This window comes from Apodemus sylvaticus, chromosome 1, assembly GCF_947179515.1.
Source record: "Apodemus sylvaticus chromosome 1, mApoSyl1.1, whole genome shotgun sequence".
In the NCBI taxonomy this organism is placed as follows: domain Eukaryota; kingdom Metazoa; phylum Chordata; class Mammalia; order Rodentia; family Muridae; genus Apodemus; species Apodemus sylvaticus.
This window is the reverse complement of record NC_067472.1, coordinates 107,734,226-107,798,310: the sequence shown is the minus strand read 5'-3', so window position 1 is coordinate 107,798,310 and position 64,085 is coordinate 107,734,226. Positions and strand designations below refer to the sequence as shown.

The window sequence follows — 64,085 nt, the reverse complement described above, 5'->3', positions numbered from 1 at the left end:
GGGCGGTGGTGGCACATGCCTGTAATCCCAGCACTCTGGGAGGCAGAGGCAGATAGATTTCTGAGTTCGAGGCCAGCCTGGTCTACAGAGTGAATTTCAGGACAGCCAGGGCTACACAGAGAAACCCTGTCTCTAAAAACCCAAATCCGGAAAAAGAAAATCTTAGTTACAAGCATAAGAGAAACGATAAAGGAAAAAAAAAACTTTAAAAGTTTTTTAAACAATGTTTGTTTTTAAGAATTTGTTTTTACTTAGGTGTATGTGTTTGTGTGTCTGTGTGAATGTGTGCCAGATGTGTGAGTACACAAGTTGAATTCCCTAGCCTGGCTATTGTGAGCTACTGACATGATGCTAGGAGGAAGAGGAGGAGGAGGGGGAGGAGGAGGGGAAGAAAGAGGAGGAAGAGGAGGAGGGAAAGGAGGAGGAGGAGAAACTCATAAAATGGAGGATTTGAAAAAGGAATTAAAATAGTAAATTGGAAAAAAAAATCATTTAGGCACAAAAGATGTCCATAATGGAAGAATTGGGGATGTTACAAAATGTCGAGAGCGCAAACAGCTCAGCAGCAAAGGCCTTAGCAGGAGCCTGGGGATGTGGCTCAACTGGCCGAGTGCTTGCCTAGCAGGAAGCCCCAGTACTACATAAAACCAGTCAGGGTGCGTGCCTTTAACCACGGCACTGGGCACTGGGGAGGTGGGCACAGTAGGATCCGGAGTTCCGGTCATTTTTGACTATATGGGAAGTTGTAGGCTAACCTTGGATAAATGAGGCTGGTCTCAGCAAGTCAAGTCCTTAACAGTAGTTAAATGTGTACCACTTGAAAGGAAGAACTTGACAGAATGGATAAGAACACAGGATTCTACCAAGGACTGCCTGCACGAGACTCACTTTAGATCCAAGGTCTTTGTGCAGATAGCATCCCAGGCAAACAGTAACCAAGAGAGAGCCGGGTGTTCACATCGATATCAGGCCTAACAGATTCGAAGTCATGACTTGTAACAAGAGACAAAGAAGGCATTATATTGTATTAAGTCACAATCCAACCAGCGTGCAGCTCAGAGCTATCTTCAAACCTCCTGCTGCCTGCAGATCTGGGTCAAGTTCACGTGGTTTCCACCCCGGGCCTACTGAAGCGAAAAAGCCTCTTCAAGGTCCTCAAAGAAGCTGTGTGGGCACCACAGAGGCCTGGAGTCTCCTTTCCAATGTCACCCGGCCTGGCCATGCTGGGGACATCTTCCTGGAGACTTTGGTTAGGGGAGACTTTTGCCTCACAGTTTCCCTGATTCCAGGTTTCCTCTCTCATTCTCCTGTCCTCCTGGGATCTAGCTGTCACATTTTAGCTTCCAGATGACATTCAGTTGGTCTGGAAACTTCTCCAGAGAGGCAAGGAATAGTCTACATCCTCGGGGTTCTGCCAGGCATGGAACTAGGCCTCAGTGGGGGCTCTGTGAGGGGTGGATTAGAACCGGCTGGGAGAGGGGACCGTAGATACATAGGACTCCTTAGGGATTCTGTCTAACTCATAAGGCCGCAGAGACAAAGGGTGTGCCCAGCTGGCAGGAGGCTGCTCTGCAAAAAGTCTACCCTGCAACGCCACCCAGGGGCGGTCTGACCTCTTCTCCCCCAGGCCCTGTGCCCCTCCCCAGGCCTCCTTTCCTTGACAATTGTCTCCCCATCAGCTCCTGTTCCTACCAGGTCCAGGCCTGCCCAGATTATGTTTCAGTGACTGCTTGAGCCTCAGTTTCTTCACGTGTGGGAAAGAGACTGAGTTCCCACCCCATAGCTTCACTGAATCACTTAGGATGATGACGACCATAGATATCACTCCTGGCCGCTTGGAAGCCTTCACAAAGCAAAAGGTTTCCTGGGAGTGGTGGAGTTTGGGTAATTAGCCCACTGTCATGCAGGGGTCCTTTGTACCTGACACCCTGCCATGGCTTAGAAAAGCTAGATTTGAAGGGAAGAATGAAGATGCGCAAGTTGAACCTGTGGTTCAGGAGGCTGAGGTATAGGAGGAAGGAGAGAAACTGAATGAATGACCTGCCATTCATATTCCCACATGAGGGCAACCTACACATGGAAAAAGAACCGTTGGATCCTCTGAGGCCTCATGGGATTTCCTCATCTTAAATAAAATGAGAGAATAAGGCACGGGAACACATCCCAGCACCGTTATCAGAAGGTATGTGGCAGCTGGCCTCTGTGGACTTCTATGTTAAGCTTAGGCTGGACAATTTTATTAGCAGGACGTCATACCCTCAAATCTCCTCCACGGCCAGGATATCGTGGAGGATGAGAGATGTGATAGAAAGGTATGTCCCGCTGGAAAACAGGTAGAGCCACCATTCACTTAAAGACCGGCTCCCAAAGAGTCCCTGCAGGACGAGGCCAGTCACCGTTCAGAGATAGTCAGAAGCAAACAGTCCAGGGGAAGAGGAGTCCAGTCAGGTAGAGGCCTGCTTTTCAGAGGCCCTGGGAACACTCCTGAGGGTATCTGTGTGAATCACCACCCATTAACCCCTTTTAACCTGGCTTTGGCTTTCTCTGATGGGTCACTGAGCAAGCCTTCAGCCCCTGACAATTGTCCTGATGCAGATCAGTAGCCTGCCTTGGGCCCTGTGTAGCCTTGGGGTTTCCAGCCAAGCTTCTCCATTGGCCTCTCATAGCCGGAGACGACAGGAAACTAGTGGCTGAGCCCCAGGCACCCAGCCTCTCAGCCCAAAGGCTCTGTGCCCCGCCCACCTGGCACATCGCCTGCATTCCTGGCTCCCAGTTTAGAGACCAAGAAGTTCATTAGTCTCAGGCTGGTCACGGGGAAGGGCTGAGGGTCAGAGACCAGAGTGGGTCTGGGAACTGGGGGACTGGAAGTCTCAGCTGATGGGCAGTAGCTGTGCCTCTTCCCTGGGGATCTCCTGTTGGGCTCTTGTCACCTTGACTCACTTCTGCCCAAGGTCCCCCTAAGCAAACTTGCTAATTGCTTCCCCAGAGACCTTTCACACCCGGCCTTGGCATGTGCTTCCTCTGTCTGGAGTGCCTAGGACTCAGGGGGATGAATCATCACTCCTGCCCAGAGAGAGACAGAGACACACGTGCCAGTGACAAAAGAGGCTGTTGTGGTGGAGGCAGGGAATTCTTCACAGCTGGGTTCTGCAGACTAAGTAGGAGTTTGCCAAGAGGAAGAACTGGAATCAGTTTCCATGGCTAAGCACATAAATAGAACAGGAGGGCGGGAGACGAGTCCCTCTCTAGCTCTGAGAGAGAAGAGACACACTCACCTTCTGTAGAATAACCATGGTTCTATGTCAGAGCACCTGCCGGAGTGGCCAGACACAGTTCTGTGGGAAGAGACCATGCCACGCCCTGAGCCCAGGCTGCTTGGATCTGCAAGGCCACCTGGGCTCCTCCCCAAGCCCACACCCACCCCTCCTCCCTCACGGGAATCCTCCTTGCTGTTCATCCTTCTGATTAAGGCTCAGTCTATGTGACCAGAGCCTCAGTTACTGTCACTACCTCCACGGCCCAAAGCTGCCCTTGTCATCCCAAAGGGCTTAGAAAGTTGTGTAGTTAGTTAGCCCTGTACCAGACATCAGCATGACGGGTGGGCTGTGCTGGGACTGGAACTACTGTCCTGAGGCTTCCCAAAGCCCAGAGAAGGACCTTCTCTTACCCAAGGTCACACAGCAGGGCAGGGAAGACTCAGGACTAAGTAAGACTTGGTCTCTGGTTCTAGTTCAGGACTGCTCCAGGAGTTTTAGGACACGTGGCAAAATGGTCTAAGACCTATTTATGCCCTTATCCCTTAACTCATCCAGCACAGAGCTAGGCCCAGAAACAGGCTCGAAATGGATTTGCTGCACCGAGTGGTCACCAGAAGCAGCCCCAGCCCATAGGTCTTGGTGTGAGGCTCCTCCATCCCTGCCTGGCCTGCCCCCCAGAGTGAGCATTAAGTTTTCCCAAGGGCCCATTCAGAGGCACTGGGACATCTGATCCTCTGCCCAAGACACTGCCTGACACCTGAGCCTGACCCCCACGCCCTGGGTCTCTATGGGCATATGTTCCTTCTGAGACCTACACCACCCTGGGTTCCTGGCAGGGGTATTATTGCAAAGGCGGCATCAGTGGCCATGAGAGCTAGCGTCTGGAGAGGCTGCCCAGCTCCTGCCTCACTCCTGCTGGGACAGGCTGCAGGACAGACTTGGAGGGCAGAGCTGAGGACTCACGGAAAAGCTCAGGTCTCTTCTAACCAGTGTGTGAGGCCACACCTCTCCATTCTAGTTCTATACCTCTCCATTCTAGATCTAAAACTAAGAGCTAGACTGTACGTAAGACTGTTGCTTTTCAAACTGAGAACAAAGAACCACATCTGATTTTTTTCTAGGCCGACATCTGATTTTACCTTGACCCCTGGGCAACCCCGGATGGTGACCTTCACGTTCTTGGGTCACAGATAGGAAATGTAAGGCACACAGAGAAGAAACAACTTGTAGAAGTAGAGATAGATTACCAGGGAGATGACCAAAAAGACCAAGAAAGAGAGGCACCCACACTCGAGCCCACCCTCCACGCCCATCTATCCCCCCCTGCCTCTGGATACCCCTGACCCAGCTCCAACCCAGAAACAACTCCACAGGCCCTGAGCCCTTCAGCTGTTCCCTCATCCAGGGCATCAGCCTCCGTGTGCACAGTCAGGACATTTTCTTTCCATGGCTATGGTGGCAAGGCCCCTGTAGGTTCAGTTGAGTCCAGTCCCCTGAACCTACGGCTCAGGGCAGGGGCTCCAGAGGAGGCCCCAGCCTGTAACTCCTCCCAAGTCCAAAAGTTCCAGCCAGGGCAGCCCATCCTTACCTGGGTCTTATCCACACCCTCTGAGTCACCACCTCCCAGCGTGGGGCCAGGGGTCACAGGCCAGGAGGACTCTGGAAGCTGACGCTGGAGCCTGCAAATACTTCACCCCAGCTCGAGTCTTGCTCTGATGTTGCTGTGGGGTTCCCTTGGGCTCCTCTGTTTCTTGTCTCCCTGGGTCACTCTTGGTTTCTGTTCAGGGCAGCTGTCCAGCCTGCACTGCCACTCGCCCTCTCCCTCCAAAGCCTTCTCCCAGGAGGCGGAGCCCTGGGGGGCCTCCAAGGTCTGGATGTGGTGACATCAGCATGAGGGGCGGGCTGTGCTGGGGCAGGGACTAATGTCCAGAGGCTGCCCAAGGTGCTGTGTAAAGCTAACCAGCAGGGTTGCAAGGCATGGAGGCCCCAGGAGGTACTGCTGGCCAGTGGGGAGCTCGGGTCTGGGATCAACCATCTGGGCTTCAGGGTCTTTGTCATGTGTGTTACTACCTGTTACCTCTGCATGGTTGGGACACCTGGTCCCATCCCACCTTGGTCATGATTTTGCTGGGTCTCAGCTCCCAGTAGCCTCCCCTGCTCACCCAGCTTCCCTTGTCCACGACACTACTAGAGACCATATAGACCATCAGGCTTGGCAGTACCCTGGAGCCTTGGGTGGACCCAACATCCAAACCAGGACTCCCCAAGACGCACCCCCCGAGCCTCTGCAACTTGCCCCCACAGCCTGTTCTAGGAGTCTTGAATGTGCTGTTACCCAGACATTTTGCAAAGTCACCTGAGCAGGAGAGACTCATCCGGTGCATGTGATTTAAATGTGTGATTTTAAATGGGGAGTGGGTGGGAATGAACAGGACACAAGGTGTGACATGGTAGGTGAGGAAGGTGACTGCAGGACCTCCTCCTCCTCCTCCTCCTCCTCCTCCTCCTCCTTCTGAGACCTGGCCCCTTCTTCTGCCCACTCTTGACCAGCTGGGGCATCTCCACAGGGAAGCTGCTTTTTTGAGGGGTGGAGTGTGGGGGGGATTATGGGGTGGGGAGGATCAATGGTGCATTGGTGCCACCTGCTGGGCACAGCCAACTGCTACAAGACTAAGGAAAAGCTGCTCAACTTCCTCAAACTGTGGCGTGCCAGCCACAGTGAGACCAAGGTCCAAGGGCGAACTGCACCCAACGCAGCCTTCACCCACAGAGCTGATACTTACGGACCAGGAGAGAAGCGTGAGCCCACACAGTGGGACAGACGCAGGTTGGAACATCCAGAGCCCCTTCCACAAGGTGGCAACTGGGGCAGGTGCATGCTGGGAAGGCAGTGGGTGGGTGAGAAAGTGGTCTCAGAACCATAACGGAAATACTTTCTTAACACCCAAACTTGGCTCCGCAGGTCACCCGATTGGAGAAACCTGGAAATCCATGTTGTTTCCCCCCCCCAAAAAAACAAACCACCTGAGGTCATCGCGGGCTGTCAAAGATGCAGAAAACAAGTCCTAGCATAGCGCTCACTGCCCCGGCAATCTTACCTCTTATGAAAGCATTTTTATCCCTTCCTCACCACCTCATGCTCCCCCCTACCTCTCCAGGTTCTGTCTGCTTTCTGTCCCATCCAGAAGAGGCACAGACTTGCAGCACCTGAGCCTCTTACCACTGCAGAAGTGTTCTTAGTTCGTACCACCTTCACCCACCTCTCCAAATCCAATCTATCACTGTGTTCTATCCATTTCAGAACCCGAACCCAGTGTCTGCCCACGGCCTTGCCCCTGAATTCCTAGCTCTAGCTATCCCCACCTTCCCAGCATCTTTGCTGTGGTCACCTCTGTCTGTTGCCTGCATATAACTGTCTCCTCTCCACTGGAACAGGACACAGGTCTTGAACTGAGAGACTGAGAGTTAGCTCCTAGGGACTTCCACACTACCCTATGGAGAACGCCACAGTACTGCGATCAGACATGACTGGTATATTTTCCTCAGTTTCTCAGTTCCAGAGCAGACACTGTGTGTCCACGTCCCCAGGGCCTGGGATGGGCAGAGCTCAGCAAAGCCAGTCCCACAGGGAACCTGTAGGCTCCACAGAGCTGGCAAACAGCAAGGCCAGCTTTATCTGTGGTCCCCAAATCCTTCCCTGCTCATCCTTCTGACCAGAGGTCAGCAACTCATTGTCCCTTCTGTCCTTACCCTTGTGTGTGTGTTGGGGGAGTATGGGAAAAATGAAACAGACACAGAAAGTTTCCTCTAGAGTGGCAGTAATATTTATTCTGAGAAGATAACAGAGTTCCTCTCCCTTGACCCCAGGGCATTGTGGCCTGGAGCAGTGAAGGCCAGGTCCTGGCCGTCCATATAGTGCATGCCACAGGGCTGATCACCTGACACTGGAACAGGCCTCCCGGGTGCAAATAGTGAACAAAGCCACTGCTCTCCCTGCTCCATCCTGTCCTCACCTGTCCAGACTTCAAGGTTTCCTGGGGACCAGAGGTTCCTTCACAGCCAGGAGCCAGCCTGGCCTAGCTAAAGAGAGGAAGCAAGAACAGGCCTGCTGGCCCAGTTCTGCTAGAGGTGGGGAGGGGCAGTGGCTAGATGCCAGGTGAAGCATCTACGCACGTGCTACCTGGTCCTTGCTTGCCCTGTGCCTCAGAGGGATATGGCGGAGCTGAGACCCACAAGTCAGGCCCTGAGACCCAAGATCATGAGGCAGGTGCTCACCCTCCATTTCTGACTACAGTCTTCATTTGCAACAGCCATTGAGAAGTGAAGTGATCATGTGACCGTGCGGAGTATAAGATAGAGTGACACACAGTGGGAGTGGTGTGGCCTTGCCCTTATCCTTGTAAGAGTCCTCACAAACAGGAGTCGCCAGCCCCATGCTACAAAGGGAGGAATTGAGGCACGGGAGGTCGAAGTGACTTGCTCCTGGTGGAATGGACAAGCCCAGGCCCAGGTCCTTGAAGGGAAGCCCCAAGCGTGCAGGAGGAATGTTCTTATCTTTAATTCGGCTCTGAGCCCTTCCTGAAGACCAGGTCCCAGGCCAGAAGAGCCACCATGGAGCAAGATGGCAGTCAGAATCCAGCACCTCCAGCCGGGAAGTGGGCCACGTCGGAGGGACCAGAGGCAGAACGTAACAGTTCCAGAAGGATTGCCGCTGATGACCCAGCTATATATATATATGTTATCTACTAAGCCTGGACTGGAAGCGGAAGGAGGGCACAGAGGGGACCTGCAAGCCTCAGCACCAGTAAACAAGAGTTCTAAACAAGAGTTCCTCAGGAATGCAGACGGCAGCCAGGAACGAACATCTCATCTCCCTCCTCCTCTGAGATTCCCCCCCTCCCCAGAAGGTCCCACTGCACCCGAGCCCTCTCATGCTCAATGTCAAGATAAAAAGCAGAAGACCAACAAAATGAGTTCGCAAAGAACAAAGGTGGGGGCTGACCTCCCTTACACCAAGGTTTTTAAATGCTAAGACTATCAGATGTTGAGGATTGAGAGCAACATTTTGGTCCGGATAGTAAGAGTGTGGCAGCCTCCTTGGCTCTTTGGGGGATGCTGGTGGAGAGCCCTCTAGTCATGAGAAGTCCCCATCTGTGACACCCAACACATGATCTAATCCTCAAGGCCTGGTTCCATCCAGCCTCAGGTTCTTTCTTCCAAGCAAACCCCAGAGTCTTTCAGCAGAGGCAGAGCGTGTTCCCCGTGGGCCTCCCACAGCCTTACATCCACCCGCCTGGCCCAGGCCACTCCTTCCAACATCACAAGTAGAGGCTAGGAAATCATACGTTCTCACCAGCATGACCATAGCTCTTCAGAGGGTGAGAGTCAAGTCAGAGCCTGGTGCTGAGGAAGGTATCTACCTCCGAGAAGACCTGAGAATCGGGAAGCCTAGGGCGGCTCATTGGGGTAACTGGGCAAGTCTACATGGAGTAACTAAATGGAGGTCAGGCATTAGACGGTGAGCAGATGTCTCCTGCATATGCCCACTAAGGGTTCTCTCAAGATGGTTTTAAAATGAGGTGTAGTGGGATCGGGGATGAAGCTCAGTTGGTAAGTGCTCGCCTAGCATGCGCAAAGCCCTGGGTTCCATACCCAGCACCACGTAAACTGGTGTTGTGGTACTGCACTGAGGAGGTGGAGGCAGGAGGATCAGGAGTTTAAGGTCACTCTAAGCTACATAGCAAAGAACTGGGGAGGGAAACAACCTCCCCATAGCAAACATGGAGAGGGAAGGGGCTTGGGGCACGGCAGTTTGTGTGTAAACAACTGACATCTTGGCACTCCTCGGCAGACAGCAGGGCCCGGGGAAACGGTTTCCCTCAGATAGCCCCTTAACAGCAGCGCCCATTGGCTAGAGAGAGCTGCGTTACATCTTAGGCAAGAAAACGCCCCACAAGATAGGAATTCTTTGGGGCCCTCCAAACACTGAGGCTCGGAGAGGAGCAGGGCTCTCCTCGGGTCACACAGTGGGTCAGCGGAAGAGAGAGTAAAGGGCCCCAGGGTCTGGTTCCCAGGCTGCTCCCAGGCCAGGCGGGGACATGCGAGTCGTGGTGAGGACTAGTGGGGCCGGACAGGCAGGCTGGTCAGACAGCCGTGAGAGAGGCACTGCAGAGGACACGCACAGCTACAATGCCTGGCAGGTCGCTGGGCTGCCGGCTACTGCGGTCCTGGAGATGGAGGGTGTGGAGGTCCTGCAGGTTTTCTGGGTCGGACTTCAGGTGCACCTGGCCCAGGAATTCATCCTTCAGGACTCGGTGATTCCAAACCTGAGAGGAGACAGAGGGTGAAGGAGGGGTTTATCTAAGACCAGGAATATAGCCTAGAGCAGGTAGGGAATGAGGGCAGCCGGACCTAGAAGCCTCTTCACTCAGTGCAAACCCATGGGAAAGCCCATGGCCTGGACCCACGGCGTGGGTGAACTTGACCTTGTTGTGCCCCTGGTCCCATTTTTCTTTCTTTCTTTCTTTCTTTTTTTCTTTCTTTCTTTTTTTCTTTCTTTCTTTCTTTCTTTCTTTCTTTCTTTCTTTCTTTCTTTCTTGTTTTTTTTTTTTTTTGGTTTTTTTTTTTTGTTTTTTGTTTGTTTTGGTTTTTTTGAGACAATGTTTCACTATGTAGCCCTTGCTAGCATCCTGACAGAACAGGCTAGCCTCAAACTCACAGTCTGTCTGCCTCTGTCTCCCTAGCGCTGAGATTACGAAGGCATGGGCCACTACACTCAGAACCTCATTTTAATATCTGCGTTGAATTACCTGCCCCTACTGGTCCTTCTAGACTCTATCTACAAGTCTGTGATTTAAACCACTGGGACCCAGTGTTAAGAAAACTTGGAAAATCTAGTAGCTCCCCTAGGGTACTACACATTTGTTTACAGATGGTTTCTTGCCCAGAGAGAGGCTTCTCTGGACCCAGGGGACAGAGGAGAAGGTTCCCTGATAATGAGCTCAGTCACCAAGTTCCAGCCACGTTGGACTGAGAGAAAGGAGCTGTGCCCAAGGTCACTGGCATTCAGATTGGTGCTCCAGGGCTCTTAGGAGATAGCCACATGCCACACATGATCTCAGTGTCACCTTCTCGAGTAGATCCATTGGCGGAAGCTCTGAGGAAGAGTGGCCAGGTCAGCAAAGAGGACCACTGTCCTCAGCTGGAGACCAGCCTTCCTGGATCTCAGACCCAGACTGACTAAGCATCAGTCACCTACCGAGGAGCAAGAGGCGGGGCAGGACAACGGAAGCTAGCCTCCTCTGCCCTGGGCCCTACCCATCCAAGCGGGAGGCTATGGGAGGGGCGGAAGCTGCTCCTGAGGGTCTCACCTGCACAGTGATGGGCTGAGCCAGTTTCTTGCGATAGAAGATGCCTTTCACATTGTACTCTGGTGTCGAGGTCCCTCTCTGCACAGCTGAACGGACCTTTTCGCCCTCACACTTGATGATCACATATGAGTTTGCTCCTGGAGAGAGGATGGGGGAGGTGGGGGGAGGATGGGGCTGGGGCAGAGCCTAATGGGGCAGGTGTCTGGGAGGTGACATGCCAACCTGGTCTTTGTCACAAAGGAGAAGGGGAGACAGGAGCCTGATCCACCTTCCTAGTCCGCTGCCTTCTAGGGCCAGATAGAGGGAAGAGCGCAGGGTGGCCTCCGGCCTGTGGTTCTTGCCAATTGTTCCCTGCATACGGGTTTCTCACCCCGACACCTCCTCGGTCTAGAGAAGCTGTCTCTGAACCCCAGGAGCTATCTGATGTCTCCACCACATGGGGGCTCCAGGGAAGCAGGAGGTGGACCTCTCTAGAAGCTCATATCACCCATTGGATGGCTGCATCTGCAGGTGCTGGGGTCTCAGGAGAACTGGGGTGTGCCCTGAAGTGGAGAGGGCCTGAGGTAATCTCCAGGGAGCTCACCTGTTGGGGAGTCCTTGAGGCCAGCAGCCCCCAGGACGTGGACCTGGGCCACCTGCTGAGGGTAGCCACAGAGGGAGCTCCAACAGGTTCGAGGGGGCTCATCCAGGCGTAGCTCCCTGGAACAGGGCAGGGTGGGGGGATGGATGGGTAGCAAAAAGACAGATGTGAAGATGGGCTTCAAGATAAGGAGCTAATGAAACCGCATGGCAAACTCAACCACCCACCACCACAGGCTTCCAGCCTCTCTGCCCCGCCTCCTCGCAGCATGGTGGGGCACTTAGCACTTCCCACATGACACATCTGCTGTTGGGCTTTACAGATATTATTCTCATCCTCAAAATGGTTTTAACAGCCTACTTGGTCCATACCACCACCGACAGCATGGCGCCAGACCCTCTTTCGAGAGTTGGTCCCTATCTTAAAATGGAGTGGTTAGGCCTCCCATTTGGGGTGTGAGATGGTAAATGAAACAACTGAAAGCCCTTCTGTAAATTGTTAAATGCCCATGTGAGTCACTGGTCCCAGTCAGAACCAAGAGAAGCCGGGCAGGCAAGCAGGGGTGGAGGGAAGCAATGGATGCCCATCCCTGGGGATGCTGGTGCCTGGGCACCACGCCTTGAGCAGACACAGACAGCTAGGACTGCAGATTCCTCCAGACCCAGCATGGGGCAGACGGTCGCCAGCCCTTGTCCCCACACACCGGCAATTGGAGGGAACATCGGTGAAGACTCGGAGCAGGAACTCGCCAGTGTGGCCCGGCTCGAAGGTGGTAGGGATGATAACATAGCGGCCCTCGGGCAGCTCTGTCCGCAGGAAAACGCTGCGCGAATTGATGTAGATGGAGCTGGCGGCCTTATGCTGCAGGCTGTGCATGCGGTACTGGCGGTTCTCTTCGACCTGTGCGGAGATAGGAGGAGATGGGACACAAACAGCCCTGCCTCCCAGTCTAGCCCAGCCACCCCATAAAGTCTATACCATAAAGGACAGTGGGATACACGCACAGAAAATACCCAGGACTAGCTGATCTATAAGGACACGATTAGGTTAGCGTTCAGTTAGGGCTGAGGGGAGGGGCGTGGAAGGCACAGAGGCCCTCGTGCTCACAGATGAGCACCAGGGACCTGGGAATGCTAAACACAGGGTGAAGGCCGGGAGTGGAGGAGGCTGATAAACCGGTGACCTGTCTGACTGAGGCCACACCAGGTCCTCCCCAGAGCCTTAAAGTGTCCCATGCAGTCAACCTATAGAACCTCTCCTTATTGAGATGTCCCATGTATCCAAGTCTCACACTCTATTGTGCACACAGGATTGATTTATCACCAGGAAACTTTTTCTTCCCAAATTGTGCTGTGCTTATTTAGGCATATATAGCCTAAAATGAACCACCCAGTGTCAGACTCTGGAGGTTTGGACCAGGTTTGGACACCAGCTCCTGAGTCATATTGAACTAAAGTTCCCCCTTGCCTCACAAGCATCGCTGCTCTGCTGGCTGTAATATCTTGCAGAGACCCCCACAGAAAGTTCTATCATATTGGGTAGCAATGACCTACTGCGATGGACTGTCCCTTCACAAAGACGATAATCTAGTGATGTCACTGGGTTATATACTGTAGACAGTGCAATTAGGTTGTCTTTGATTTTACCTCAAGAGAATTTAAAAGTGGGTGAAAAATCCCTTAGTGATCCCAATGACCCTATAAGTTCTTTTTTAAATTATTTATTATGTATGTGTGTGTATGATGGGGGGCACACATGTCACAGCACACAGGTATTGGCCAGAGGACAACGTTGTGGAGTTAATTCTTTCCTTCCACCTTTGCGTGTATTCCAGGGATCGAACTCCCAGCATCAGACTTCGACAGCAATCCCTTTACCTGACCAGCCTTTCTCTTGTTTTGCTTGTGAGACAAGGTCACCTATAGTCCAGGCTTGAACTCGCTTTATAATTGAGAGTGCCCTGGGGCTCCTGATTCTCCTGTCTCAGCCTCCTAAGTGCTGGCATTACAGGCATGTGTCACTATACCCAGCCTGACACTGGAGTTTTGTCACAAAGGTACCAAATGCAGTCGTCCCCCGTTGCCAACCCTGCTTAGCCACAGTTCCAATTGCCACGATCCCATGTGCCTACAATCAGCCATGTTCTGAAAATAGCAAAAGGAAAACTCCAGAAGCATTATATGTCTTTTCAATTTCAGATGTGTTGAAATCTTGCACCATCTCAACTCACTGGACAGGAGGGACACGCGTCGCCCTGTTTGGCCAACACATCTGTACTGTGTCCTGAGCTCGCCGATGGACTGCTCAGTGGCTATCTTCGTTATGGCTATGGTATGGTGCTACCTGCAGTGTGGGTCAGCCGGTGGGTGTCTCGGCACTTATCTCCATGGTTTTGGAAGCCTACTTATCATGACTAACTCCCAGCCCAAAGCCATGAAACGATACCACCAGCTGCCAGGACGTCCTAGACAGTTCCCGGAAAAGCACCGCATGACAAGACACAAAGTGTCACAGCGTGTCAACACATGAATAAGCCAGCACAGGGGACTGCGCCAATGGTTTTCTCATAAACATCGAATGCTAGGAAGCAAGCATGCACCAGTGTCTCACATCCATGTGGGTTCGGTAAGTTCTGAAGATCTGACACGTATTGGGGAGATCTGTCATGCCAACTGTCTCCCCACACTGAGAATCACTAGTGGAGGACATCAACTTCCAAGCCAGGGGAGTTAAGGTGAGTCTGCCTGTCTCTGTACAAGGTTGCCTGCTCCTGTGTGTGGAAAGGCCTCCAACACAAGAGACAATAGAAGGTGAGAGGCATAGCTCTGGGGGACGGGCAGGCACGCAAGACCTCACAGAGCCCATGCCGACCGCCAGTGGTGTGGGCCTGCAGAGCTCACCTTATAGATGTCAAAGCCGATGGCCAGATTCTCGCCTTTGCCCTCTCGGCGAGTTGAGCGCTTGGGCCGCTGCTGGATGCTGATCAACACTTCATCTTCTGGCTTCTTGACTTCAAATATGTACTGAAGATGTGGCCATGAAAAGAGATTCGCGGTGAGACCCAGGTCAACCTCCTGGATTTTGGGAGCCTAGACTCCAGAGCGAAGCCCCAGCCATGTTGGTAGCATGAACTAGGCCATCCCATCAGCTCAAGTCAGTCCCTCCTCTGGGCGACGAGCCCATTAACTCATACAATGACCACCATGACTGAAGACAGGGAGAACTCAATGAGATGGGAGGTGCTCACCTCCGAGCCTGGCACACAGGTGGCGCTCAATAAGGACACAATGAGTCTCAGACAGACTGCTGTGGAGGATGCTGCTGGGGAGAGCTCCCAGTGGGGAGCACAGCCTGGCCACACTTCCTGGGAGTAGCCAACTTGGGCTACTATGAAAACAAGGGGGTCTGAACACTACGTGGCCTCTCAGTGTGCCTGAGACTCCAGACAAGACAGCTCTAAGTCCCTGAGAGACAGTTTCCTCATTGTGAACATAAGCAGTGCAGACTGTAAGATAGCGACTTCATGACCTTACACAGTGTCCACCAGGCCCCCACGGCACAGTCATAATGAGGCTCAAAGACAGCCAGGGACATCCCTGCATCACTCAGGTCCGTGGCTGATGCAGGGTGAGACAGGGTGTGGTCTCTGCAAATGCCCACCTGTGGGTTCTGGAAGAAAGTGTCCTTGTGGTTGATGCAGCCACCACTGCGGTTCAGCTGTGGGTCCTCATGTCTCGTCCAGGCGCCATGTAGCCGGGCCTCCTCCCATGTCTTATGGATGCTTAGGTAGGACGTGTTAATCAGGCGGCACTTAATGATGTCGGTAAAGTACCGGCACATGTCCTCAAAGGTCATCCTAAGGGCAGGAAGGGAATGAGCTCGGTGCACCCCACCATGCTCTGAAACACAATACCACCAGCACCCCAAATCTCTCTCGAGCCTCAACTTCCTTATTTGTAAAATGGGATGAACCTACCAACAGTTGCCTGTCTCACAGGGATGGTGGGGCATTGAGCAAAACAAGAACATACGTGTAGCTGGTGTCTTGGCTGTGACAGCTGTTCACAGCGTTAATGACCAGTGTGCACATCCTAACATTTTATCGCAGTTTTGAACATTTACTGTTTGGGGGAGGGCACAGGTGTTCACGGCACGTATGTGGAGCATGTGGAGGTCGGAGGACAGGCTGTGGGAGCTGGTTCTCTCCTTCCACCATGTGGGGCCCAGGAAGTGAAGTGAAGTTGTCAGGACTAGTGGAAAGAGTCTTCTCATCAGCCCTGGTGTGCACATCACGTCGGTCCGTTTCTACCCATTGTCTTCCACGGCTGCTGTACGGCCCGAATCAACTGGTAGTAGATCCCCCCGCACCCCTCCATGGCAAGCACAAGGCAGCGAGCAAGCTGTGCCCAGGCACACCTCCAGGAGCACGGGCAGTGCCAGAGGTGCTTGAATGTGCTTGGGAAATGCCTATAAAAGCAGCTTTTCCCACGGAGGGGCAATGTCGCTATGTTTTAACTCAACTGGCTCCTGAGCCAGCCTGCACAAAGAGGACTCTGTCAACCGCAGCGCAGACGGGAGGGCCTGGCCACCCCAGCACAAGGGGGCTCCGTTAGGGTGTTAATACCACTGTCATGTGATCCTGGGTGGCCCGTGGGTCTGCACGGCATGCACCTCACATCGGGCACCTTGCACCTTTCCCTCCTGTAAGTGGCTGTGAAGGAGAGCAGGGCACCAAGGAGTGCAGAGAGAAAGCTGGCGAGTAGATTCGAGGGGAGGGATTCAAGGGAATGCATGGGTGCAAGGCATGCAGGTGGGGCGCGTATGCACTGGAAGGAATAGCACAGAGAATGAACAGGCATGGGGAGGGGATGAGGGGACGACGGGGACAGGAGAATGAAAAGGCACGTGGGCCGGAGGGGGGCTGGGTGTGGGAGACGAGTGGGTTTAGAGAATGAATGGGCACAGAAGCAGAAGAAGGGATGTGTTCAGAAGAACGGACAGAAGGAAGCAAGGGGGTGAGCGGGTGCAGCGTACACACAGCAGGATGGGTGGGGAAGGTAGGTGGATGCGAGGGATGGGTACCGAGTGATGTATTCAGAGATTTCAGGACCAGGCTTAGTGAACGGATGCAGATATAGAGAATGGTGGGCCACAGGGGGCGGGGATAGAGGAATGGATGGGGATTGGAGGGAATAGCTATAGAGGGATGGGCCACAGGGGGCGGGGATAGAGGAAAGGATGGGGATTGGAGGGAATAGCTATAGAGGGATGGGCCACAGGGGGCGGGGATAGAGGAATGGATGGGGATTGGAGGGAATAGCTATAGAGGGATGGGCCACAGGGGGCGGGGATAGAGGAATGGATGGGGATTGGAGGGAATAGCTATAGAGGGATGGGCCACAGGGAGCGGGGATAGAGGAATGGATGGGGATTGGAGGGAATAGCTATAGAGGGATGGACGGAAGGGGATGGACACTGCGGGTGGATGCAGGGTGGACTCAAGCCAACAGATGCAGGGGCTCTGAGCTGACTGACTGCTGGCCTGACCGCTAAGACTCAGCCTGGGTGACAGGGCAGTTCTGGTGTCCCCCGGGGTGTGCAGACAGGACATGGGGTAAAAGCACCCATCTCTACAGCACATCTTACAGATCGGGGTGGTGTGGTGCTTCCAAGGCTAAACAGCAAACTGATGGTGACTGTGGCCCTGGCTGTGACTCCCTGACCGATGCTCCTGCCAGGCCCCAGGAGGGTCCCCCGCCTCCAGCCCAAACTCAAGAGAGGAGGACACTCACCAGAATTCACCATCGTCCTGCACGGTCACGCCCATCTTCTCCCTTTCACTCTTGCTCACTTTTTGCCATTCCTCTGACCTGGGTGTGAGTGTCAGGGAGGGAACAGTATAAAAAGAGTGGCCCAAAGGAGGGCTCTAGGCCAAGCCACCCGCAGAGCACTGTGGGTAGAGAATTGGAGGTCATGCCCAGCCCAGCTAAGAAGCCTCTGTTCTCCCCCACTAGAGACTGTGATCTTTCTTTATGTCAGGGCTATGTGGTCAGTGAATGAAGCTGGTGAGGTGCTACGACCCTTGGGGCCATTGTCCAAGTAGGATGCATGTCACCCTTCTCCTGGCCACTGTCTTTGATGAACCCACCCCCCAGACACCACGCTTACACTGGAAGTCTCCAATTTTTTCCTCAGAGCATCTCTCTCAGACCCTGCAAGGCCCAGTCCAGGGTCACCTCTTGTCCTTGCCTCTGTGCCTGTGCACAGCCCCAACCCTGGTGGGCCTCACGTGTCACTCCAGGGCCCGGTCCACTCCCGCTCGCCCCAGGGGTTCCTCAGGCGGATCATGTCCAGCTTCTCTGACTTGAAGAAGGACAGCAGGCCATGGCCCAGGCGCACCTTGCGCACATCAGTGACAGCATATGCATGGCCCTTCACCAGGCCGCATGCCAGGCGGGTCTCCATATCAGCTGCTGTCACAGCCTGCAGAACAAACACAGACAGGAGGGTCACACTGGAATCTAAACTAAGGCAGTGGAACTAGGCTAAGGAGCCACATCACCCCCTTCAGGTAGGGATGGGAACTGCAGCCTCACAGAAAGCTCTTTGCTAAGGGGTCAGAACCCCAGGGAACCACACACAAAATCACTCCCCTGTCCCTGCCCAGAAAATATTGGTGCCAACTTACCCCAGAGAATATTGGTGCCAACTTGCCCCACTGCAGCTGATTGCTATGTATTTAGAAATTTTCAAGTCTCAACATACAGGCCTGGCTGGCCTAGAATTCTCTATGAGGTCTAGGTTGGCTTTGAACTTGGGGCAATCCTCCTGCCTCTGCCTCCCAAATCCCAAGTACTGAGATTAGAGATGTGCAGCATCATGCCTGGTGGTAATACTCAGACATTTTAGGAGATGCTTGTGAAAACATAAGCAATTGGAAATTGACCTTGATGGGAGTGTTTATACCTCAGAACTCAGCAGATGCCACAGATCAGGGATTCATGTTTCTAGAGAGCCAGCTGACCAGGCTCTACAGACAGCTAGCTTATCCTGGGTTCAATGAACCCACCTTTCTCCCAGCAGTGCCTGACAGAGAACACTCCTGAAGACCAGCTCTAAATCACCTAAAGGGACTAGGGACTTCCACTTCTGGCTTCCCCTTAGCTTTTGACACTTTATACCTTGACAAAGTACTTCAAAGGCAGGGACACAAGAACCCAAGGGAGTCTGAATGGGGCATGAATGGTGTAGGGGGCATTGCATGGTGCATGGCACATGGTGCAGGGTTGGAGTGGTATTGCTGTTCAGCTCTGGGGAAGGGGAGCTGTGCTCTCCACCTACCCCATCTCCCAGAAAGCCTAGGGTCATTGTGGTGAGCTGGCTGGGGTCCACACTCAGCCCCACTCTCTCCCATCCAGGGCCTGGGGTCTTCCCTGCAGCCCTACCTTGATGGAGGCACTGATGAGCCCGCCTCTGCTGTGCACCTTCAGCACGCGCTCGAAGAGCTGATTTCTCTTGGCCTCATCGGTGGCCAAGTCCCCCTCGGTCAGGTCAATGGGTTCAGAAACACCACCTGTGAAATCCACCAGCGCATCGGCTGTGTTGCCTCCGTCCAGGGCCTGGTAACAACCTGCCAGCCTGGGAACAACAGGAAGAGAATTCCTGCTCAGGCTTCCAGGATCTTAACTCATACAGGAGGTGTCTGAAGCTCAGAAATCAAGCAGACTGCTACAGTGTCATAGCGAGCCACAGCACAGCCAACATCACAGCCCAGGTCTTAACTCCCAGGCCGTCAGCCAAGTGGTGGTGGTGCATACTTTTAATCCCAGCATTCGGGAGGCAGAGGCAGGTGGATCTCTGAGTTCGAAGCCAGCCTGGTCTACAGAGCAAGTTCTAGGACAGATTACACAGAGTCAAAACCAAACCAAACCAGAACAACAACTAAACAAACAAAGCAAAAGAACTCCCCCCCCCAGGCCCTCCCTGCCCCAGTGAGCAGCACCTCTGTAGTACTCAAATAGCCTTCGCTTTAAGAGCCCTGTCTTTACCAGTTGTCCAAATATCTACCGATTCTTCTAAAACATGTTACAAGTTCATTTATCTTTTGACACAGTTTTGGTTTTAAAAATAAATGTTGCATCTATGCCCTAGAACATTCTAGAAAATACTAGAAAGAATCTTTGGGATAAGGGAAATGCTTGCTTGTTATGCTTGCAAAAGCTCTACAGCTGAAGCCCAATTATGCTTTGAGGTGTTAGCAATGTTCTTTGAGAGAACTTTGAAAATATGTCAGTCGTTAATCATCTATTATGTGTGACACCATAGCTGGGAACATGTGTAGCAGGCACACAGTACAGTGCAAACAGGTGCATTGAAAAGACACGCCCACAAACACGGTGCCTGCTTTTGAACAAAAGTGCACCAAAGATGTTAAAAGAAGCTGGCAGGGTAGCAAGCACATCTGGAACCTCAGCACTTTTGATTGTGAGTTCAAGACCAGCTTCTGCTACATAGTGAGTTCGGGGAAAGCCTACGTGACTCGGTTTCACAAGAATGATACTGAAAGAGCTGTCCTTGTTACAGGGAATGGCGTGCAGAGAATAGAAGAGATACCTGAGGCTCAGATGCTAGCAATGGCCTAAAGCACAAAGGGAGTGGTCTTCTCTGGTTTCTATGCCGACTGGATTTGCTCTAAAAGGTATACGCTCATTCTACAACGGGGGAGGCAGTTCAGGGGTTAAAGCAGTTGCCAGGAAAGCCCAAGGACTAGAGTTCAAACTCAGAACCCAGGTAAATGCACGTAGATGCTCGGGGTGGGGGAGCACCTGTAACTCCAGCCTTGGCTGGCAGAGGTGAGATGCTGAGAGCAAGCCAGCTAGCAAGACTGGCTGTATCGGTGAGCTCTGAGCTTGACTGAGAGCCCCTGCTTCAATGAGTAAAGCAAAAGAGCAAGTCAGGATGTGTCCAATATCAACCTCATGACTCCATGCACACACATACACACACAACACACACACATATATGCACATAAATACACATGCACTCATACATACACATACATACATGCATGCACACATATATATATACACTCAGGTACACACACAAACATGCACACACACGCACATACATACATACATATACACATGCACACACACATACACCCACACAAATAAACATGTACACATACATATACATACACCCACACACATATACATACACACATATATACACACATACATACATATACATGCATACCCTCCACACACATGAAAACAAATACATAAGTACACCACACACACACACACACAGAAAAGAAAATAGAAAAAAATTAAAAGTAAATAAACAATAAATTCATACCACGCTGAGTAAGAGAAGCCAGACAGAGGGACAAACAATTGTAGGAGCCACTGCATATGAGGTGCCCAGACCAGGCAGATTCACAGGCAAGAAGAACAGGCGTTCACCAGGCTAAGGGAGGGGAAAGGGAGGTATTGCTTAATGGGGAAGAATTTCTGCTGGAGCAGGGTGTGCAAAGATTTTGGATGTGGGCAATGGTGACAGCATTGTGGGCAGCAGTTACTGGTCATTGAGAAGTACTGTGTGTGTGTGTGTGTGTGTGTGTGTGTGTGTGTGTGTGTGATCAATAAAACTTTATTTAAAAACAAAATCAAGGGCTTCATGATGCAGCACTTGCCCAGCCAGCAGGGGGCCCTGCACCACGGCCCCACTAGTGATTGTAGAAATCATTGGCCACCAAGGGACCAGCTTTGCTTTCTTAGGGTTAAATTCGCAGGTGTCTTTTCCTGGATACGTCTTTCCAATTACCTTCCTCTCTTCCACACAGGCTCTTAAACTCACCCTCTTGTGATTCCTCTCACACTCTCTGCCACCTCTGACCCCTCCATGCACAACCTCTAAAGTTTATCTAGGAAGTGGACCCAGGGAGGGGCTCTTTCCAAGCTGGCTGGAACCAGCTGGCATGGCTGCCTCCAGATGTCTCGCTGCTCAGTGCACCTTTGCTGGTGTTCATTCTGCGCCAAGTCCTCCAAGAGGAAGACAGGCATCTGGCCCACGGCCCACCACCCAGACCGGATCTCAGGGGCCACATCCCAGGAAAGGCTCCCAGGAGAGTTCAGCAGCGTGTGCTTGAGGGTGAGAGCCACTGTCATACACAAGAGTGTCAGTCTGTCCAACTGCGGCAGGGTGCCTGCCTGCCTCCTCACAGGTCTTCATCTCATGGTAACAGAGCTAGCGGGCAAGGGGCCTAGGCTTCGACCACGCTGTCTGCTCAGCACCAGCCCCTCACCTCTCTGTGACAGGAGCCTTTCCTAAAGGCCATGGGACCCATCAGCAGCCCACGCTGGTCCAGCAACTCAATCTGGTCCTCCTACTCAGTCAGCTCCACCTGGTCAACCCACCCTGCCACCCTGCCTGGCCACCCCGCCTGGCCACAGCCACACCTACTTGGCATAGGCCTTCTCCACCAGGGCACACCAGAACTCGTTTTTGGAGTTGGAGTGGCAGTAAATGAGCTGGTTGTTGACTGTGGGCAGCCGGTCATCGACGATCACGTCCACCCACTCCCCAAAGCGCCAGAAGTTGAAATGGAAGATGCCGGCATAGCTGTCGGGCTTCTCGGGGTTCCACTCCTGCTCCTTCCAGTCTGGGATGACCTGGGTGGGGGGAAAGAGGCATTGAGAGGCATCTGGCTCCTGAGGGAAGGGGTGTGGCCCAAGAGACAGGACAAGAGGATTGGAGTTTATCCTATGGCTGTGCGTGCACCGTGGGACTCTGCCAGGCCCTTTCTAGCCAGTGTTGTAAAATCCACAGGCTCCCTCCCCGCAAGCCTCCCTCACAGCGTTCCATCCACCTTAGCCGTCCAGGCTGGCGGCCCAGGTAGAATCCAGCAGCACGGCAGACCTCCTTTATTCCCACCTAAGCAGCTCTTCCCAGCCCCTGCCTTCCCCTGGCTTCCCACCCCTCGCCATGTCTGGTTCTGAGATGCTGTAACAGCACTGACATCCACAGTCACTCTGGCCCTCACACAGTGGCAAACCCACAAAATGGCACCGCGCCCCCAAGGTGCCTCCCTACCCAGCTTCACTTCTCTACCCTCTCGCGGTTCCCAGTCCAGCTCCCTGCCCTCAGTCCTCATATCCCCCCATCAGTGGGCAGTTTATTGTCCAGGAAGCCCTCCCTAACTCCAGACCAGACAAGGACCCCCTGGGCCAGGCACTTCTCTAAAACCTGTACTCTCGCTGGGTTAATATATCAAGTGCCCATGTGGCGCTTCACCCAAGGTCTGCTACTGCCTCGGTAGGGTCAGCTCTCTGCGGGCAAGGCTACTTACCTGCTTCCCATCCACCTGGCACAGGTGCATGTGTGTCACACATATGTTGACTGAATGGATAAACTCGCAGACATGCATTAGGACTCTAGTATCTGGTATTTATGAAGTTCCTTGCAAATTGCCAGTGCCTGGGCCTGACATGGATTAGCTCACTGTAATTTTCACAGTAGCTCCATGGAGAGATTGCTATTACCCATCTCAGCCTAATGAATGGTTAAGGCTCTGAGAGGACAAGTCATCCATCCAGAGCCCAGAGTTAGGAGAACAATAATAAAAACATGGCTTTGGAGGCAGGTAGATCTGGGGTTGAGGCTAGGATTCAAAGCCAGGCCTGTGCATTTACTGATGGGTTATTTTGTAGTACATGAACTACTGTGTGGGCCCAGGGCCATGTGGGACATAGAGGACCAAGATGGCCCAGGCGTAATACAAGTCCTCAAGAAGCTTGAGTCTGGTGGGAGAGGAAGGCACGAGGGGGCACACATGGGATGGAGGGGAGAGAATAGGGAGCACTCTCGGAGAAAATAGGGAGCACCTGGGCGCTAACCTCAGCTCTGAGTAGATGTTCTAGGAGTTGGCACAGATGTCTTCCCAAAGACATGAGGACACACAGAAGTCATTTGAACCCCAAGAATCAGGCAGAGAAGGGGGAAATGCCTCAGCTCTCCATGCCAGGGCGACCAGCTAACTCTGCTGGTTATGAACCAAGCACAGCTGGAACTCAGGCAGCTCCTAGAAGAAAGTCACTTAGATCAGATAGTAGTGCCCAGGCACAGGCGAGGCTGGCACACAGCTGCAGCTTTAACTGAGAGGCTGCGCCGGCCGGAGCCTCCACCCCATACACTCTTCAGGGATGTGTTGTTTATACGCTTATACTATCAACAGGGACGCAAGGAAAGGAGAACAGTCTCTGGTGAGACACTGGAAGCTAAAAAATGAAGATGCCAACTCCGGGGAGAGGAACTACCACCATTCCTCCGTACGGAGTGTTGTGAGGTGCCAGGCACAAGCCAGCTGTTTCCATAGTGCCCCACCTCACAGCTATGCCTGATAATGCCCTGGGAAGTCGCTGGCAGAGGCTCGCACAAGCAGAGTTCCAATCTAGGCTTAGAAAGCTGGGCCCAGGCCAGCAACCGGGCATGGTCCAGTATCGCTGGCTGCTTCCTTTTCTCTCCGTACCTCTGTCTTCAGCCAACTCTGAGGCCTTTTGAAATAAAAGCTCCCAGGTTGGCCTCTGTTCCCGCCCCTTGCTCTGACTTCCCAGTTTGCCTTGAAGATAGAGCACTGGGAAAAACTGGGGCCAATACTAGGTGGGGCCATCCTACCGAGCAGATAGGAAAACTGAAATCTAAAGAAGCTGTCCATGGATACAGAACCTTCCCAATGGCGGAGCGCCACACCAAGGGCCTGGCCCACTGCCGTGCTGCCTCCTCCTCAGGGACTCTGCACTGGGTGCTCTGGACTGCAAGGGAGGGAGGAGGAGGAGCCCTCAAAGGGCACGGGGAGGTCCCAGGGCTGGGACCTGGAAGGGTCATTAGTCAAACTCAGGGTTTTGGCACTGAGCCCACTGCAGCTCAAGAAGAAGCTAATGAGGCTCCAGGGCCGGAGATCCAGAGTTGGGATCTCTGGAGGCCTCAGTTTCCCTTCCTGCATCAAAGCCGTTAGCATTAGTGTGGGGTGGGCTCCACAGCGGCCTTTCACGCCCGGCCCCTCTGCCACCTGCTGGGAGTGGGAGGAGAGGGTCCAGACACACCTATCCACATGCCACATCTGGCTCTGCCACATCTGGCTCTGCCACAGTCAAGGAGGCCCCACTAAGCCAAAAGATTGAGGATGCAGCCACAAACAGAACCCGCCTGAGCTTTGGGGGGGGGGGATGGCCAGGTGTGGAACACCGTAGACGCATTAAAGTCCACGAGGTCACAGTGACACCAAACAGTCACTCCTGGGGGAAAGTAGTGGATTGACTTACTTCTTGAGATGGGACATTTAAAGAATGAAACACAGGCCCTGCTTTTTCTGTAGACCATACCAGAGGGCAACCAAACAGCAAGGGAAGGGGGGAGTCTCTGCCTGGAAAAAATTCCCAGGTAATAAATGAGGAAGGAAGGGTGAGACTGGGTGACTTCTATTTTGAAACCACTGATGCATCAATGGTTGTGGGTGTAAAATCCAAGCACTGGGTTGTGGGCAGAGGTTGGGGAATTTGAGACCAAATTTCAGGCTCGCCTGGGCTAGACCCTGTTTCAAAGGACTCTTAGGGCTAGGAATGTAGCTCATTGGGGGAGTGCTTGCCTAAGGTGTAGGATGCCTGGGTTGGCACCCCAGCTCCAAAGTGGTGTCCTATCTCATGACTGTAATCCCAGCATCTAGGAGGTGGAGGAAGGTTGAGCAGAAATCCTGCACACAGCACAGCCAGGTCTAGGACGGCTGTATATGAGACCCCGGCTGAAAACACTACAGAACCTAATAAAGGTGTATCCAGTGGGGTACATCAGAGAGGAAGGGAAAGAGGAGGAAGGAAGAGGGAGGAGGAGAAGAGAGGGAGAGGGAGGGAGGGAGGAGGAGGGGAGAGGGAGAAGGAGAAGGAGAGGGAAGGGAGATGGGGGTGACAAGAGGGCAAGATGTAACTTCTGAAGGTAAAAAGCAAAAACAAAACAAGCCCAAAACTCTGAATCTTATCAAGCCTCTGGGACAGACGCAGGTTACAGAAGGCAAGAGCTAGAGACCATCTCTCTCTCTCTCTCTCTCTCTCTCTCTCTCTCTCTCTCTCTCTCACACACACACACACACACACACACACACACAGCTAGAGACCATCTCTCTCTCTCTCTCTCTCTCTCTCTCTCTCTCTCTCTCTCTCTCACACACACACACACACACACACAGCTAGAGACCATGTCTCTCTCTGTCTCTCTGTCTCTCTGTCTCTCTCTGTCTCTCTGTCTCTCTCTCTCTCTCTCTCTCTCTCTCTCTCTCTCTCTCACACACACACACACACAGCCAACAAAATCCACCTGACAAATGACCCAGTTTCTTCAATAAATAAATTTCAGGTGAAATGAACACAAGAAAGGGCGACTAGGCCATGACCTTTACGGAGTTCTGCTTGGAGCCCACACAGGCTGACTGTGGCCCTGGCTGCAGCCCTGGTGTGTTTGAAACCAGAGCACTTACTGTGTGTTAAATCCCTCAAGGCAGGCACCCCTAATCTGGGATGGAAGTCCCCAACTCTGAAAGGTTTTAAGCACTGACAGATGTTCAGAAGATTTTTGAGTTTGGAGCTGTAGATCTGGGTTTTTCAGATTATGAATGTTCAATGAGTACGGTTATATAAACAACAAAACCCCCTGAAGTCTGGAATTCTGGGTTCTAAATATATTTTGGTTGCATATTAGTATTGTAGTAAATATATATGTATATATGCATACATACATATTATATTGAAGTTAATGATAAGTTAAAAAATCATAATATATTAACATATGGGGAAAGTTGCCTGTATGCATGTCTGTGTAGTACTTCATGCCTGGCTCCTGCAGAGGTTAGGAGGTACAGATGGTTGTGAGCCACAATGTGGGTGCTAAGAATCAAACTCAGGTCCCCTGGAAAAGCAGCAATCACTCTTATCCACTGAGCCATCTCTCCAGCCCTAGCGAATCTCTCTTTTAGAACTGTAGCCATCAGCATTTGTGAATGAAGTGATACTGTAGAGATGCAGGGAGACTGAGAGTGGCTGCCCCGTGGTCCCTAAGTGTCATCAGGGACGCCAGGGCCTGACCTGCCAGGGGAACCCTAAGGAGGGAAGTGGGGGACACCCTGCTGCTCTCCTCACCTCAGCATCTCCTTCTAGGCTCCAGAGAAATCTGCTATGACTAGCTGGGCATGGTGGCACATGCCTTTAATCCTAGCACTGCGGAGGCAGAGGCAGACAAATCTCTGTAAATTTGAAGACACACACACACACACACAAACTACCATGACTGCAAAACTCCTCATGATGCCTTTTGGGGTGTCCCATGTGCCTGTACTTCCCCCTCCTTTATTCCTGAGTGCTAACCAGGCAGCTGGGTAACCATCTTGATCCCCAGCTCTAGTCTCCCCACAGCCCTCTCAGTGGGGCTCCTCTTTGGATCCCTAGCAGCTAGCTTGGCCTAGCACCAAAGAATCAGCAAGAATCTCCAACACTACCCACCTCTGTGGTGTGTGTGTGTGTGTGTGTGTGTGCATGTGTGTGTATGTGTGTGTGTGTCTGTCTGCTGTCTCACTCTCTGTCTGTCTGCATTTCTATGTGTATCTTTCTGTCTCTGTCTCTGTGTCTGATGTTTCTGTGTGTATGTATATCTGTCTGTCTGTCTGTCTGTCTCTCATACATACACACACACACACACACACACACACACACACACACACACGGGGAGGGGGCACACAAACAGGCAGATGCATTGAAAAACTATTGGATGTAAAGCTCCTCATAGGCCTTGGATGGGAACCACATGCCCTCTGGTGTTGAGTTTCCTGGAAAGCTCTCAGACTCAAGCGCCTGGCTGCAATGCCCCCTGGACAGCACCCAACCCTGTGTACAACTAGCCTTGGGGTCAAGAGTCCAGGGAGGGTGGCACTGCCCAGGAGCTGCATGTAGGGTAAGCAATGTGAAAGCGAGTGTAACGAACGGGAGCCAGGCAGGAGCTTTGCAGATCCCTGCCTTAGATCCCAGGAGATGGCTTAGGACATTTCTGAGCAACTCTTATGAAATGGCAGGGTGGGGCTGCCTGGGGGATTCTGTGTTGCCTGAGTTGGGCGAGGTGAGACCCAGGCCTTTTTGAGTCCTGAACTTAGTAGCCCTGCTGTGGAATTCCTCAAGTCTTAGCTTCCGATCTCACATTCAGACACGGGGAATGGGGAGGCCAGGAAGTGATGACCCTCCCTGTGCCCCCAGATCAGGGCATCACGAGCCCAGGGTGGGCCACACTGCTCTGGCCACAGTGACTCACACTCATAGGGCAGGAGAATGCTGGTCTTCCCCTCTCTAGGCACGGTGTGATGGTCAGAAATCCCTTCAGCTGGGACATCTGAGCCTGATTATAGTGGGGAGAACTTACCCCATTACCACACTCTGGGACCACAGAGCCTGACCTGACACCTGCCTGTCCCTTCACAACACCTGCCACCATCAGCATTGGCCTGCTGTGCAGTCTCAGGTAATGCCCTCCACCTTTCTGAACCTTAAGTTCCTGTTCAGTGAATAGACCTTCCAACCCTTCTCTCAATATGATATAGCGTCTGTAGGGGTCACTGGGACAGGAACAACAGGCGACTGGAGAACGAGCACCTTCCAGGGTGCTAGCTGGCCCAGAAAGGTTGCCTGGGGCCACACAGCAGGTCATTGGCTGGCAGAACAGAGCCCCACAGCTACAGAGACGCTGGCTTTCCTGGCAGAGGATGAAAGACAGCAGGACTCCTTGCTCTGTGATTCCCAGTGGTTTCCATGGCAAATGCATCATATCCACTGTACGCATTCTGGGGACACTGCAGTCAGTTCACAGGGGCTGGAAGCCAGACTCTTCTCAACTCTGCCTCTCTCAGAGGCCAGCAGCTTCAAGGCTGTCTGGATGAAATGGATGGTGGCATTTAGGGAGGGGCATGTGAGAACACCGAGGCTCCTGAGCCGTGGGGAGGCAGCATAGGGAGGGGTCTCTGAATGCTGTGAGTAAGGGGCAAGATAACAAAGGTGGAGGGAGAAGCCCTTGGAGTGCATAGAAGCTAGGGGCATTGCAAACCCACCCACGGGGCCCTCTGAAAACGCAGTTTTAATGAAGAACCTCGCTGTTGCCTCTTTCTCTGTAAGAAGAAATCATCTTTAAGATGTCATCCTAATAAGGCTGGTCCTCAGAAGAGGTGGGACAGCATCTTTCCCAAGCCCGTCACAAGAGGTCACAGCTGTAAGATCAAAGGTCAAGAGTCAAGCTCTCAGCCCACCCCACCATTCCCCAGAATGGAGGCCTCCTCCACTGGGCCTCAGTTGTACCTATCCAAAGATGAGTGAATATGGGAGGCGATGAGGGTTGAACCGTGAAAGATCTTGCTAAGGTGATGTCACTGTCAGCTACCCCAACGCCAAGATCAGAGGAGAAAGTTTCAAAGATGTGGCACAGAACCAGACTGTATTTGGAAGGTCAAGCCCAGGAGAAGGTGAGGGACTTCTAAAGGACACAGCCAAGCAGTGACCAAGACCAAGCTAAATTAGTGTCTGTCCTGACCACTACACTCCCTGCCCCAAACATAGCCTCGGCGTGTTCTTTCATACCCTAGAGGATTGGTACCTGCAGGACAGCCAGGAGACATATGACAGATGAAACTCAGTCCTCACGAGAGATCTCACTGCCCAACCTCATCCTCAAGGCTGGCAGGGTGGAGGTCCTCAAAACCACAGGGCCCACAAGAGAAGGCTTCTGATGCTATGGGCTTGTAGCAAAATATACAAACCACACCAAGGAGACACACACAATACCACAGAGGGGAGGGCACACAGTCTTTATTGTGTAACAGGCACAACAGAGACACTCATGTCCCCCCAGGGCAGAAGGAGTGAGGCAGAGTTGGGGCACAGGCAGTATAAACCAAGGGAGTCTCTAAAGCTGTGGGGAGAAGTCAGAAAGAGAAGCAGAAAGGCAGAGGCTCTGTCTGGGTATGGCTCCCTAGAGTCAGCAGAGTCCAGAAGCACCGGCCAGTGCTTCTGCAAGCATGTTCCAGAGCAGAGGCACCAGTACAAGAGACTGGTACCACAGCCTATCTCCTGCCTCCAAAATCCTGAACCTGAGCTCTCCTGGCAGCCCACGCACTGGGACAGTGCCTACCTTCAGTATCCCCGATGGAGGCAGCCTTGAGACAGTCAGGGGACACAGCTGAGGTGCCCTTGGCTGATGCTAGGTGGCAGGTGAGGCTTCTCAATGGGAGGCTCTCAGGATGTGCAGGGCAAGGGCCAATGAGACTTGGGGTAGGGCTGAACCCACAGAGCCTAACCTGACTCTGTAATAACTGTGAGCCTCCTGATAACGGTGCCACAGTTCTCCTGTCAGTTTGCTGACCCGGTTGCTCTGGACAGCCTCCAAGGCCAGCGCTAGGCATCACAGCCGGACAGCTCCAGCCCACTTCAGCCATTACGCATATCATATCTGCACCCTGCCCCAAGCCTTACCCATGGGCCTGTTCTCCAGGAGAACAGCCAGGGAACGCCCAGGGAGGTGACAGCAGGACACAACACCTTGACCAGTGAGCAGCAACTGCCAGCCTTCCTAAGGGGGTCATCAGGGTCTCTACCTCAGAGCCCTGGACCCCTCTAACTCAGTTCTCTGCACTGCACCAAGGAAGGCTGAGTCAGGATGACTTCCACTAAGCCCACAAGCCAGTACCAGCTCAACAATTAAACTAGTTAGCCTTAGTCCTTACCAGGAATCGCCCTCAGGCACACAGCCGTACTATACAGTCACGCTCTCTCTCAGTATACATGAGTGTGGGTAGCTAGAGCTGTTTCAGTTTCTACACATTCTCTCACTTCTCCATAAAAACCAGGCCCAGACCTGGAAAGCCAGTCAGATCAAGCCCCGCTGCCATCCTGCCCAGGTCTTGAAGGCCCTACGGTCACAGCAGGCTGATGCCGACACTGGGAGGAGCACCTTCCTGTTGCCAGAGCGTTGCTGGGCATTCACCTCCTGGCTCCAGCTTCGGCCAGCAGGGACAAATGCTATCTTGTCAGGTTCCCCGGAAGCTGTTCCTGTCCAGCCTCAGTCTCCTGTCCCTGAAGGGAGGAATCGGTGCTGGCTGTTTACATCTCTTGGTCAGTTTCTTTATCTCTCACGCCTGCTCTTCACCACAATAGAGCAGAGATGGCAGGTGGCCCGTCCATCTTCCCACGTGGACCCGAAAGGCCTCTACTGTCTATAGCAGCAGCATTCAGCTTCTAGACTACGGAGCCATGGGACATCACTGTGAACTGCAGCACTGGCACCGGGAGGGGGGGGGGTGTAGCACTCAGAGGGTCTCTGGCCAAGATGAGCACAGAAGGAGCAGCTAGAAGAATGTCCCCAAAATACACATGAGGAAGGAGGTCCAGGCAAGGGAGAGTTGGGGCCAGGGTCAGGACAGACAAGGCTGTCATCAGAGCTGGTTAAACACCACGGAGGCCTTTAGGTTGGCAGGCTCCACGCCCTCGCCAAAGGTGATGAGGAAATACATGACCTTGCGGATCTTGGCTAGGTCGGAAAGACGCTCCCCAAACTCCAGGGCGTCTGCCTCATTCCAATCCATGGCATCGGAGTCTTCCTTGCGCCAGAAGATGGCAGCGGGGTCCAGCAGCTGGCGTGTCATGAGGTTGGTGAGGTCAGGCGTCCAGTTCTGCGAGGTGCCCGTGATGGTGACCTTGCCCGGCTTGTCCAGAACCACGTCCCAGTGATCAAACTGAAGCTTCTGCTGCTGGATGAAATCGAGGCGGTAGACGGACTCGGCCGGCCGGAGCAGCTTCTCGCCATCCTGCTTCTTCTCCCCGCGCTGCTTCAGGCTCTCTACCCGGAGCCGCATCTGCTTGGTCAAGTCCTGGTCCAGAACCAGCGGCATGTCCAGCTGCTGCTTCTGTGGCCCGTCCTCTGCCATGGCCCAAGTGCTACCGCTGTTGTCACTGCCACCACTGCCACCAATGCCAGGGAATCAAGTGGGCTGGAGCCTCGGATACCAAGAGAAGAGGCCGCCTGAAGGCCCGCCTCCCTTCCCAGCCTTTCTGGCCCCACCCAGTTCTCAGAACAGGGGACACACAGGAGTGTGTGTCCAACTGCCTTCCAAGAGGTAAAGCCGTGGCGTCGGCAGGCTGGAGGGTGGCAGGCTCCTCGGGGACCAGAGCACTGGTATCAACTGCTGTGGCAACCACCTTGACTACAGTGGAGGTTGGCTTGTTTGTGAGGAATGGGACACCCCACAGGGCTGTTGGGAGCTAGGTGGGGTTAGACACTCACGGCGGTAACTGAAGACAGTCCAGGAAGAGCGGGCAGGGCGGGGTAGCACCAGTGGCACATTTTAGATTTCTGTAGTCGGCCAAGCCAACTGTTCATGGTTGCGTCCCCCTCGTTCTCTCACAGTCCCTGCAGTTCCTGTCAGATGTCTTGGGTGTCATCCTCTCCTTTGTCATCATCAGGACCCAGTCCAGCTGTCACCTCCCATCTGAACCTACAGCTCTCAAATCCCAAATCATCTGCCAGACAGACCGCTGGCTCAGCTCCCGGAGGCCATGGTTTAATCGATCCAACCACACACTGCACCACATAGCCACAGGTCTGGCTCTCACTTCCACCAAAATCCTACCAGCCATTTCACCTAAATTGATCCTCTATCTCCCCTGGGAGACATCAGGCCAGGGAAGAAGCTGGAGATGTATGACTGGGACAGTCTAGGGAACCAGAAGGCCAGATGCGGGCCAAGTAAACCAGTGGGGCTTTGGGGTTATGGACAGCACAGGGCTCGTGATGCATGATGGGAAACTTGCCTGCTTCTTTCTGTTTGTTTGTGTTTTGTGTTGTGTTGTATTGTTTTGTTTTGAGACAAGGCCTCACTGTGTAGCCATCCAGGCTGGCCTCAAACTCCCAGACACCCTCCTGCCTGAGCCTCCCACGTGCTGGGAGGTATGAGTCACTGTGGAGAACTGTTTTGTTTGTAGAGTACCGGGAATTGAACTCAAGGGCTCTATAACGGAACCACATGCTCTAGATCAGCTTCTTTTATTTTAAGGCAGGATCTCATTAAGTTGCCTAGACTGGTTCCAATCTCACACTCCTCCTGCCTCAGCCTCCCCAGTGGGTATTTTAGAATGAAATAGGAGTTCCAAGGTATCAGTGTAGAGCACCTAGCATGGACAGGATCCTGGATTCAGTTCCCAGTGCTGAGAAGAATAAGTCAACCCAAGCCCTGGGGTGAGCCCTCAGGGCCACTAGCAGCAATTCCAGAAAACAGTAACAGTACGAGATGAAGTCCAGTTGCCTGCCCATCGGCTGGCCTGCTGGCCTCGAGGACAGTGTGCCTGAGAGCAGGTACACAGGCACTGCTACTTACTCTCAGAGGAGAAATAGCTTCTGTGCTTCCAGCTCTACAAACTGATCCTAAAAGCATTTTCATTGCATTGCATTGATTGATTGACTAATGTGTGTGGACATGTGAGGCTGGGGGTGGGGGGAATCTGAGGGAGTCATTCTCTCCCTATGAGGGTCCAGGATTGAAGACTGTTAGGCAACAAGCTCCTTCTCCCACCTAGCCACATGGCAAGCCCAACTTGTGTGCGTATGTTTGCTTACATCTGAGAGAGTGCTGTGCTCGTGCCTGTGTGTGTGTGTGTGTGTGTTTGTGTGTGTGTGTGTGTGACTAAATGCAAATGAGTGTGTAGTGTGACAGCTGCTGTGTGTGAGCAGGGTCCTGGGGACGGAAGGTAAAGCTCTGCCTAAGGCGGCAGGTGCTTCCCCAGTGAGCTGGACTCTGGCTCTTCTGTGCTGGACCAGCTCCCCTGACGGGCAGGTGTGGCATCTGTCTTGTTCATCACAGTACATGAGAACAGGGCTTGCCATGCCCAGGGGATGCTCAGAAAGCAGAATCAATGGCAGAAATGCTGAGTGATGAATGAATGAATGAATGAATGAATGAATGAATGACAAGAACAAAAGGTGATTAAGGGACTCAGAGGCCTAGAAGGTGAGGTAGAGAATGTCTGAAGTGCTTCAGGAAAAGGGGTTCTAGGCAAGCTGTGGGTACATCAGTAAGTGATTAAAGCTGAACATGGATGGAGCTGATGCCAAGAACCAGAGCAATGGGGGTCAAGGGCAGAGGGCAGAGATTAACCTTAGAGACACAATTATCTCCAGAAAGGCTGAGAAAGTAAAGCGGCAAGCACGTTGTGCCAGGCAACAAGCCAGCACAGCGGGCTGGCAAGGACAGCAACACCAGAGGCTGAGGCCGAGGAAGCTGGCATCTGTATTGCCGCTCACGAGGGGGGTAGAGGGGGAGGAGTCGGATCCCTGCATCCCTAGGGAAGGGAGAGCGACTCAGCCTCTCCTAATGAGGATCCAGGCCATGACACCTCTTAGGGAGGCCTGGCCCACTCCTGAGCAGAGGGGCACGCCTTGCACGAAGTTAGGGTGGAGGATGTGACTGCCGGGGTCAGGGACTCACTGACAGCAGGAGGAAGGGGTTGCAAGAGTCAGCAAAGAGCTGTGTGGTACGTTGTGGGCAGCGAGGGAGGAAGGACAGGGTGCTAGCCAGTCTGGACAGACCCTGTGAAGAGCCACTCAAGGCGGGAGGAGGGCGGTGGGAACTCAGGAGAGAAAGGCCACTCGCTCTGAAGTGGCATCTGTGGTTGCAGAAGTGTGCATGAGAACTCCTCAGCGCATGACAGACTGGAAGGAAATAAGAAGACCCCTAATCCCGCTGCCTCTGGATGGCGGAAGTCACTTGGGTCTTTTGTTCACATCACATCTTCCAGTCCCCGCAACATCCTGTGCACACAGGACGCTTCGTCCTCCGTCCATCACTTCTCAGTGACCCAACCCATAACTGAGGCATGGGAACCATTCAACATACTGTTTTCCTTGGTGTTGAGACAGGGTTTGATGAGTAGGTCAGGCAAACCTGGAACTCAAGATCTTCCTGCTCCCATCCCTGCAAGCTGCGAATTATTCAAACTGGGAACAGAAATTGTTGCTTGGTCCCCATATCCCCTGGCTCTCCCGACACCGCTCAGGACTGTCAATCTCATGCCTCTCTTCCCGCCCCCAGCACATGTATGTTCTTGTTGTGCATCGTGGTCACTTGTGCCTTTTCTTCCGCCCAGGGCCCCAGCTGGCTCCTCCTCAGTCCCAGGCAGCTGCGTGCTGGTGGCAAGTTCATCCGGGGTTTGGGGCTGCACCAGGCACTGGGGAACCTTGGCCTAAGCTGAGCCTGGTGACACGTATTTAATGTAATCACATCCCAACTGTGCGTACTCATGGCCTGGTCACTCAAATCCACGGTCTGCCTTAGGCGACAAACTACTGAGTTGGGGAGACCATACTGAAGCCCCGTGAGTCCCTAAGACAGGGAGCCTTGCGAAGCACAAGGGGAGAGGGGAAAAGAACCAAAGTGGGCAAGGAAGGGACTTCCAAACACCCACGATTTGTCCCTAGGTCTGGGAAGTCAGGTTCACACTGAGCCCCAGGGTCAGTGACTAGAACAGACTCCGCCTGGCTGGCTTTGAATGCTGTGCTCACCAGCCCCAGGTCACCTTGAAGTCTAGGAATAAAGGAGCAGCTTCCTAAAGGAAGATAAAGAGTGCTCCAGGCATGACACATCTGCATCTGAGGTTCAGCACTGGGAATGTACAGCTGGGTGGGGGGGTCAAGGTGCGACTCCTCTACTACCTTTCCAGAGAAAAACCAGAGGAGGGCAGGGGAGGCCCTGCAGGGCAACAGGACAGAACAAGAGAGGTGACAACAAACAGGGCCCAGTCAGTGGGGACAGCAGGGGATGTAAGGCACAGTAATGAGCTCTCCAGGGCCTCCTTGTAGGAACCAGAGGCTGTCACCACAGCAGCAGCAGCAGCAGCAGCGGCAGCATCGGGAGGTAGAATGTAATTAGCCTGGAGCACCCAGCCTTGCCCAGCTTCCCTGGGGCCAAACTCCTGGAGACCACCGTGGTTGGACCCTCAGCCTGCCAACAACCAGCCCTCCTCCACTAGCTGAATAGGGGGCGGGGCCTGGGAGGCCCCAGAATGCATGGCCAGCCCTGCTTAGGCTCCAGCCTTATCAGACACCCAGGGAAATGGGCAGCAAGGTCAGCTTTGGAGGCACAGGGATGAACTGGGTTCAAGGTGGGGCAGCACCTCTATTCTGAAAGCTCTCGGGGTTCCCCCTCTGCTCACCACACCAGACTCAGCAGGAAGGGGCAGACCGGGCCAGCTCTGCCCCTGGGGAGCTCACCTCTAGAGGGGAGACTCAGATAAACAGGCAATTACAGGGCAGGGCGGAGCAGCACACAGCACCTCACGCCCCTCCAGCCTCAGGCCTTGCTCAGGGTAGGGCTGGAGGCTGCAGCATTGAGGACTGACCTCCACCCAGAGAATGGTTCCCTCCTGAATCCTCTCTGGCCCTTGATCCCCACAACGCGTACTCTCATTCTCCGGTCTGTGAGGCTGTCCAGTACGGACTTCCCATCCCTATAAGCCATAGCATTGGACTCAGTCTGAGCACCAAGGGCCCACAATGGAAGTAGCTGTGACCCTCACAGGGATACCTACTGAGTGGCTAGGGGCGCATGTCCAGGATCAGGAGAGGCTAACAGAAGGCATGGTCTTGGCTTTGGCTAAGGACACAGCTCCCTCTGATGGCCAATAGATGCCTAGAACTACAAGGAAAACTTTTACCCTATCCCTGTGTCCTGTTTGATGGAAACACTTCTCTTTTTTTAATTTTAAAACATACTATTTATTTACTTGTGTATCAGGGGACACATATTGAGGTCCAAGGACAACGTGTGGGAGTCCACTCTATCCTCCTACCACGTAAGTCCTATGAATCAAACTCGGGCTTGAGAGCGAGGGCCTGGCCCTGCTGAGCCACCTCCCCTGCCCGGTCACTTTTATGTTGTACAAATAATAATTATTTAAATAGAGGTCAGAGTGCTCATCACACCGCCAGGATCCTGTAAGAACAGTATCTCCTCTTCCTCCTCGTCCTCGTCCTCCTCCTCCTGCTCCTGCTCCTGCTCCTCCTCCTCCTCCTTGGCTTTCAGACAGGGGTTCATACCTGCTAACTAGTCTTGAACTCACTGTGTAACTGAAGATGGCCTCCCCTCCCTAGGAAGGTGTTTCTTTTAAGAATTGTGTTTAAGGTCTCCTGCCGAGTGCTCCCACAAAGTTCCAAGTGGCAGGTCTAGGACCCATTCATTCAGTCCCCAAACCTTTGCCCCTGGCCCAGGACATCACCATCACGAACCCAGGAATCACAAAGCATGGAGCAGTCTAGACCACACCCTGCTGAACATCGGGGAAAATGGGGGGCCCAGAAAAGACAGCAACTGGTCCATGCCACCCAGCAGTTACTGAGCACTGAGGGGTGTCACCACACCGAGCTACCACAGGCAGTGTGCACATGTCACAGTGCTCTCTGCTCCACAGATGCTCGTACCTCAGGAGTGAAGAAGAGACACACCCAAATCACCTTGGGGATCCCAGGCTAAGCAGGCAAGGAGAGACCAGCCTGCCAACTGCGAAGCTCAGCCCATCCCAGCACCAGGCTTTCAGGAAGCCACGCTCCTCACTGAGGCCACACCCTGCTGCAGGCAGTGAGAGCCTCAGGCTATCTGATTACCCACCCCCACCTCCACCCCGCACCCGCCTGTCCCCAGGCCTCACCTTTTGCCAGAGTGACTCTCGAGAGGCTAGTGACGAGCAGGCAGCCACAAACCAGCAATTGCCCACCTGGCCCTGGTGCAAGTCATGGGAGCTGATGCCGTCGACAAAGAGCCGGGGATCGTCGCAGATATCCTGCAGAAGCAGAGGGGAGGAACATGAAGAACGAGGGAGCACGTGCCCCTCCAAGGCGGGAAAGGGCCCCTCTCCCACAGAAGGGACCCCTAAATCCAGCTTTCCAAAACGTCTTCCCACTAAGGTGTGCTGACGAGTGGTGGGTGAGGAAGGACCCAGAGTGCTGGACCCTGGGCCACCATCCTCTTGCCTTGTGTGGATCTCCCTATCTGACCCCCTGGCCCCAGAGACAGTGCAGTCAAGTGACAACCCCCCCCCCCAAAGGACCCATGGTGGGCACAAAAGGAGGCGCTTTGGGCAGTGACAGGGTTGCTACTGCATTCTAAGGATGAGGAGTGGAAGCCCAGAGAGCAGGGACTTGTCAGAGCACAAGACACGTGAATCCCCGAGTGGAGCAGAAATCATTTTGATTTTCCATGGAGACCTGTAGGTATGTCTGGAGGGGCACAGGACATGTTGGGACCCAGTCTGGGGCAGCTGCTGGGCAGAGTCATGTCTGGCAGTACTTAGATCCTGCCCTCCCTCAGTTCCTGGAAGCTTGGTCTGGTTTTCCCATCTCTTCAGGGTTGCCCTTAAAGACCCCCAAGGGAGTGTTGTAGAGTTCAAAAAGTAAGGCTTTGGCTTCTGCACTGAGAGACTCAATCTGAAAGCATAGTTCCCTGCCTCCCACAAGGCCTGACACCCCGCCCAGCCTGGTGCTGGATGCTGGCTGGATCTCAGAGAGCCAACAGCAGCATGGGCCCAGCCTAGGGGAGCAGCTAGGCACACAGTCGCAGGCCCTCCAGAGCCTAATACTTCCATGTGGGCCAGGCTGCTGTGAGGGGTCCCTTCCCTGCCCAGATCAAGTCTTCTCAGAGCTGTGAGTGTGTCTGTCTTCAGCAGGTCCCCCCAGGCCTCCTCTCCATCCGTGCCTAGCTCCCCATAGCTGAGAGCTGAGGTGAGGAGGTCAGAAGGTGGGGGAGGGATAACTCAGCCATAGTGCCGGCACCATGATCCAACCCTGCTGGCCCTGAGAACTGACACTGTGCCCATTTCACAGATGAGAGGTTGTGTGGCTGCCTCTGGGCTTGACAAGATCATCTCCATATTGAAGCTAAGCACCTGTGATGAGCTATGAGCTTAGGGCTGTCTGCACTCCCTTGGGCAGGGGGTGAGGGACAGGCTCGAAAGCATCACAGACCCTGCGAGGTCCCCCAGGATCTTCCCGAGGCTCCCCACCACCGAGTCTGATGGTGTAAGTGCTATTCCCTAAGGTAACCGTTGACTGAGATGAGATTCCTGGGAGGTGTGGCTGCCTATGACTGGCCCCTGTGAGTCCATTCAACTCACTGGTTCTGAGTTTGGCTTAGACAAAACCCTTGTGTTGATCTGCCATGCCCACTCTATCAGGGGTGAACAGAAGTTTCTTCATATCTCCTAGAAAAAGTCCCACAGTCAGTGGCACCTAAACAGAAACAGAACCACAGACAGATCAGGGTAGAACATCTGTGGGAAACATTTCTGGAGTGACACGTCCCCTAACTGAGGTGCCAGTTACCTGAGGCCTCAGACAGAACAGCTGAAGCTAAGCTTTCTACACCCAGGGAAAATCAGGCTTAGGCATACCCCCAGGGGAAATCCCAGGGTACTAGGCCTCTATGTGACAAGAAATTAAAAAGTTAAAATAGTTTAACTTTTAAATTAATTTTTAATTCTTAATTTTATTTGAAAATTTATTATTTTAAATTAAGCATACAAAGTTTTAAGATAAACAATATTAAGTTAATGAACTTAGTATCATTCCTTTGCATGTCCGTGTTATATGGTAAGGGATGGTATCTTTGTTGTATGGGGCCCACCACATGGGTACCCCAGTTCCTCCAAAACAGCTGATGGACTGACTGGTTAGAGAGCAATATCGCACTCTCTGAAAGCAGCCCACATGGGGCGGGATGGTTAGAAAGCTGTGGGGACAGCTGCGTGACCCTGGCTGAGAGTGACAGGACGAGCAGCCAGGGCTGAGGCGTCTGTCCAGAGGAAACCGGACCGCCTAAAGGAGGGAAATGAGCCAAAGTTAAATTTGTGTTTGGAAACTCCTGGAAGGCCTCAAGCCTGAACAATTGTTCAGCAAAGGGGTGAATGACAGGGTAAGCCCAGGGCACCCACTTCTGTAGGGGAAGGGGTGAATGACAGGGAGATGCAGGTGAGCCCAGGGGCCCCACTTCTGTAGGAAAGGGGGTCACTTGCACGGGAATTCCATGCAGGGAAGGGTTAGAGGCTCAGCAACCAGGGGCCTCACTAGGGTCCGTGGGTCTTCTGCTCCCCCCACTGATACACAGAACTTCTGAGCTTTGACGATGGTGAAGTCACATAGACCTTGATTCATGGCGACCTCTGAAAATAGGGGGCGGGACGGGACTAATGAATGAGCCAGGAAATGGAACCGTGAAGTTGACAACTATTGACGTTAAACTTGTCCTGAGTAGGTTGTGATTGACACCCTCTCCAGACTTGGCTTTTCCATTTCTCTCCTGTAGAGGGTAGAGGTGGGTGCACTGCGGGGACTCACCCAGCTCTGAGGATCTGACTTGTAAAGGTGGCCATGTGTGGCTGGGGAAAGTGACTACGGAGTTGAGAATCTTCACTCTTTCACTTAGTCTAAAGCCCTTTCAGTAATCAATCAATCAATAAAATAAAAGCCAAATGGCTCGTGGAAAATGAGTCTGGGTTACAGAAAGCCAAAATAAGGTAGGGCCCTTAATTAACTTAGTATCATGCCTGTGCTGTGCATGTGTGATGCTGTGATGCGCATGTGTGCTGGAGCACACGGTGTACTGGTCCTTCTGTCTTCACCTGGGTCCCAGGGATCAAGCTCAGGCCCAGGTTCAACTAACCACCATGTTATCAGCTGAGACACCTAGGTGGCCCCCATCCTTGCGCTTTTAAAGGAACAATCAGACAAGCGTCTGCACCCCATCACATTGTATGGCCCAGGAGGTGTTTGTTGTCTGTTGCTCTGATTTTTAATATTCCCTTAGCTGATGAAACCCAGACCAATTTTTGTTTTCTTGAAATGGATGCGGCAGACCTTCAGAGGACCTGCCAACCTCTGTAAAAAGATTTCATTATATTACACTTGACTCTAAGCGTCTCAGAGATTTGGACAGATGTCTGAACACCACTGTGTGAACACATCTGCAGGGTGGAGGGCAGGAAGCCAGCCTCACGGTGCAAGGACCAGGCCCAGTGCTGAAGCACCCGGAGCCCCTCTCTCCTCCCAGCCTGAGGTCCACATCGCTACTACAAAACAGTTTACTGTGATGGGTCTTCTTGGTGGCATAGGCACACATGGTCCTGTAAGTCTGGGGAAAACTCACCAGTTCCCCCAGGAAGGCCCAAGGCAGGGCCCTTTCTTTGGTCTGTTAGTGCCCCCTCTCTCTCTCCCCAGAAGCCTCTGCCCATTCAGGAGTCACTAGGTTTGTATCTGGGCTCTGCTCTCACACACAGCAGCTGAGGCCTTTTCACAGGCAGCCAGCAGAGGGCAGGAGAGCCCAGGAGGCAGAGTTCAATTCCTGCGTGCCCTCCCTGAAGCCGTAAACGCAGGCCATTGCCTGCCCTCTCTGTCCCTCCGAGTCCGTAACTGCTGGCCCTCCGGGGCTAGGTGTGGCCTCCACAGATGGAGGTGGAGTATCCTGCAGGGAGGAGTGGGATACTGGAACCTCGATACGGTGTTTGGGACACATCTGCCCAGAAACCAGAAACCAGAGCCGCAGGGCCAGGATGAGGAATTCCCGGAGGACAGTAGCTGAGAGGACTTCTAGCTGGGGCCACCGGGCAAGCTGCTGGTGGCACCTCCAAGGCTGTGCCCTGCTATCTCGGATCACAGGAAACCCAGTCAGGGAGCCTGCTTCTTGTCCCATGACCGCTCTCAGGAAGCTCAGGCCGGAAGCTGAGCTCCTCCAGCCCTGTTTCCTCCTAATCTTATTCTCCAGCCAGCTGCACCCGCCTGACTTCTCAGTCTGAAGGAATGGTGTCTCTCAGCACCTGCAGCTCCTCACCCCTCTGCCACCTCCCTCCCCTCCCCCACACCCAAAGAAGGAAGGGTGGGGGAGGGGCTTCACAGAGGGAGAAGACATGAAGGTGCTCTTCTACCTCAGGACCTCCCAATCATTGTCCTGCAACTGCCAGGGCACCTGCTCCAGTTGGGGCAGAGATGCCCGAGGTCAAACACAACTGAATGAGCAGATAGGACAGAGGAGGTTGGTGGGCTCCCAGCCTGGGCTCTCCCTGACACTACACTGCTGCACCAGCCTGGCTCTGGGCCCCCAGAGCACCCTCCTGCCATGCCCACCCCAGCCTTGGAAAGAAGACTGGGAGAGATGGAGTTCCAGAATCCAGCTTCCACGCCACCCTGAGCATCCTGCCTGCATCTGAAGCCTCGGCGCTGTCAGGGCTGTCAGAGCTTGAAGGCACCTGGGGTCTACCTCGAGTTACCTCTGAGAAAACATCACAAAAACATCTCTGAGGACTGATCCCTGCTGGGGCAGGCGGGCCCTGTCTGAGGACAGCTGGCAGCACTGTCACAGACAAGGACAACAAGCCACAGAGGAGCAAGGCCACTTGTGCAGGGCCACAGAGCAGGATGAACTAAGATTCCAACACAGCTCTACAGCCACTGTCTAGGTGTGCCGGATCCTAGGAATGACGAAATCACCCTTCCTTCCGTGTCCACAGGACCAAGGAGGACACGATGTCTAAGCCCTGTCTACCGCTGTAAGCCAAGGATTCTCAGGACCAGAGTTTGCCTTTCCTGAGTCACTGGCTGACCACAGAGAGCTAGGGACAGGCCCCACTACAGGCAGGCTGCTGGAAAGAGCAGGCCTCCAGGAGAATGTGACAGCATGAGACCCAGGAGACCCGAGAGGCTGTCAGGAAGATGGCATCTTCAGAGCTGATGTGGAGAAGGCTGGCGGGCAGGAGCTTGGGAGGACAAGGACCCCCACATGCCCTGAAGATAAAGTCAGGCTTTAGCCATAGCCAGGAGGAAAACTGCCCCCCCATACACACCTATATACATAAACTTATACATACATCCTACATACATATGCACACCTCTATACACTTATCACACCTACACTTATATACACACCACATACACACCCTACAGTTATATACAACACACACACACCCTACAGTTATATACAACACACACACACCCAACAGTTATATACAACACACACACACCCTACACTTTTATATAGACATACACACACCCTACAGTTATATACAACATACACACTCTACACTTATATATATATACACACACATACACACACCCTACAATTGTATACAACTCTCTCTCTCACACACACCACACACACACACACACACACACACACACACACACACTACCTTGGTGGGAGGCTACCCAAGCACCTTCCAGCCCTGCCTACATCAGCTTTCTAATGGCGGCTCTGAAAGGTTGTTTATTCCAGGAAATCCCTCTGGCTACAGAAGAGAAAGTCCCTAGAGATAAGGCAGCTCCCAGGAAAGAGGAGTCTCACCAGTCAGACAACTAACTCATCTGCATATTCAGACTTCCTGTCAGACAACTAACTCATCTGCATATTCAGACTTCCTGTCAGACAACTAACTCATCTGCATATTCAGACTTCCTGTCAGACAACTAACTCATCTGCATATTCAGATTTCCTGGCTTTTGTTTCTTCTTCCTATGAAGGGTAACACAGCAGCAAGCAAGGCCAAATCTAAATGAATCCCCTTCCTTTGGTTAGTCCCTTCCTCTTGGTTCTGATTATTTGGTAAATGTGAGCTGGACCTGAGACCCTGTGCATCTTTTTACCTGTAGGTCCTTGTGATGGTTTGTATATGCTTGACCCAGGGAGTGGCACTATTAGAAGTAGTGTCAGGGTTAAAGTAGGTGTGGTCTTGTTGGAGTAGGTGTGTCACTGTGGGTGTGGGCTTTGAGACCCTCCTCCTAGCTTCCTGGAAGCCACCAGCAGCCTTCAGATGAAGATGTTGAACTCTCCTGCACCATGCCTGCCTGGATGCTGCCAAGCTTCCGCCTTGATGACACTGGACTGAGCCTCTGAACCTGTAAGCCAGCTCCAATTAAATGTTGTTCTTTAAGAGTTGCCTTGGTCATGGTGTCTGTTCACAGCAGTAAAACACTGACTAAGACAGTTCTCTACCTGCCAGTGTGCTCCCTGGGGAGGGAGGTGTTTGGCACAGGGAAGCAAGTGACAGGAGCTACCAACAGGACACGGAGGAATGACAAAGTGCCCTAGACTGGACTGCACAGGGCCTGCTGTGAGCCCTGGACTGAAACACACACACACACTCTCTCACACACACACACATACACACACATTCACACACACACACACTCTCTCTCACACACACATACACACACATTCACACACACACACACTCACACACACACTCACACATTCACACACTCACAAACACACTCACACATTCACACACTCACAAACACACACTCTCTCTCTCTCTCTCTCTCTCTCTCTCACACACACACACACACACACACACACACACACACACACGGCTGGGGTGCCGCTGCTCCTCTGACCAACACATCTCCAGGGCACAGGCTTCCTCTGAACCTGCAGTCACCTCAGCTGGTTAGACCAGATGGCCCAGATCGGACAGGACCTGAGCCACGCCCCTCCAGGCTCAACTGGAAATTCAGGTTTTCAGCTGGTACAGAGCCAGGAACACGACCAGGAAGGTGAGGGGCATAAGAGCTGTTCTCCTGTGCACACAGCTGCACCCGTGGGGCACACATCTGTCCTTCATTACCTCTGACCCCTGAACCTAAGGCCACATAAGGAAAGGCCACTGCAGGACCTCTCTCTGCCTAGGACATAACAGAAAAGTGGAGAGTGTGGTATCTCCTCTGCAACTGCCCCTCCTCTCTCCCCATCTCCTTCTTAAGGGATCCAACCCGTGTCTTCTCCCGTCCCCTCTAATGCCAGGTCCTTCCCTGGCACTCTAGGCAGACTGGGGGCACCCAAGAGGGTCAGTTTTAGGCAGAGCAGAAGCCTTCCTTCAGCAGGACAAGTGGCCAGCTTTCCCCAAATGAGCATAAATCCCTTGGATGGGTGCATGGGGGCCACCAGGCTGTGTCAGGGAAATGTAGGAGGTCCACAACTGAGAAAGGCTCATAGGGTTCCCACCTACCCCGATGCATTCTACCCAGAACCCCCAAGCTGATGTCCAGACATAGGGAAGGCAGAGAAAAGATGCCAGTGAAGAAGGGAAGCTACTGACAGGCGGGGAAGGAGAGAGTGGAAGGCCGGCTCTCAGAGGCTAAGCAGCTGGGGGCTGAGGCCTGGGCCTACGCAGCTGAGGGGGTGGGGAGCAAGGGAAAGGGTGAGGCCCCAGGGAGGCGGGAAGGTTGGCGGGACTGAGAACTGGGAACAGGAAGACTGAGTGCCTGGGCCTGGGAAGCTGCAGGCCGGGAGGATCAGAGAGAGGACAGCTTGGAGGCTCAGATGTCATTTAAGAAGAATCTCTAAGAACAGAGAGGTCACCATCATGACCAAGAGAGAAGTTTCTGCGAGTGGAACCAGAATGAGCCGCAGGGTAAATGGCTTTTGGCTCTGCTTACAAACAGTGGGTCAGGACCCAGGGCCCAGGACACAGGACAGAAGCACAGCTGCCTCGGGCCTATCTTACTGTTGGCCAGAGGCTTCCAATGGTCAGGTCAGGGGCTGCACAGCCTACTCCTGACCCAGGCTGCCCCACAGCCTCCCCTGCAGACCTTGCCCTTCCCCCACACTTGGACCCTCCATCACACACACACACACACACACACACACACACACACACACACACACACACACACACACGGGATCTTTTCTGCCCAACACACTCTGCCCAGTGGGCTCAGGTCTAGCCTGTCTGCTGACCAAGACTGAAGTCTGACTACTGTCCTGTGGACCCCACTCTGGACCCCCATCTATACCAACCACATGTTGCTGTAACCTAGCCAAGGTAGGCAACTTGCCCTTCCTCCTCGGCTGCAGCTAGAAGGCAGCTGGACAAGTGCCAAGGAGGAGGATGAAGGGGGAGGTGATTCCAGAGCGCAGGGGAGAGGGCTCTGAGAGGGCAGAGACTCGACTGGGTCACACAGCAGGGGCATGCCAAGTCACCAGGCCTTCCCTGCTCAACCTGCGGTCTCAAGAAGCCCATTCCACACTGCAGCCCACAGTCTTAGGAAGAGGTCAGGGTAAGGTCAGTGTGTGCTGGGGAGGCCGGAGTGGAGGAGGCTCAGGTGTCCCCCCCCCCCCCCCCCCCCCGGAACCAGGACCTCACAAAGGCCCTTTAGAACCAGCCTGTTCTCCACACCTTGATGAAGCAGACAGGAATGGGAGAGTAGGGCCAACGTCCTCTTATTGGGTCAGAGATGGATGCCAGGGTCAGAAGCTCCCCAAAGATCTGAGGACCTCTCCCTGGTGTCAGGGAGGTGCCAGGAGCAGGGCTCCTGGATGTGGTTCCTTCTCTCAGCCTCAGTTTCCTTTCCTGACAAGTAATACCCAGGGCCAGCTATTGGGAAGAAGAGTGAAGGTGAAATTTCATTTTTCTCCAAACGTCCAAGGACCAGAAGGAGTGGGCAGTACCAAGCCGGCCCTGTCTGCTGCTGAAGGCAGAGGCTTGCACGGCTCACCAGCCCTCAGAACTGTGGCTCCCTCCCTGGTCCCGGGTCCCACCTGCTTTGTCAGTAAACCCTAGCCTCTATGTGGCTACACCTTCCCCACTGGCCTCACCCTGCAGCCAGGGGTGCCTTCTCTGAGGACAGGGCAGGGAGGAGGCTGTGACACCTGCCCAAGTGATCGGAAGAGCCTGGTTTCCCACACTAAAGGCCCTTGTCAGTGATGGTCCCCCTGTCCCCAGCATAGTGGTGGAGCCTGGAACAGGTCTGGGCCAGTGTCCTCTAGTGCCCTTGCGTTCACCCGGGTTCCAGGAAGCCCACACTGCAGACCTCCTCTGCCCATCTCATGCACAGGACTGAGAACCAAGCCACGCCACCAGACAACTATGTCTGCTTAGCATGCGGCTCGTGGGCCCTCGAGCAGGCTGGGAGTTAGAGAGGTCACCTACACTGAGGGCTCAGGCTGGACACTGGTCCTCTGCTGATCCGCCCTGACAGTTGGATGACAGTGTGTGCTTCCACTTGCACAGGAAGTGACTTTTAAAATCAGCCACGTAAACTTGCACACAAGGTTCATTCCCAGCATTGCACACGCATCCCAAATGACCCTGGAAGGAGCGGAGGCCCGCGGGGCCTACAGTCCAAGAGTATTCCATGCCTTAGAGCCATCTGTCTGCCCATTCTCACCGGGCAGGAGGGCTGGACACTAACCTTAGGCCGTTTCCACCTGACTGTGGGCCCTGGGGTGCCCTTGTAGTAGAGGGAGTCGTCGGTGGCAGGGAAGTGGGGGTCCTCAAACAGCACCTTCTTGCGCAGACAGGCCCGCTTCAGCGCTGAGTAGTTCTGGTCCTCATAGGCCTTGGTGCAGGAGAACATGGTGACCACGTCCCCAAGAAGGGGAGGCACCTAGAAGAGAGGAGAACGAACAAGAAGGCCATTCACCATAGGCACCATAAGTCCGTGCTGAGCTCTGACCACCAGATGTACTGCCCTCCCAGTACATCCCAATAACACAGGAAAGGGAAGGCAGCACAGAGAGGGGTGGAGGCCTGCCCAAGGTCACACAGCCACACAGCTAGTACCTGCTATAGGGCAAAGAGGACACAGAGCAAAGCACCCGCCTCAGCAATTGAGTTTCTCTCTAGTGTCTGAAAGGCAATATACCAGGCCCTCAGGCCACCAGTGCCTGACGTCCAGGGCTGGCCCAGGCCACTCCCATCTCACTCTCTCTGCCTTGTTTAGCCAGCCCTTCCTCCTGCTCTGGGACTGAATCATACAAGCGGCCACCCCCAGGAGCTTGTGGCCAGTGTCACACCCACAGGACTCCGCTGTGGGCATCTCAGAGGTGTCTTCCTGTTTCACTCCTGCCCAAAGGGGGAAAACCCTGTCACAGGTTGCTCCCAGCTGTCACCCAGCCCAGCACTATACCTACTATGTGCACCTTACTCTTAGGGAGGCAACACACTCCTAGGACTCCTCACCCCTCACAGGGTCAGGAAACCACTCTAGACCCTGTGCTTTGTATACTAAGGGACACACCGCGCACCACTGTGGTATGGGGGGGGGGAGGGAGGGAGGGACAGGCATGGGGGTGGGGACACAGCCACCCACCGAGAGTGTTGACAGGGATCTGGTCTCTTAGACTCCATCTTTAGCCTCTCCAAATCTACTCATCCTGGGGCTCACTGGAGACAACACTTGTTGCTTTATTGAGGTTCATGCTGCCCATGAGGGAAACTGAGGCAGAATTCTTAGAATGGTTTCTGGACAAAGTTTAATAGCAGGACTGATGTAGACACTGATTCTGGCCACACATCCATCTGCTGGGTGGCCATGGAAAAACTCCTCTGCCTCTTTGAACCCATTTCCTTCATCTCCAAGATGGAAACAGGGTTGCTTCAATGGGAGAACGATGCCATTGTGATTAGCCAGGGTGGAAGGAGACCAGAGCGGCCATCTCCTCTCATTCCACACAGACTCCAGCTCTCTGGCACCCACCGTGTGCAAGCCATGGAGTAAGAGGTTTGTATCCACTGAGCAACGCCCAGTGGGAATGCTGTCGCCATTTCCAGAATGAAGGCTGAGGCTCTGTGAGGTGAGGCACCTTACCCCCATGTTCTCACGGAAGAGTCAGTGGGCTGGAACCCAGGCCTCAGGTTGAGGTGACCCACTAGGCAATGAAAGTCAGGCAATCTCCCCACACAAGCCCCAACTGAGCTGCGGCCCAAAGGGAAGGAAGACAGGATTCTCCGGGGAAGGGGATAAATAGGAAGGAAGAGGTGACATTAGTTCATGTGGACATTAGTTCACCAACAAGAAGGGTCATTGTCCCACTGGCTGGGGGTGGGCAGGGCCTCGTGTTGTATCTGCAGCCACTGTAACCATTCAGGGTTGCTGTGTGACTCAAGCCAACCATTTAACTTCCCTGGTTTCTCCTCTGCCCAAGAAGCTCAGTTTCCCACAGCCTTGGAGGCCTGAGAAGAGAGAAAGGAGGGAGCTGGGCAGCCTCGGGGCCTTGGGCACAGAACAGCTTCGTTAGCCCTGCAGGCTTTAGCAGCCTGGGTTCGGGAAGCAATTTAAGTCTCAAGAATTAAATCAGGGAGCCAGAAATCAGCCACTGTGATTCCAGTATTTCAGATCCCAGAGAGCCCAGAGAGGGGGAACAAACCAGCTGACATCACACAGCCAAGATAACAAATGAGGCTCTGGCAGCTCTCCAGGCCACAGAGATGACATCAACAACCCAGGGAGGAGCTGCTCTCCCAGGAAGAAGAGATGGGGCAACCAGGAGATGCTGGGTGAAGGGGAGCAGAGGTGGGCAGGCAAGGAGGGCATGGAGAGACAGGAGTGGGTCACCCACAGAGGCCTAGACACACTGTCACCCTCCTCATCCCTGACAGGCAGGCCAAGCCTGGCCTCCTTCTGGAGTTCTTCTGGGACCAGAGACGCGGCCTGTACCTACTCAGCCCCCTACTCTGACCCCATGTGGTACATCCAAAAGTGTATCTAAGGTGACACAGACTGCATCCTCTCTCTCCCCATAACTTCAGGTTCTCTCTAGGAAGGCAACGTATAACCAGGAAGGCAGGAAAGCCAGATTCACACAGCAGCCGCTCTCCTGAGGCCCTTGCTCCAAGGATGACCACGTCTGACCGTCAGTGGCCTTGCCTCAGTTAGGACTGGACAAGGCCCTGTTGATAGTGGAGATGTAGAGACAAGATGTTCAGGACAGGCTGCCCCACCCCCAGCTGTCTGATGTCCACCTGCTTCAATTCCCCTGCAGATCTCACCCTGGCATCCTTTACCCTGGTGACCTACATTCCTGTAGGACCCCAGGCTGTGAGTTCAGGGTATTTGCATAAGCCTCTCCTTCACAGTCTTGCCTTGACCATCTGGAGTCCCCAGGAGCCCAGTGCATGCCCAAAACGGACACACCTTGTCTGTTTTCCCAGCCCACCCTCTGAGGACAGGGCCTACATCAAGTGTCTCTGCATCCCCACGATCAACAGCGAGGCACTGGGATTCAGTAATCAGATTCAGATCCCAGCACACACAAGACTGCTCACAATTCTAACTGGGCATTCAAAACCCTCTTCTGGCCTCCACAGGCACGAGACAAGCACATGGTACCCAAACATACATGCAGGGGGCAAAAAAACAAAACCAAAACAGACAAAAAACCACACACATACACATAAAGATAAACCGCGAGAGAGGAGGGGGATGGGGCTCTAAAGGAAGTTGCTTTCAGTCTGCATTCAAGGCCTCTGGAGCCACCCACCTCTGCCCACTGGGCCAGGCATCTGTTCGCCTCCTGACCTTGCTATGGCTGTGTGCCAGCTGGGGCCCACACCCCACTGTCCAGGCTGAGCTGGCTATGGCCCTGCCCTTCAGGCGCTGTGACTGAGCTTGGGTTACAGGGCCCCAGGGCTGGACAAGCCGGAGGCCTGTACAGGCCACACGGCCCACAGGGTCTCTGTGAGAAAGAGAAGCCTCCAGATGTAGAAATAGTGGAGCCAGGACAAAGAACCAGAGGCCAGACTGAGCCTGAGTCCAGTAGCAGGGCCAGACTAAGTGTCAAGAACAGCCGAGGCCCAGCTAGAGGAGCCACACCCCAGTCAAGCAGCCAGCCCTAACGTTCTGGTCACTGAGGCACTGCCAGGGCAGACAAACAGATCGGTGGAATGGAGCAGAACAGAATTTACACGGTCCACAGGCATAAGGACACCTGATTCGCGGCTTGGTGCCCTGGGGAAAGAACCATTGTTTCAGTGAATGGTGGGTCAGTTGCTCTCCACACGGAAGAAGTGCAATCTTGACCCTACCTCATACCACACATAGACCCAACCCCAAGAAAACAACAGTGCAGCTCCACCCCTGGGGCTGCCTGCCACCAGCATTAATAGCTGGAGAACTGGCTCGGCCGTTAAGAACACTCGGTGCTCTTGCAGAGTCCGGGTTTAGTTCCGGACACCGACATGGTGGCTCACAACCAATTCCAGGTGATCCAATTCTTTCTTCCAACCTCCACCGGCACTAGGCACATATTTGCTACAGACATACATGCAGGCAAAACACCCATACACATAAAATAAAACAATAAAATTAAAATAAACAACAGCAAAACCAAAAACAGCAGAATGTAAAAGAAAGAATGACTCCAAACATCTAGCAAATAGAAGAAAAAGTGCTGGGCTTCCTGGATCAGCAAGAAAGTGCAAGTTGAGGCCGTAGCGAGACAGCAGCGCACCCCACCAGGAGGGTTAGAGCAGGAAGGACCACGGCACACTAGCCCGCACATGTCCAGAGCACAGGCTGGCTATCTAGCACAGGGTTGGGCTAGCATGTGTGAAGCTCTAGACTCCAAACTGGGAAACAAAACAATGACACTTCAGGTGGAGCTCTGACACCTGGTGGGGGTGGGGTGGGGGGACACCTGGCAGGGGTGGACATCTGCAGTGACTCTGCAAAGCTGCCTGAGTCCCTGCTGCGTCCGAGCCACACATACTCTATTGTTTGGTAGTCTATTATATAGTCTCTCACAGAGACTGGATCCACTATCTCCCATAGGTTCAGAGAGACCCAGAATGTTTAATACAGATTTCTTTTTTAAAGTTTTTTTTTTTTTTTAAAGCCGTGGACACCTGATCCTTCTCTTCCACTGCCCAAGTTCTAGAATCCCAGACATCAAATCCTGAACTAGCACAATAGAATCTGGTATGTGGAAACAGGAAACTATTCAAGGACTATCAATAAAGGACCGGGTGAGACGTTTTGTTGTTATGGTCAAGTAGTAGAAAACAAACCTGCGGTTATACACAACCCCACAGATGGACCCGCGGTTATACGCAACCCCACAGATGGACCCACAGTTATATGCAACCCCACAGATGGACCCGAGGTCATGCGCAACCCCACAGATGGACCCACGGTTATACGCAACCCCACAGATGGACCTGCCGTCATATGCAACCCATGGATGGAGCTCCCAGGCATGGCATTCAACAACTGGGGCATTGCTACATGATTTCATTAGATCACATTGAAAAGCAGGGCCAAGCCAGGCAGTGGTGACTCACACCTTTAATCCCAGCACTTGGGAGGTAGAGAGAGGCAGGATCTCTGAGTTCGAGGCCAACCTGGTCTACAGAGTGAGTTCCAGGACAGCCAGGGCTGCACAGAGAAACCCTGTCTTTATAAAAACAAAAACAAAACCAAAACCAAACAAACCAAAAACAAAACCAAAAAGAAAAAAAGAAAAGAAAAGAAAAGCAGGGCCAGATTGCTCTGATACCAAAGCCAGAAATGAAAGCTACAGGCAAGCGAGAGAGGAGGCTCAGAGGCGAAGGGCACCTTCTGCTCTCTCAGGGGACCCGAGATCTGTTCCCAGCAACCACATGGGGGATCGCAACCACCTATAATTTCAGCCCCAGTAGATCTAATGCGTTCTTCTGGTTTCTTCAAACATTGTACTCAGGTGCGCATATCCACACACATACATAAAAAGAAAAAAGCAAGTAAGTTATAGGTCAGAGGTTTCTGAGGAACACAGACACGGAATCTGGCATTCCAACAACACAAGTCAATTACTATGTGGATTTATAAGTTACAAAACAAGCCTTAGAAAAGGACTAGAAACAGACGTCCCCGGCACCTGAAAAGGACACTCACTGTGGCTGGAAAGATGATTGACTCAGTAGTAACAGGGGAGCTGAGTGTGACAGCTCCACTTGTGATCCTAGCCCTCTCAAGGGCTGCTGAGACAGGAGGATAGCTAAGCGACATAGGCCAGCTTAAGCTATACAGTCAAATGCTGTCTCCAAGGACAGATGAAAGCCATACAATCCTCTTGTCAAATATCAGGAAAACATTTGAGAACACTCGGCACCAAATCAGGGAAGTAATGCTCAGAATTAAAGACCACGGAAGAGGGGGGTGACAGGCAGAACCCAGCTGTGCTTCTAGGGGTACAACAAACTCCCTGAAAATGACACAGCAAAGCACATTCAGTGTAGCTACAGAAAGAAAACAAAGCAAAGCCTTCAGACTGTAACAGGGAAGTGAAACCCTTCACAGTGAAACAGGAAAAAAGACACAAATAAGTGCTACATATCCCACCTTATGCCCTGGAAGAAACAGTGTTGAAGCAGCACTACCCTGCCACCTCATTCAGCACAATTCCGAAGACTTCCTCACAGAAAGAAAACAGAACCCTACACCTCATAGGGAGCCACAGCAGACCCTTGGATAGCTTAAGCAAGTTTGAGCAAAAGGAACAAAGCTAGAGATAGCACATTGTTGGTTAAAAACAAAAACAAACCAGCACCACACAAACCAGCACCACACAAACCAGCACCACACAAACCAGCACCACACAAACTAAATGTGGTGGCCCGTGCCTATAATACCAGCTCTCAGGATCCAGGCAAGAATCAGGAGTTAAAAGTCATCCTTACCTACACAGCAAATTTGAGGCATACCTGTGCTACATAAGATTGTGTCAGAGGTTAAAATAAATAAATAGATAGAAAGACAGATTCCCTCACTCCAGGCATTAAGCTGGGTATGAAGTGCATTCCTCTAATTCTAGCATAAAGGAAACTGAGGCAGCAGAATTAGGAGTTTAGGGTCAGCCTTGGCTACATGAGATCCTGCCTGTGTGTGTGTGTGTGTGTGTGTGTGTGTGTGTGTGTGAGAGAGAGAGAGAGAGAGAGAGAGAAAGAGAGAGAGAGAGAGAGAGATCTTAGTTACTATTGCTGTGACAAAGTACTATGACCAAAAGCATGTTGGGAGGAAAGTATTTGGGAGGAAAGTATTACAGTCCATCACTGAAGAAAGTTGGCGGAACTGATACAGAGGCCTTGAAGGATTGCTGCTTACAGGCTTGCTCCTCAGGGCTTGCTCAACCTGCTTTCTTATACAACACAGGACCAGCAGCTCAGGGATGGCTCCACCCACTGTGGGCTGGGCCCTCCCACATCAATCACCAAGAAAGGCCTTGCAGCCTGATCTTATGGAGGCATTTTGTCAACTGAGGTTCCCTCCTTTCAGATGGCTCTAGCTTATGTCAAGTTGACATAAACTAGCCAACACACACACACACACACACACACACACAGCAGAACATGCACACGTTCACACACAGAGCAGAATAATGGTCACCACAACAGCGTGGCATTGGGGCATGAGACCAGGAACAAAGAGTTCAGAAGATTAGATACACGGTTAGAGCTCGTTGATTTTCAGCGAAAGTCTCAACATCACCCAGTGGGAAAGGGGACTAGACTCCCACCAAGGGGGCGGGAACAGGGAAACACACATGCAGCCGAGTATAGTTACACCCTAATTTCACTTATGCAAAATCCAGCTCAAATGCTTCAAAGACCAGAAACTGTACAGTGTGAAACTCCAGAGGAAAACAGGGAAACTGTAGGATGTTGGTCTGGGCTGTTATTTTCTTTCTTCCTCCCTTCCTTCCCTCCCCCACCCCTCTCTCTTTCTTTGAATATGATCTCAAAAACACAGGCAACAAAGGCAGAAGTAGACAAACAGGCTGACATCAAACATCAAAGCTTCTACACAAACAAAGTGATCCACGGAGCTAGACAGCCCACAGAATGTAGAGCCCGCTTCTGATAGCAAGACTGATTTCTAACGTAATGAGGAACGCACTCAACTCAGTAGACACATGGCAGACACAGCTGGAAAATAGGCAAAAGACCTAAAACAGATGTTTCTCATAAAAGACACATGAATAGCCATTGGGTATATGAACAAAAGTTCAACATCAGTAACCATCAAGAAAAACAAATGAAAACCAAAAAGACATGCTCTTTCACACCTGATAGAATCCTCAAAAGACTGAGTGACAATGCGAAGGGACCTGTGCAGCTACCATAGCCAGCAACAATGTGTGTACACCTGTAACCCTAGCGTTAGGGAGATCAAGGCAGGAGGATCATGAGTTCTAGGCCAGCCTCAGCTATATACTAAAGCCCTGTCATACTCATAAAACAATCTAAAATAGGCCTAGCCTGGGCTAGCAATCCCACTCATGGGTCCACATCCTGAGGAAATGAAGCCAGCCTGGTGGGACTAGGGGGTGGGGTGTCACTCAGTAGGTAGGTGCTCACTTTGTGTGACTCCCAGAAGTATGCAAAGAGGGCATGTATGCCTGCAGTCCCAACACTAGAGAATTGGAGGCAGGAGGATTCAGAGTTCAAGGCTAGACTCTACCATGCAGGAAATTTAAGACCAGCCTTGGCTAAATGAGGCCTTGTCTGAAACAAAACAAAACAAAACAAAACAAAACAAAACAAAACAAAACAAAACAAGGGCCAGTGAGATAGCTCAGGGTTAAGAACCTTGGCCTGAGTTCAACTCCCAGAACCCAATAAAGGGAAGGAGAGAAGGAGGGAGGAAGGGAGAAAGGGAGGGAGGGAGGGAGGGAGGGAGGGAGGGAGGGAGGGAGGGAGGGTGAGAACTAACTTTACAGAGTTGCCCTCTGACCTCCACACACCTGCTGTGTCATACCTCCACTCCCACACAATAATAATAATAAAACAAATATTAATGCATTTTTAAAATGCCAGTGTACCTCACCTATAATGGCTACTGTGACAGCCCATTTTCTGTCACTTTGATCAACACCTGAGATAACCAACTTCTAGAGAGAAAGGCTGCAGTGACTCAGTCTGAGTAGCTCCAACCCATGATGGGGGAAACCCTTAAATTCAGGCCTCTAGTGTGGGGCTGGAAAGCACTGTTGGGGTCCTCAAGGTGAGGCAGAACCTCAAAATCCATAATGATTTTGAAGTGAGAGCAATTTGGAATCCGCAGTCCTCTTCAGGAGCACACCCTCGGTGACCTAAGGACATTCCCCCACCTCCAAAGGGTTCGGCCACCTAAACCCTCAGCGCATGGGCCTTTGGGGGACCTTCCAGACCCAATCCATGATACTATCTTTGCTTTCCAGTCAAGTGTACTCAGAACTGCTAACACCCCTAGGCAATCCAGGGAAGGAGGGACCCGGGTAGGAGTTATACTATGGTTAGTAATCTTGGGGGCACACTGTGGTGGGTGCTTCCAGGACCGAGGCAGGTTACAGGAGACAGAGAATGCTGGTTACTCTTTGAGATGAAGCATGAGGCGTGTGATGGGTCTCCATGTTAGAGGGAGGGGCCAGCATGTATAAGGTCCCGGGTTCTGTCCCCAGCCCTGTGAGTGGGGAAGGGGCAACCCCACTTTAATTACATTCTTAGTGTATCTATCTCTCTGTCCTACCAAAGCTTTAGTCTGCACCCTGCCCACCCTCCAGCTCTCTCTACTGCGGAAAGCAATTATGAAGGAAACGCGGGCTCAGGCCACCCGGGCTTCCGGGCTTCTGGCTGTAGAGACTCTGGCTGTGGAGCTGAGGCAGCCAGGCCCAAGTGAGTCACCCAACCACGCCAGGCAGGCTGGCACCCACACTGGGAAATCCTGTTCTCCTTCCCTCCCCCTTATCACATCTGTTGGTGTCCAGTCCCCTCTCCACCCAGTAACTGTGAGCTCCTGACACACCCCCACCCAGGCGGTGCCCCTCTTAGCCCCTCAGAGCTAGAGGGCAGGGACAGGCACCCAGAGCACAGAGTCTGAGCTAGTCCTAAGGGATGGAGGTCCAGGAGGCTTGGATGCCTCCACACACACACACACAGAGGAAAAGTTTTCTTGGCTCTGTGTGGCCCTGAGTCACAGGCCTGATCCCACAGCTGTTCCTCGTTTGGGACTTAGGTCCGTTTGAGGGTGTCATAAGGAGGCAAGAGCTTCAGAGGCCTCTGTAAGCAGGAGGTCGCTGGGCTTGGGTGGGGTAGGGCAAGGGTACTTCAGTCCCTGGGCTCCTGTGCGCTGTGGGCAGTAACAGACAGGAGGAAGCTGAAAATGTGGGCAAAAACCTGAGAAGAGGCTTCCTGTACAGGCTCTGCCTTGGTGACTAACTTGCCACTGTTTGAGTTCTCAAAGATTCACTTTGCAGGAAAGCCCCCAGCCTGGGCAATACAGGCCAGAGGGTCTTCCAAACCCCACAGCCTAGCGCCATATGCTGTGGAGAAGGGTGGGGGTGGGGGCAATGCAGTGTGTGTTGCCAGCAATGCAGTGCGTCCTACCAGGGTGGGGTGGGGACAGGATGCTGATGGCTCAGGACACAGGTGCCACTCACTCACCCCCCCCACACACACACACACACATACACACAAGATAGACAATCTGATGAAAAAGCCTGACCTGTTCATGTGACCCCAGCTCTCCTGCCCTCTCTGGCTTGTAGGTTCTTACCATGGATGGTGGGGTAGAGAGACCTTGGCATACGATTTCTAATCTGATTGGTCTGTCACCAGGAGAGCCACCCTCTATGCTCCCCCCATTTGCATGGGCAAGCTGTGGCCCTAACTCCACCTCCTTCCAAAAGTAAGGGTTTGAAATCCAATGAATAATGGTGCCCAATTCTCAGATGGAGAAGTTAAGGTGCCCTTTCTCAACTGAAGTTCCTGTATAGCTTTAGAAACAGACTGGGCTGTTTTCACTGCCCAGAGGGAGGAACCTGTCCTATGTCATAGCTCAGTTCTGCGGGGCTCACCACCTCATTCCCAGGGTCCTAGTCCTGCCCTGCCCCTGCCCCTGCCCCTGCTCTGTGCTTGGCTAAGGGGACAGCAGGAGTCAGACAAAACTGTGCCCCAGAGATCAGTTGGTGGAGAGACAGAGTGGGACCATGAGTCTGCTCTTGTGTGTGTGAGGAGCCCAGTGTGTGGACTTCAGAAAGGTGTGGGGACAAGAAGGAGGAAGGGCGCGCTGGGAGGAAGAAACCAGTTAGGCCAGGCTGAAGGCCAGGGTGTGGAGGAAAGGGAAGCCCAGAAAGTAGAGAGTAACTCACAAGGAAACTCGGCCCAGGCCACCTGGCTGCACCTGGGAGAAGCACCTGGCATGACATGGTGTTGGTTGTAGGAATGAAAAGCAGGCCTTGGCCTGCAAGCCAGGGTCCCCTGGGGTGAGCTGGGCTCCTTCCTTGGAGACTCGCAGCCTCCTAGCATGACGGACCAGGTATCAAGGTGAGCGGCAGTGGCTGACCCTCCAGGCCCTGTGCACTGCTGGGAGCTGAGTGCCTTTTTTGCCCCTAGCAGCCTTGGATGCTGAGTCCCCACCCCATGCTCTGGTAGAGACAAACCTAAGCTCATGATACCAAGCCTGAGCTTGCCTAAAACACCTCGCTCCTAAAACAAACAGTAAGGACCAGGAAGGGCCGAGCAGTTCAGCTCCACAAACTAAGGCCCGGCCTGCCTCCTCACTCACAGTGATTCCCACCTGCAGACTACAGTATTCCCACAGACCTTTGTTATTTTGTTTGGTTTTTTATTTTGCTTGTTTGTCTTAACAGAATCTCATTATGGAGCCTTAGCTGACCTACGAAGGAATCAGCGATATAGACCTCAAAAATCTGCCTGCCTCTGCCCCATCCCCACTCCGAGTGTTAGAGTTAAAGTCATGTGCCACCACGCTGGGCTCACCTGCCTCTTAAGAGGTGCTGGTGAAGGTCCGAGGGCCAGCCATGCACGAGCAGGACTGAATCACATCTCACATGAGACACAGTCTACCCTTAAGCCTTAGCACAGTCCTAGCAGGAGGAGATCAAGTCACCAGGGTGACCTCGGGGACACCTGAGGTGAGAGAGTCCCCTCTTTTGACATCACTAGTCTCCCATGGACTCAGGCAGGGCACCGGGGCCAGAGACAAAACAGTCCCAGCTCTGTCTGAAGGAAGTAGGCAGAGGACCCATTCAGTCACTCAGAATGACCTCATGAGATATCCAGGGCCTTGAGTAGGAAAACTAGCCATTGTGGGCACCAGGGAGTTGGTGCTGTGTGTGTGTTGGGGGGGGGGGGAGCAGTGTAGATTCTGCAACAACAGCACAATCAATTCTTCCCCGGGCTGATAATGACACACAAAAGCAACCATATGGGAATCCCTAGTCCCTGTGGGCCTCATGTTCCACTAAAGGCTTGAAGGTGGAGAGGGAGAGAATCGGGGTGGGTTCTAATCGTAACTGTAAATGTCCTTATAAGAGAGAAGCAGGGCTGGGCACATGACTCCATGGCAGAGTGTGTGCTTAGCATAGACAAGGTTCTGAGGTCTCTCCTTACCACTCTCATGAATGAATTAATGAATGAATTAATGAATGAAGCCATTGAGGCAGCATATGCTGGTGTCCCTAACACGTCGGAGGCAGAGGTATGAAGATGAAGAGTTCAAGGTCTGAGCTATTCTGAGCTCCAGGAGATCTTGACTCAGAAAAGGGGAGGGGAACAGGGAGCCAACAATCCTGGTCATCAGGTAATGGCACTTGCTGTCCAGATCTAAGGACCTGGCTTCCATCCCCAGCGCCCACGTAAGCTGGAAGGAATAACACCACGGCAGAGCCCTGCCCCCTGACCTCTGCTCACCAGGCACAGCCCGTGCCCCCAGCCAGACACAAGCCTCGTGCACACACAGTAATGAATAAAATGTAACATAAATAAAAACAGAACGCTAGGGAGGCAGAGGCTCGGGCGCAGAAAGGGGAAAGGGATGAGTGGATGGACTAGGAACTGAGGTGACTCAGTGACAAGGAATGTCAGCAGGGGACAAGGAACAGGGTCGAGCCTGCATGTTAGTCCCACAAGGCTCATCTCAGACTTCTGACATTCCGGACCAGGGAAGAATGAATCCACATTGTCTTAAGCCTCTGACTTTCTGGCCTCTTGGGTTCAGTGATTATAAGGAAAGATGTCTCTGAGGAACAGAGGACAGGGTGGGTGATGAGGCCCAGCTGCTCTCTACTGCTTAAGCTGCCCCAGTGTAGCATGAAGTCCCTGTCACAGTTACTGGTGAGAAGTCACGGAGTCCTACCTCGGGCTGAGTGGCAGAAGCCACCCAGTGTGGCAGAGAGGGTACTATAGCCCAAGGATGACTGGCTGGCTAGGTGGGAGTAAACACAGAGCAGACTCCCAGCCCTTGGCCCACATCAGTGCCACCTGACAGTGCTAGGCGCCTTGATGCCGGTGAACAGGCCGTGGTCTGTTCTGGCCACTGGCACCTTCTATACCTGACCAGGCGCCCCACTGAGACATAAGGTCACAGGATGCATCCACAGGCCACTGTATTCTCACAGCCAACTCTGGGAAACCTGGAGGCCCAAGGACCATGGTCCCAACAATGACAATGGGGTGTGGCAACTCGGCCATCACTGGGCAGCAAAGACAACCTCATATCCAAGCTCAAGTATGGGCTTCAGGAGGTCCAGGTTGGTACCCCAAAACCACGTGGCCCATTTTGCCTTTAGTGAGCAAGGAAAGACAAAACCTGAGGCCTAAAGGAGGCTGCTAGTTCCTCCTGATCTGAGGTGGCAGCACCGCTACCCTGAGAAGAGGCTACCAAGGTGGGGCCCTGAAGCCCCAGACTGGGGACCTCAGGGAACTATAGGAAAACAAGAATTGAAAGGGTAAGGGAGATGTCTGGAGGACTTGGGCAGCTGGGAGGGGCCCCTCAGGCACTGAGAGATAGGGGAGAGGAGGGCTCAATCAGCAAGACCAGTTACAGAGCCCAGCAGCGGCTGCCCAGCCCACAGAGATACTCGGAGAAGGTGTGACTGTCTGCTGTCTGTAACTGGGCACAGCCAGGACTCACACCTATGAGCCCTTTGCAAAACATACCTAGGGTACCCCTCAGCTGCCCTACCCTGCTTCTCCCAGGGCATAAGGGGTGGGGTGGGGTTGGTGGCCAAAATACTTGGTCACTCTGACGGAGAACAGTAAGTAGGGACTTACACCAATCAGCAAGTCCTCTTATTCATTTAAGTCAAGAGAGCATCCCACTTCAACAGGAAAAAACAAAAACAAAAACAAAAAACCCCCAAAACAAAACAACAACAGCAACACACAACTACTGCTGTACAGGCCTCTTGCCCCAAAATGAAGTGACCTTTCTTTAGTCAATGAAGGACCAGTGACAACAGCTGTCAACTGGCTACCAAACACCCCATAGTAAAAGTGCTAAGTGACCAGATCTAATGTCACCATCATCATCCCTAAGTCTCTGTGACAAGGTATTATTTAGCCTCACTCCACCCACAAGGGGAAACTGAGTCACAGGCAAAGCTCTCTGCTTCGAGGCCATGGGCCAGCAGGAAGACAAGGAGCCAGTCTGAAGGAGGAAGAAGACAGGCCCTTCAGGCAAGAGGGTGGTAGAGTGGCCTTCCAGTGCCCTCTGAGGGGACAAGGAAGGCTTCCTTTGGGAGGACCAGATCTCAGAGCCATTCTAAGAGCACCCAGGGGAATTAGAGTAGAGCAAGACAGGGACAGCACAGGCTTCTGAGAAGCCCACAGATGTCCTACCAAAAGCCACAGGCTTCCTGCCACCAGGGCCCAACTGCCACCCGCCTGGCACTGTTTCAGAGGCAGCCATTGCTCTTACCCAGTAATGGGCCTGTGAAGCTTCCCCTAGGCCTCCCACTCCTGTTCTGGGAGCCCCAACAGATCCCCTCCTGTCTTGCCACACCTAGCCTGCACTAGGTACTGAGGAGAGCAGACAGAAAGGGGGGGGGGCTCTTCCTGCTGTAACCTCTAAAGCAACCTCTCCCCTAGGATAGCCAAAGATGGCCCTTGTCAGACACATCCACCTTCTAGACTAGCACTCAACTTCACACCTCCATCTCTGTCCATGTTCTTTCCTGGCCTGACTGTTTTGTGGTCTGGACTCTAAGATCCTTTCTTCACCCTGTTGGACTTTTCCTAACCCTTCAGATGAACTATCAGCTCTTAGGCAAGGATCCCCTGCCTGGTGCTTGACTCCGCCTTATTCTCCCCACACAAGTCAGGAGCTCCTCTGCTGGCCCACCATCCTCTCAGTGGGAAGAGAAGCCTCTCAGGGTGGGCTCCACGCAGGCTTCTGCTCTGATCCAGCCTGGGGCAGCAGCAGCAGCTGGGCCCACCACACCCGGGCCTCTGATCTTCTTACCTCCACCCAAAACAACGAGCCTGCTGCAAGGACCAGCACAGATGAGGGGAGGCCTCAGCCCTCCCCGAGAGGCAGCTTCCCAGGAAGATCCCCCTGGCTCCCCGAACACTTAGCTGCCCTGGGCATTGGCTGAATGTTCCACCCTCTAGCACAGAGGAGATCATGGCTTATGTCTTGGGATCCTGGGTGCCAATTCTGGCTGGGTCACCTTAGAGGGAGGCCGCCTTCCTTCTGCTGCTGAGGCTCATCTGTGTGGAGTCTGGGGCTGACTCTCACCCCAGCCTTCTCAGGAAGACTGAAAACCTGTTAATGCTCTTCAGTCCTACTCCACCCCTGGACCCCCCAGGAGGACCTTTCGTAACACCCCCAATCCTCAAGGCTGGAAGGACCCTGAATAGTCTCTGAGAGAAGCCAGTTTCTGCCAGACCCGCCTTGCCCCCCATACCACACACCCAGCCCTGAAGGCAAGGAGGAGGCCCCCATTCAACCAAGGGATTATGGCCAAGAGGGGTGAAAGGTCATATGCCTCATGCCTACTCCAAGCCATGGGATGTGGACATCTAGAAAGGTTAAGGTTTAATGGGTTGAGGGGCGCAGGCGTGAGGACAGGAAAGGGGACTTGTAAGGAAGATTAGGAAGAGTCAAGCCCAGTGATAAGCACACCCCAGCGCATCTGCACTGGGAACAACCTAGGTGAGAGGTTGGTCCCTCACCCAGGGCTGCGGGTGGAGGTGGGGATGAGCTCAGGGGCTCCCGGCAGATCTTTGGGGGATGGGGGTGGGGCTCAGCCTCCTAGGCCTGCAGGCCAGGGCTCAACTCCCAGCCCTGAATCCGCAGGATGTACAACCCCTGCTCGGATTCGTGCTCCCGAGGCACGCACTGGCCCGCGCTGCACCTGCACACACACCCAAACGCACACTAATGTGCGCTCGCACACGCCTCCCTCCGCGCAGCGCCTCCTACCTGCCGCGTCGCCGCAGCTGGAGCCGGACTCCCGGGATGCAGGGCACAGTGCGGGCACTGGAGCGGAGGCTGGACCAGCCCGCGCCACAGCCCAGCACTCTGCGGGGAGATGGGCAGCCCGCAAGCAAGGGTTGGAACTTAGACCCCGGGGCTTCGGTCCATCCCGCCCCGCCTCGTAGCCTCCTCCCACTGGAGGCCAGAGGCGTGGTCTCGCGGGGCGGGGCGGGGCGGGGAAGGGGGGGTTGTTGCGCATGCGAACTGCAGAGGCCGTGTCTCCCTGAGGCCGCCTGATAGTGCAGGCTCGATAGAACTGGGAAGGTGGCCCTGACCCAGCGCTCCTTCCTCCCCACTCTAGTGCTGTTCGCGATAGGAGATCATCCCGGGACGTTGGCTGCCTAGCTCGCCATTGGCCTTAGCGGAACTGCGTGCCCCACCAAGTGCTGGCAGAGAAGGTTAGCTGACTTGGGGTACGCATCTCAGACAGACTCAGACAGGGCCAAGGCAAGGCAGCTGAGATTGGGAGGACCCAATGAGATGAGAACCCCTCCCTTTCCATTTGTACCCTCACACCCATTCCCAAGATTTTAGCTGGAGAAGAGGAATGTAGGCCCTGGTGAGGTGGCCAGAGGGCTCCAGTCAGTTAAGGAAAGCTGGCCCTGTCCTGTCCTGTCCTGTCCTGGGCATTTATCTGTGCTGAGTGTAGACTGAAGCAGCAGGGCCCAGATTTTTGTCCCTCTCTGACTGCCTTCATAATGCCCTGGAATACACCAAGCCTTGGTTTCTTACTCTATAAAGTGGGAACTGCAATCTCCTCAGACCAAGCTGTTTGGGGGAATACCATAGAGATTTGTGGACAACCAAGGCTGGGTCACTCTAAGGCCACAGAGACAACACTTGTCTAACCTGGTCATCCTGGCTGCTGCTGGCCCTCCACAGAGGTCAGAAACTCAGGGCCCACTCATCCATCTAGTTTCCTGGTCTCTGTTAATGATTACCTCAACCTCAGTCACCCCACCCTCTACCTAACCCCTGTCCCTGGCCACCTAAGTGTAGTTCCATCTGGTTAGCTGACTAACCAATAGTTTTCAGCTATCTCCCACCACCCAAGCACAATGTTCCAAGACTGTACTAGGTTTCCCTCTCATTTCCCCTAGTCCTGGTCTATGTTTGGCCCAGGGTTTTTGTTCCTTGTGTTTGTTTGTTTGTTTTTATTCTTTCCATCCCTACAGAAAAGCTCTTCCATCGACTCCACACAGCCTCACATGTCTCTGTCTAGAAGCCCTTGGTCCACAAAGCAGATCTGGATCCAGGGTTCACTCCACTAGTTACCATGCAAGTTCTATATTCTTTCATGGTCACGGTTTCCTTGTCTGTAAAATGGGCTTTCTAGGAGAAGCATGTGGTGCTTGTGGGGGACAGAAAAGTCTAAAGGCTCAGCCGAAGTTCTCAAGCAAGGAGGTAGGCAGCATTGCCTCTGCCAGCGCGCCTCTCATATCATCCAAGATAGAACAGGGGTCATGTCTGGAAAAGTGTGTTCTTCAGCCCACAAAACCATAGTATCCGGAGAATGCCCGGACTCTCCTCCATGGTTCAGAGGGTGGAGCCAGGAGAGGGGTAGCATGTGTTGGTCTCATTCATGGCCTCTGTCTTGACTCCTTAGCTCTGTGGCTTCGGACATGAAGCCTGCAGTGCAGAACCCACAGCAGCACCCAAACTGCAGTTGTGGCTGTTGATTGGCTTGATTCCAGGGAAGTCCTTAAGGAGGCCTCGATCCGTTACTGTCTTCTAGCCCAGCCCGCTCATTTTGTAAAGAGACAGTGT

General features: G+C 53.2%; 2 protein-coding genes across 2 annotated transcripts; both read right to left on the bottom strand.

The window, feature by feature from the left end:
- Positions 1–7,058: 7,058 nt before the first annotated feature.
- Capn5 (calpain 5) lies at positions 7,059–62,454 on the bottom strand. Its single transcript, XM_052158271.1, has 13 exons — positions 62,265–62,454; positions 46,494–46,688; positions 36,974–37,105; positions 21,672–21,880; positions 18,653–18,845; positions 17,497–17,690; positions 17,000–17,077; positions 14,868–15,063; positions 14,108–14,230; positions 11,911–12,107; positions 11,211–11,326; positions 10,628–10,764; positions 7,059–9,583 (listed from the first exon to the last, which is right to left on the bottom strand). Exons 2-13 carry the CDS (start codon positions 46,656–46,658, stop codon positions 9,401–9,403), a joined length of 1,923 nt encoding a protein of 640 aa, XP_052014231.1. The 5' UTR covers positions 46,659–46,688; positions 62,265–62,454; the 3' UTR covers positions 7,059–9,400.
- Omp (olfactory marker protein) lies at positions 21,887–37,046 on the bottom strand. The gene is made up of 2 exons (XM_052158282.1): positions 36,974–37,046; positions 21,887–31,276 (listed from the first exon to the last, which is right to left on the bottom strand). The coding sequence occupies exon 2, from the start codon at positions 31,204–31,206 to the stop codon at positions 30,715–30,717; it is 492 nt and encodes a 163-aa protein (XP_052014242.1). The 5' UTR covers positions 31,207–31,276; positions 36,974–37,046; the 3' UTR covers positions 21,887–30,714.
- Positions 62,455–64,085: the final 1,631 nt, after the last annotated feature.

What these genes read in the sequence shown, in the direction of transcription:
- Omp (XM_052158282.1), bottom strand. Translation starts at nt 31,206, where the DNA reads ATGGCAGAGGACGGGCCACAGAAGCAGCAGCTGGACATGCCGCTGGTT.
- Capn5 (XM_052158271.1), bottom strand. Translation starts at nt 46,658, where the DNA reads ATGTTCTCCTGCACCAAGGCCTATGAGGACCAGAACTACTCAGCGCTG. An exon ending in TCGGCTTTGACATCTATAAG is followed by an intron (nt 12,108 to 14,107) that starts GTGAGCTCTGCA and finishes ATCTCCGCACAG; the next exon opens with GTCGAAGAGAACCGCCAGTA. An exon ending in GATGTTCCCTCCAATTGCCG is followed by an intron (nt 11,327 to 11,910) that starts GTGTGTGGGGAC and finishes GCCCTGTTCCAG; the next exon opens with GGAGCTACGCCTGGATGAGC.